Source organism: Hemitrygon akajei, chromosome 5, assembly GCF_048418815.1.
Source record: "Hemitrygon akajei chromosome 5, sHemAka1.3, whole genome shotgun sequence".
Taxonomy (NCBI): Eukaryota; Metazoa; Chordata; class Chondrichthyes; order Myliobatiformes; family Dasyatidae; genus Hemitrygon; species Hemitrygon akajei.
In genome coordinates, this window is record NC_133128.1 from 35,691,543 (window position 1) to 35,763,631 (window position 72,089).

Genomic DNA, 72,089 nt, shown 5'->3' on the forward strand with positions numbered 1-72,089 from the left:
GCCACAGGCTACCATGGAGGGGCCAGGTTATTAGGGGTATTTAAGGCAGAGATTAATAGATTTTTCAAGTCAGGGCATGAAAGGTTACCGGGGGAAGGCAGGAGAATGGGGTTGAGAAGGAACTAGATCAGCCATGATAAAATGCTAGAGCAAACTCGATGGGCCAAGTGCCTTAATTCTGCTCTTATGTCTTATGGAATACCATTTTGATAAGTATTTATATTTCACTCTCTGTTCACTAATCGGTTCAAATGGAATCACAGCATGCAGTTCATTATATATAAAGTTGAAACATTGATTTCAGAGCAGATTAAAGAATAACAAATATTTCTGTGCTGGTTACTAGAAGGGAAGTGGAAAAAGAAAGTCAGTTCCTGCTGGTATCTTGTGACAGGGTGAGTCATCTTGAAAAAATTATTACCATAGAGACTCAACACCAGAAAATAAAAACAAATTTCAGCAATACCTAACTACCAGGGCATACTTTGACAATAATTAACTCACTCTTGGAAGAGCAGAACATGCTGTAAATAGCCAATAGGTCAGGTTTGCAACTCTGGGAGGAAAAAAAAAGAGTTAATGGTTCAGGTCAAACATCCTTCAATGGAGCAGGGCAGGAGAGAGAGAGAAAAAAAAACCATGAAGCTACAGGAATGGTTGGGTAGAGGGGATATCTCGAATATGGTAAAATTGGAGTGACCATGGGAATAAAGTACAAATATTGTTATTTGTTCCACGGGTAAATGCGAGCAATCAGACATAGCGAACACAGACATGTACCTAGAGAGAATAATGTGGGAGATGTGAAATGCAGAGCAGGAAGTCATGGCCAATGTCCTTCAATTTACAACATTCCCATGGTCACTATGATTTTACCCCGATCAGCAACACCATGGCCCATCCCCCACATTCCCTGTAGTTTAAGGAGCTTCTTTTCCCTCTTCCTGACCAGTTCTGACAGAGATTAAAGAGAAAAAGAGTAAAAAGAACATGCTGAGACAATATTACATATTACTTAGTCATCTGTGATATCAGTTTAACCCGTTTCTTTTGATCTGCTTTTGTTTTCCTCTGAATTTGGAGAACACACAAGTCACATCCTCCAGCTCTGCATATTGCAAGCCCTATGTTTATTAAGTCTACGTGCTATTTCTTTATTTAGAGACAGCACAGACCAGGCTCTTCCAGTCCAAAGAGCAGTGCCGCCCAGCAACCCACCTATATAACCCTAGCCTAACCATAGGGCAATTTACAATGTCTAATTAACCTACTAACCAGTACATCTTTGGAATATAGGAGGAAACGGCAGCGCTCAGATGAAACCTACGTGCTCACGGGAAGCACGTACAAACTTTCTTACTGAGAAGGTCAGAATTGAACTCTAAACTCCAACGCCCCAGGTTTTAATTCTGTCGCATTGCGCTAACTGCCACGCACTGTGCCCCATTGGCACATAAATTCTGTGCGCGGAGTATGCAAAGTCAAGTCTTGGCCTGAAAATGGTCCCAAAAGCACTTTTATAGCTTTTTGTTCTAACTCGCTATTGTGGTTCTAACTAGCAATGTGTATCGGGAATACTGTGTGCAGTTTTGGTTGTAGAGAAACATGATTGCATCACAGAAGGTTGTTGCCTGGGATGAAGTGTCTCTGTCATGAGGAAGAAATGGATTTAATTTCCATCGATTGGATGAAGCCGAGGGGCAGTACTAATACCTGCAATTTTTACTCCAGTGTTTTCATTTTCCTGGAAGGAATATTGCAATGATGATGTTAAAGCTCTTGAAACTGTACACTTACATTTTCACTAAACGTCATCATGGTCATGCAGCAACAACAGCCCACTGTGTCCACACCAACCTTAGAGTACTCAACTGTACTAATCCACTTACTAGCAGAATCAGGTTTAGACCATAGGTCAGAGGAGCAGAATTAGGCTATTTGGCCCATCAAGTCTGCTCCACCATTGAATCATGGCTGATCAGTTATTCTCCCCTCTTCAGCCCCACTTCCCTGGCCTTCTCCCTGTAACCTCTGATGCCGTGGCCAATCAAGAACATATTCTCCACCTTAAATACAGTCAACAACCTGGCCTCCACAGTTGCCTGTGGTAATAAGTTCCACAAATTCATCTCCCTCTGGCGAAAGAAATTTCTCCACTTCTCTGTTTTAAATAGATGTCCCTCTATCCTGAGGCCGTGCCCTCTTGTCCTAGACTCCCCCAACATGGGAAATATCCTTTCCATATCTACTCTGCCTGGATTCAAGAGGTTTCAATGAGATCATGCCTCAACCTTTTAAATTCCAGCGAGTATGGACCCGGGGCCGCTAAACTTTCCTCATATTGTAACCCTTCCATTCCTGGAATCATCCTTGTGAACCTCCTCTGACCCTCTCCAATGCCAGCACATTTTTTTTCTCCGTGAAGGAGCCCTAAACTGTTCACAGTACTCAAGGCGAGGCCTCTGCAGTGTTTTACTAAGTCTCACATCCCTGCTCTTTCAGTGCCTATAAAAGTATTCACCCCCCCCAGTAGTTTTCATGTTTTATTGTTTTACAACATTGAATCACAACAAATTAGCTTTTTTGACACTGATCAACAGAAAAGACTCTTTCATGTCAAAGAGAAAACAAATTTCTACAAACTGGTCTAAAAGTATTACAATTATTAACCAAAAAATTGATTTGCATAATTACTCACCCCTTTCAAGTCAGCATTTAGTAGATGCAACTGTGGCAGCAATTACAGCCTTGAGAATGTGTGGATAAGTCTCTATCAGCTTCGAACATCCGGACACCCCATTCTTCTTTACAAAGCTGCTCAAGCTCTGTCAGATTGCATGGGGATCGTGAGTGAACAGCCTTTTCAAGTTTAGCCACACATTCTCAATTGGATTGAGATCTGGCCTCTGACTTTGCCAATCCAGGACATTAACTTTGTTGTTTTTAAGCCATTCCTGGGTAGCTTTGGCTTTGTGCTTGGGGTTATTGTCTTACTGGAAAACAAATCTTCCCCCAAGTTGCAGATCACTAGCAGACTGCATCAGGTTTTCCTCCAGGATTTCCCTGTATTTTGCTGCACTCATTTTACCCTGTACCTTCACAAGCCTTCCAGGGCCTGCTGCAGTGAACGATCCTCACAGCTCGATGCAGTCACCACCATGCTTCATGGTAGGGATGGTGTGTTTTTGAAGATGTGCAGTGTTTGGCTTATGCCAAACATAGCATTTAGTCTGAAGGCCAAACAGCTCAATTTTGGTGTCATCAGACCACAAAACTTTCTTCCAGCTGACCAGAGTCTCCCAGATACCCACTGGCAAATTCTAGCTGAGATTTTCATGTGAGCTTTTTTTAACAGTGGCTTTCTCTTTGTCACTTTCCCATAAAGCTGTGACTAGTGAAGCACCCAGGCAACAGTTGTTGTACCTACAGTCTCTCCCATCTGAAAGAACTCTGGAGTAACTCCTCCAAAGTTGTCACAAGTCTCTTGGTGGCCTTCCTCATTAGTCCCCTTCTTGCACAGTTATTCAGTTTTTGAGGATAGCCTTCTCTAGAGAGATTTATAGCTGTGCCATATTATTTCCATTTCTTGATGATTGTCTTAACTGTACTCCAAGGGATATTCAGTGTCTTCAAAATTTTCTTGTATCCATCTCCTGACTTGTGCTTTTCAATAACTTTTTCACAGAGTTGCTTGGAACATTCTTTTGTTTTCATGGTATGGATTGTGCCAGGATACTGATTCACCAGCAGTTGGACCTTCCCGATACAAATGTATTTTTCACTCCAATCAATTGAAACACCCTAACTGCACACAGGTGATCTCCATTTAATGAACTATGTAACTTCTGAAGCCAATTGGCTGCTCCAGTCATGATTTGGTGTGTCATATTAAAGGGGAGTGAATACCTATGCAATTATTTTGTGTTTTATATTTGTAATTAATTTTGATCATTTTGTAGAGATCTGTTTCACTTTGAAACAAAAGAGCATTTTTTTCTGTTGATCAGTGTAAAACAAAAAGCCAAATTAAGTCCACTGCTGCAAAACAGTAAACCGTGAAAACTTCCAGGGGGGGAGGGGGTGAATACTTCTTATGGGCATTGTATATTCTAGACTTCTTGAAATAGAAACATGGAAACATAGAAACAGAAAATATGTGCAGGGGTAGGCCATTCAGCCCTTTGAGCCTGCACCGCCATTCAGTATGATCATGGCTGATCATCCAACTCAGAACCCTGTACCTGTTTTCTCTCCATACTCCCGATCCCTTTAGCCACAATGGCCATATCTAACTTCCTCTTAAATATAGCCAATGAACTGGCCTCAACTGTTTCCTGTGGCAGAGAATTCCACAGATTCACCACTCTGTGTGAAAAGCTTTTCCTCATCTCGGTCCTAAAAGGCTTCCTCTTTATCCTTAAACTGTAACCCCTCATTCTGGACTCCCCCAACATCGGGAACAATCTTCCTGCATCTAGCCTGTCCAATCCCTTTAGAATGTTATACTTTTCAATAAGATCCCCGCTCAATCTTCTAAATTCCAGCAAGTATAAGCCTAGTCGATCCAGTCTTTCTTCATATGAAAGTCCTGCCATCCCAGGAATCAATCTGGTGAATCTTCTTTGTACTCCCTCTATGGCAAGAATGTCTTTCCTCAGATTAGGGGACCAAAACTGCACACAATACTCTAGGTGCAGTCTCACCAAGGTCTTGTACAACTGCAGTAGAAACTCCCTGCTCCTGTACTCAAATTCTTTTGCTATGAATGCCAGCATACCATTTGCCTTTTTCACTGCCTGCTGTACCTGCATGCCCACCTTCAATGACTGGTGTACAATGATACCCAGGTCTCGTTGCACCTCCCCTTTTCCTAATCGACCACCATTTAGATAATAATCTGTTTTCCTGTTCTTACAATCAAAGTGGATAACCTCACATTTATCCACATTAAATTGCATCTGACATGAATTTGCCCACTCACCTAACCTATCCAAGTCACTCTGCATCCTCTTAGCATCCTCCTCACAGCTAATACTGCCGCCCAGCTTCGTGTCATCCGCAAACTTGGAGATGCTGCATTTAATTCCCTCGTCTAAATCATTAATATATATTGTAAACAACTGGGGTCCCAGCACTGAACCTTGCAGTACCCCACTAGTCACTGCAAGCCATTCTGAAAAGGTCCTGTTTGCTCCCACTCTTTGCTTCCTGTCTGCCGACCAATTCTCTATCCACATCAATACCATACCCCCAATACCTTTAAGTTTGCACACTAATCTCCTGTGTGGGACCTTGTCAAAAGCCTTTTGAAAATCCAAATATACCACATCCACTGGCTCTCCCCTATCCACTCTACTAGTTACATCCTCAAAAATTTCTATAAGATTCGTCAGACATGATTTTCCTTTCAAAAATCCATGCTGACTTTGTCTGATGATTTCACTGCTTTCCAAACGTGCTGTTATCACATCTTTGATAACCGACTCTAGCATTTTCACCACCACCGATGTCAGGCTATAATTCCCCGGTTTTTCTCTCCCTCCTTTTTTAAAAAGTGGGGTTACATTAGCCACCCTCCAATCCTCAGGAACTAATCCAGAATCTAAGGAGTTTTGAAGAATAATCACAAATGCATCCACTATTTCTTGGGCTACTTCCTTAAGCACTCTGGGATGCAGACCATCTGTCCCTGGGGATTTATCTGCCCTTAATCCCTTCAATTTACCGAACACCATTTCCCTACTAACATGTATTTCCCTCAGTTCCTCCATCTCACTAGACCCTCAGTCCCCTACTATTTCCGGAAGATTATTTATGTCCTCCTTAGTGAAGACAGAACCAAAGTAGTTATTCAATTGGTCTGCCATCTCCTTGTTCCCCATGATCAATTCATTTGTTTCTGACTATAAGGGACCTACATTTGTCTTAACCAATCTTTTTCTTTTCACATATCTATAAAAGCTTTTACATTCAGTTTTTATGTTCCCTGCCAGCTTTCTCTCATAATCTTTTTTCCCTTTCCTAATTAAGCCCTTTGTCCTCCTCTGCTGGACTCTGAATTTCTCCCAGTCCTCAGGTGTGAATGCTAATGGTGCATTTGCCTTCCTCACCACTGACTCAACCAGCAAGTTAACCTTTCAGGTGTTCTGCACAAGGATTCCCAGGTCCCTTTACATCTCAGATTTTTGGTTTTTCTCCCTGCTTGGGAAATAGTCCACACATTTATTTTTTCTACCAAAGTGCTTGACCATACATTTTCTAACATTGCATTTCATTTGCCACTTTCTTGCCCATTCTCCTGATCTAAATCCTACTGCAACCTTCCTATTTCCTCAACACTACCTACCCCTCCACCAATCTTCATATCATTTGCAAAATTGGCAACAAAACCATCATCTAAATCATTGATATACATCATAAAAAGAAGTTGTCCCAATGCTGACTCCCACAAGAGCACCACTAGTCACTGGCTGGCAGCCAACCAACCAGAAAAGATCCTTTTATTCCCACTCACTGCCTCCTACCAATCAACCAGTGCTCTAACCATGTTAGTAACTTTCCTGTAATACCATGGTTCCTCTTAACTTGGTATGCCATGTGTGTAACCTTGTCAAAAGCCTTCTGAAAATCCAAATATACAACATCCACTGCATTCTCTTTGCCTATCCTACTTGTAATCTTCTTAAGAATTCCAGCAAGTTTGTCAGGCAAGAGTTTCCCTGAAGGAAACCATGCTGACTTTCTCCCATCTTGTCCTGTGTCACCAAGTACTCCATAACCTCATCCTTAACAATTCACTCCAACATCTTCCCAAACTCTGAGGTCAGGCTAACTGGTCTATAATTTCCTTTCTGCTGCCTTCCTCCTTTCTCGAAGAGTGGAGTGACATTTGCAATTTTCCAGTCCTCCAGAACTATGCCAGTGTCCAATGATTTGTGAAAGATCATTACCAGTGCCTCCACAATCTCTACCACTATCTCTTTCAGAACACCAAGGTATAGTTCACCTGGACCAGGTGACTTATGAACCCTGAGGTCTTTCAGCTTTTTGAACACCTTCTCCCTTGTAATAGTAACCACACTCAGTTCTTTTCCCTCTCACCCTTCAACACCTGGCACACTGCTGGTGTCTGCCACAGTGAAAACTGATGCAAAATCGTTCATCTGTCATCTCCTTGTCACCTGTTCTTACTTCTCCAGCCTCATTTTCTAGCGGTCCTATATCGACTCTCGTTTCTCTTTTAATTTTATATACTTGACAAACATTTTCTATCCACCTTGATGTTGTTTGCTAGCTTGCTTTCATATATTCTTTTAGTTGCTTTCTGTCAGTTTTTTAAAGCTTCCCAATCCACTATCTTCCTGCTAATTTTTGCTTTGTTGTGAGCTCTCTCTTCTGCTTTTCCATTAGCTTTGACTTCTCTTGTCAGCCATGGTTGTACTATTTTGCCACTTGAGTATTTCTTTATTTTGGAATACATCTATCCTGCACCTTCCTCATTTTTTTCCAGAAACTCAAGCCATTGCTGCTCTGCTGTCATCCCTGCCAGCAACTCCTTCCAATTTGCTTTGGCCAACTCCTCTCTCATACCACTGTAATTTCCTTTACTCCACTGAAATACTGCTATGTCAGATTTTACTTTTTCCCTATTGAATTTCATACTGGACTCAGTTATATTGTGATCACTGACTCTTAACAGTTCCTTTATCTTAAGTTCCCTAATTGCCTCTGGTTCATTACACAACACCCAATCCAGTATAACTGACCCCCTAGTACGCTCAGTGACAAGCTCTGAAAAGCCATCTCATCAGTATTCAACAAATTCACTCTCTGGAGATCCATTACCAACCAGATTTCCCCTATATACCTGCATGTTAAAATCTCAAATGACTATCATAACATTGCCCTTTTGACATACCGTTTCTATTTCCCATTGTAATCTATGGTCCACATCCCAGCCACTATTGGGAGGTCTGTATATAACTGCCATCAGGGTCCTTTTACTCGTGCAGTTTCTTAACTCAACCCACAAGGATTCAACATCTTCCAACCCTATGTCACATCTTTCTAATGATTTGATGCCATTCTTTACCAGTAGAGCCATGCCAACCCCTCAGCCTATTCCTATCCCTCCAATACAACATGTAACTTTGGATAATCTGCTCCCAACTACAACAATCCTTCAGCCATGATTTGGGAATGGCCACATCATAATGCCCAACAATCTGTAATAGTGCAACAAGATCATCCACCTTATTTCTTATACTCTGTGCATTGAGATATAACACACCGAGTATTGTATTTACCACCCTTTTTGATTCTGCATCTCTAATGTACTTCTTGTTGCAATTTTGCCTATCATTGCCCATCCTGGCAGTCTGACTACATGCTATCTTTGCTTTTTTACCATCCATCCTATCCTCAGTCCCTTCACTTCGGTTCCCATCCCCCTGTCAAATTAGCTTAAACCCTCCTTAACAGCTCTAGCATACCTGTTTGCAGGAGTATTGGTCCTTCTCGGGTTCAGATGCAACCTGTTCCTTTTTTCCAGGTCTTACCTCCCACAGATCCAAGAACTTGAAGTGCTACCCACTACACCAGCTTCTCAGCCTCACATTTATCTGCCAGATCGTCCTGTTTCTACCCTCACTGGCATGTGGCACAGGCAGCAATCCAGAGATTACTACCCGAGAGGTCCTGCTTCTCAGCTTTCTGCTTACCCTTCCAAATTCTCTCTTCAGGACCACTTTGCTTTTCCTTCCTATATCATTGGTACCAATATGTACCAAGATATCTGGCTGCTCTCCCTCCCTCTCCGAGATGTCCCTGATCCTGGCCCCCAGGAGGAAACAATGCCATCACACACACTTAATCTCCCGTCTGTTCCTCTGGCTATTGAATCCCCTATCAGTACCGCTCCCCTCTTCTCCCTCCTTCCCTTCTGCACCATGGACCCATGTTCAGTGCTAGTAACCTGGTCTCCATGGCATTCCCCTGGGAGGTCATCCCCCATAACCTCTTCACTGTGTGCTGCTCCCACCATTGGTTGGACCTCTGGAATGACACCAGTATGTTTAATGTCATAGCACATGCTGGGAAATTTGTTGTTTTTGCAGCAGCAATACATTGCATGAATTACAATAAGAAATATAGAATAAAAATAAATGAACTAAGTCGTACAAAAAGAGAGGAAGAGAAGATAAGTGAGATAGTGTTCATTGAGTCATTGTCCATTCAGAAAACTGATGGTAGAGGGGAAGCAGCTATTCCTGAAACACTGAGTAGAAACATAGAAAACCTACAGTGCAATACAGGCCCATCGGCCCACAAAGCTGTGCCAAGCATGTCCCTACCTTGGAATTACCTGTGCTTTACCCATAACCCTCTATTTTTCTAAGCTCCATACAGCCATCCAGGAGTCCCTTAAAACACCCTATCATTTCCGTCTCCAACACGACCGCCAGTAGCCCATTCCACGCACTCACCACTCTCTGCATAAAAAACTTACCCCTGACGTCTCCTCTGTACCTGCCTCTAAGCACCTTAAAACTATGCCCTCTCGTGCTAGCCATTTTCAGCCCTGGGGAAAAGCCTCTGACTATCCACATGATCAATGCCTCTCAACATCTTGTACACCTTTATCAAGTCACCTCTCATCCTCCATTGCTCCAAGGAGAAAAGGCTGAGTTCACTCAACCTATTCTCATAAGGCATGCTCCCCAATCCAGGCACATCCTTGTAAATATCCACTGCATCCTTTCTATGGTTTCCACGTCCGTCCTGTAGTGAAGCGACCAGAATTGAGCGCAGCACTCCCAGTGGGGTCTGACCAAGCTCCTATATAGCTGCAACATTACCTCTTGGGTCTTAAACTCAATCCCACGATTGATAAAGGCCAATGTACCATATGCCCTCTTAACCACAGAGTCAACCTGCACAGCAGCTTTGAGTGTCCTATGGATTCAGACCCCAAGATCCCTCTGATCCTCCACACTGCCCAGAGTCTTACCATGAATACTATATTCTACCATCACATTTGACCTACTAAAATGAACCACCTCACACTTATCTGGGTTGAGCTCCATCTGCCAATTCTCAGCTCAGTTTTGCATTCTATCAATGTCCTGTTGTAACCTCTGACAGCCCTCCACACTATCCACAACACTTCCAAACTTGGTGTCATCAGCAAGCTTACTAACCCATCCCTCCACTTCCTCATCCAGGTCATTTATAAAAATCACAAAGAGTAGGGGTCCCAGAACAGATTGCTGAGGCACACCACTGGTCACCGACCTCCATGTAGAATATGACCCATCTACAACCACTCTTTGCCTTCTGTGGGCAAGCCAGTTCTGGATCCACAAAGCAATATTCCCTTGGATCCCATGCCTCCTTACTTTCTCAATAAGACTTGCATGGGGTACCTAATCAAGTGCCTTGCTAAAATCCATATATACTACATCTACGGCTCTACCTCCATCACTGTGTTTAGTCACATGCTCAAAGAATTCAATCAGGCTCGTAAGGCATGACCTGCCTTTGACACAGCCATGCTGAATAATCCTAATCATATTATGTCTCTGCAAATGTTCATAAATCCTGTCTTTCAGGATCTTCTCCATCAACTTACCAACCACTGAAGTAAGACTCACTGGCCTATAATTTCATGGACTATTCCTGCTCCCTTTCTTGAATAAGGGAACAACATCTGCAACCCTCCAATCCTCTGGAACATCTCCTATCCTCATTGATGATGCAAAGATCATTGCCAGAGGCTCAGTAATCTCCTCCCTTGCTTCCCACAGTAGCCTGGGGTACATCCCATCCGATCCTGATGACTTATCCAACTTGATGGTTTCCAAAGGCTTCAGCATATCCTCTTCCTTAATATTTACATGCTCCAGCTGTTCATTCCACTGCATGTCATCCCTACAATCACCAAGATCCTTTTCTGTCATGAATATTGAAGCAAAGTATTCATTAAGTACCTCTGATATCTCCTCCAGTTCCATACACACTTTTCCACTGTCACACTTGATTGGTATTATTCTTTCATGTCTTATCCTCTTGCTCTTCACATACTTTTAGAATGCCTTGGGGTTTTCCTTAAACCTGTCTGCCAAGGCCTTTTCATGGCCCCTTCTGGCTCTCCTATTTTCTTTCATAAGCTCCTTCCTATTAGCCTTAAAATCTTCTAGATTCTTATCATTACCTAGTTTTTTGAACCTTTCATAAGGTCTTCTTTTCTTCTTGACTAGATTTACAACAGCCTTTATACACCGCACATCTTGTACACTACCATCCTTTCCATGTCTCATTGGAACGTACCTGCTCAGAACCCCATGCAAATATCCCCTGAACATTTACCACATTTCTTCTGTACGTTTCCCTGATTGGTCTCTAATTGTTTAAGCCTTGATCATTTAAGTATAGATCTAGACATTCCTAAAAGTTGTGAGTCATCATCTTCTCAGATGGCATCTTCCAGATTCCAACCATTGGATGATAAACTATTCTTCTTTGTATCCTTTCAACCCTCTTATACCTCACCTCAGACTTATGCCTTCTGGTTTTAGATATATCTACAACCTGTAGAGAAGTGGTTATAACTGTCTAACTAAATGCCCCTCATAATCTTGCACATTGATATCAGGACTGCCCTTCAGCCTGCTTCACTCCAAGAAAAATAAATCCATCCTATCCCAATTTTTATTATACTGAGACATTCCATCCCAGGAAACAACCTTCTCCAGTGCAACCATGTTCCTCCACAACCTAAACTGCACACAGCATTTCACATGCAGTCACACCAATGCTTTAGAAAGGTGGACCATAACTTCCCTGCTCCAATATTCCATGGCCCAGCTAATGAAGGCCAGTATCTTGCTTGCCACTTTTACCACCCCGTCTGCCTGTGCTGCCATCTTCAGGAATATTTAGACTTGTACATCAAGGTCCCTCTGTTCATAACCACTCACAATGCCTCACTATTCATTGTGTATATCCTACTGTTATCTGACCTTCCCAAATGCATCTCATTCTGGAGCATTCTATCTCAGCTCCCCATACAGAGAGCACTATCCCAAGCTGACATTCGACAAGTTTCCACATGTCCTATGGTATTGAAATTAACTTCTAAAACTTCTGTAAATGCTAACATTTTGAGCTATAAATATATAACGGGTTGTGTTTAGTTCTACTTGAAGATATAGATCACACTAATAGACTAGTGTGCAAAGTATTTCTGGAATAAAGTTGTTGACTATAAGTAGCTTCTCAAAACCTATGTTTGCATATTTTGGGTGACCTCGGAGTTTTCTGTACTTCGTCATCTCCTCTGGGCACAGATACCAGACAGCTGGTCTGTGAGGCAGTTAAACGTTACTTTAAAGTGATCGCTTTCATTAGCACACTCATAATGTTCCCAGATTTAACCTCACAAGCACCATAAACGACAGCAAAAAAAAATTCAAAATTTTTTAACTTCAAAAATTCAAAAAATGTTCCATTCACTGAACACTAACTACAATATTGCATATAGTGTCACAAAAGAATTATCACTTGCATCAGTTCTGTGGTGAAATTGAGTAATTCATGGAGCATCAGCTCAAAAAGCTTGGCATAACACTTTATCCCTCTCTTTCTCTCTCAGTACTATGATTTATTTGTCATATTTTGGTAGGTGAGGGGTTTTACATTGCACGTCACCTCCAGGTGTTTGTCCTCAGATGTTGGTATGAATGCTGATGGGTGTTATGTATTTCCTTCGTCCTTCCACAAAGGTCGCTGTATACCAAGCGGTCTGTGTCACTACCCTCCTTTATAGCTGTGGAGCTTGGGTAACCTACAGTCGTCACATCCAGTCCTTGGAGCGCTTCCACATAAGCTGCCTTCAGCGCATCCTGGGAATTGCTTGGTGTGAGCGGGTGCCTCACACTGAAATACTTGTAAAGACCAACATGCTGAAGTATTGAGGACATGATCACCCAGCGTCAGCTGCAGTGGCAGAGGCACGTGATAAGGATGCCCCCATATCGACTACCCCACAGAGTGTTATAAAGCCAGCTACACCATGGTTGACGCTCAGCTGGAGGGCTGAAGAAGCCCTATAAGAATCAGATGAAGAATGTTTTAAGGAAGTGCAAGATCAGACCCGGGGACCTGGAGGATGTTGCTGTTGACCATAACACTTGGCAACAGCTGTGTAGGGATGGGATTCGTATTCTGGAGATGGAAAGAACAACCAGAAGAAATGCAGCCATGTTTGCCATCATTACCACCACTACCACATATACATGTTCCACCTGCAACAGAGCTTGTGGGTCCAGGATAGAACTGTATAGTCATCAAAGATCTCACCGTTAAAGGAGTGGACATCATCATCGGATTCCGATGGACAATCAAAGAGAAGAAGAAGAGATTTACTTTTTCAATAATATCTGAGTAATATTCTAAACATACTTTTTGATTAAGCATTCTTTACTGTTTACATAATTTATTATGGATTATATGTAAAAGTATGTGAATGGCATACGTTATCCCTGTGTTTTTCTTTTGATTAGTTTCTGGAGTTACAATACAGTGGCAATGAGGAAGAATTAAAATGAACCCAAGAAGACTACTTATGTGTTGAAGTACAGCATGTGCTTCAGGAGAGGAGAGAGAGAAATTTGAGTTTATTAAAAAAAGTGCAGCATGTTTTTCTTTATTTCAATGGGAGAGTGAGGTGTTCAAGTTAAAATAAAGGCAGAAAAAGGATGAAATTCACAGGTTCAGAAATAATGAGTATTAGGTGATAATAATGATAATTTTTTTCAAAACCAAGCAGAAATTGCTGGCTACATCAGTAGGACAGACACATTCGATTGCACAACAGATAATAGAATCATGTATACCGAAAGAATTGAGCAGTATTTTAAGCAAATGAAATAGCCAATGAAATGTGAGTGTCAGTTTTGCTGAGTGTAATATGTGGGAAAGCATAAAGCTTACTTTGATGTTTGACTGCTCCAAGCAAACCAACCAAAATCAGCTTTGCCAAAATCATAAAAATAATAGAACCAAAACCTTTGTTGATTGCAAAACATTTTAAGGTTCAAAAGTGAAATAAAAAGGAAGGTGAGTCTATTTCAGCATACGTGGCTGAAATGAAGAAATTGACTGAGCATTGTCAGTTCAGTACTGGGCTTAATGATGCACTGAGATATAGTTTAATTTGAGGAATATTACAAGAAAGCATTCAAAAATGGCTTCTGACCGAAGCACAACTCACATTTAAAAATGTAGTTGAAAATGCTGTACCAATGGAGAAAGCAGCCAGAGACAGAATTGAGTTGGAGTCAGGAATGAAAGTGCGCATGAACAAAATTGCAATGTCTAAACAGAAACCAGCCTGGATGAATAAATCACATTACTGTTGTGGTAAGTGTGCACATACAAGTTGAAAGGCAAAACTTACAGAAAATGCAACTAAGTAGGACACATGCAAAGAGCAAAAGATAAAAAGTCAAGTCGCAGTTCCAAAAAGAACACTGTTGATTAAAATTCTGATAATGATGAGAGTGACACAGGACTGAATAAACTTGAGATTTACAAAGTGAATACTAACATCAGACAAGCAATATGGTTTACACCAAAAATGAATGGTTAAATAATTTTTAATGGAATTGGACACAGCCTTGGCTGTTTCAATCACTCCACAAAATGTGTTTGAATGGCATTTGAAAGAAGCTTCTTCAACTGTCTGATGTGAAAGAGGTGCTGGTACATCTTTTTCACCACACAGCCACGATGTACAGAGCAAGTGAGATCCTCAGTGATGTTCCTGCCGAGGAACTTAAAAGCTGTTCAGCCTCTCAACCCCAGATCTATTGATGTCAATAGGGGTTAGCCTGTCTCCATTTCCACAACCAGCTCCTTCATTTTTGCAACATTGATGGAGATGTTGTTTTCTTGACACCATGGTGTCAGGGTGATGACTTCTTCCCTGTAGGCTGCCTCGTTATTAATTGAGATTAGACCAGTCAGTGTAGTGTTGTCAGCAAATTTAATTAGCAGATTAGAGCTGTGGGTGGCGACATAGTTATGGGTATACAGAGAGTAAAGGAGGGGGCTTAGGACACAGCCCTGAGGGGCTCCTGTTTTGAGGGTCAGAGGGGCTGAGGTGAGGGAGGCCACTTTCACCACCTGCTGGCGATCTGAGAGGAACTCCAGGATCCAGCTACACAAGGCAGGGTGAAGGCTGAGGTCTCTGAGTTTCTTGTCGAGCCTGGAAGGAACTATGGCATTGAATGCTGAACTGTAGTGCAAGGACAGCATTCTTACATAAGAATCCTTCTTCTCCAGATGTGGAGAGCTGTGGCTATCGTGTCATCTGTCTATCAGTTCCTAATCTATAGATCACTGAAAGTGGCAAATGATTCAAGATTCAAGTACATTTATTATCAAAGAATGGAAAAATTATACAACCTTGAGATTTGCTTGTTCACAGATAGCCACAAGGCAAGAAACCGGAGAGAACCCAACTAAAACAAAAATAAAAGACCAAAACCTGATGGCCAAGAGAAAGAAAAAAAACACAAAACATTTGAGGTGAACAACAACATTCCAAACCAAAACTGAGTTCTCAGATCTGAACCCTGGATCAGCCCAGAGTAGGCCCAAAGCCTTGATTATCAGTTCATCATATTAGTGGGCATGGAGCACAGCAGCCAGGGCAGCCTTCATAGCCTCATCACCATGGAGAGAGAAGTGGCCATCGCAGAGAATGGCTTTCCCCTTGGATTCCAGCACCCTGATATTTTTTGACTCTTATTGTGTGACTCATTTTTTTTCGTGTATCTAATGTATGCTTTGTGCCTTATGTGACTTCACCATGTTTTGCACCTTGACCTCGTAGTAATGCTGTTTCATTTGGCTGTATTCATGAGTATTCATGTATAGTTGATAAGATAATTAAACTTTCAATTGAATTGAATTCAATATATTGGAAGGGAACATTTGCATTAAATTATCAAACAACTATTTATTACTACACAGAATGAGATTCAATATAATTTCCTCTCTGGCTGGTTTCCCAATATATTGATCTAGAGATGCATTTTGTATATTTTCCAGGAGTTCATTGCTCATATTATCACAGTAAATTTGATATGCTCATTCCATATGAAGGTTAAAGTCTTCCTTCATTACTGTATTGCCCTTGTTTCATGAACCTCAAAGTCTCTAACGCAGTATATTCCATGTCAAATATTATAACTACTGTTTGATGGCTTAGAAATAATTGCTGTCAACATTATTTGCTATTTCTTTTGATGGATTCCAGTGTTTTAATCCAAGGTTCTTTTAGCTTATTGCTTCATGATCATTTTATTAACACTTGATAGAATGGAAGAAACCGGAACAGAAGCTAGAAGTAGAAGATTCACAGACAAGGGACTAAGAAGATTAAGATTAAGAATATGGCAGCTAGCACAAAACAGCTATTTTATTCCCATAAAGATCAGAAAAATCCCATTTTAATCTAGAGATAAAGATTAACTCATCAATTAGTCAATACTGCTGTAAAAATTGATCAATGAGAAAACACTTACTGACTTAATGCAGAGCAAAGCTTCTAGAATTCGGTTTTGTATAACCGCTAGAGGCATATTAAACTGTTATGTATACTATAGCCACCAGGTTATAAACGGCTACTTGTATATAAGTAATTATATAAAAGACAAGCAGATAATTAATTGTTGAGCTTCCAAGAAAATGACAATTAAACAGCTGGATCCAACAATTGTCCCTTTGATTCTATATCACACATTTAGAATCATTACATCTGAAAATCTAGAGGGAGAAAACATGTGGTATCTACATTACCTATGAAATAACCTAAAAATTACTTAGGTTATGAAATATCAAAGAGTATATATTCATCAAAGTACTCATAAGATCATGTCATGTTTAGACAGATTAGTAGATACATTTATGAGAGTTTGAACTATTCTGTTAATGTTCTCCTTTTAACAAGTAAAAAAGATGTAAATAATGATAAGGCATATTGATATGAATATTATGACTTGCAATATTGAGTAAACCCAGCTTCTGAGACTCAAATGAATGCCATCCATTGGATTAATGTATTTTAGCTGCTTCTTTACAAAAATGATCAGCCAAATCCGTTATGTTTTCAGACTTGTCAGGCATGTAGGTACAACACTCCTTGCTTAAAACTGCACAATATCTCACATAACTGCTAAGAGAAGATCTAATGCCAGATGATTTTGAAGAAGCATCTTACACATGGCGGTTATTTCTGTTCTTACCTTTCCTAAAGCTTTAGCAGTGCCCTTGCCTACTCTTTCTAAGACTAAAGCAACATTTTTAATCTCTCGGTATACGCGCGACACCATAAAGTGGGAATAAAATTGATGCAAAATGATCTCTTTATGAAATTTACTTCTAGACAAGGGGAATAAATGTAAGGTACGTGTATGTTTCATGGCAGGGAAAACACACCCTAAATAACAAGATCCTAACCAATTACATGGAAGGGAGGTGTAGGCACCATCTCTGCACAGAAAATACCTATTGCTCCATGAACTTAGACCATTTCTTATTGTTTGACAGGGGCTTTGTTGTATTGTAATATTTCTGATCATCAATAAAAAATCCAATCATCTCAACTAGCACATTATGAGTAGGGGAAAATTGGCAAAAATCTAAAAGCAAATAATGTTAGAATAAACATCATAATGTTCAGTAGTTATCAATTTCTTTGAAGTCTTCTGACTGGTTAGTGATTTGCTCGCTGTAGCCCAGCAGTGTAGGCACTGTGGCTAAGAGGTTACTAGCACATTAACCACAACACTTGTTGTCTTCATCGGGTACCACTTTAGCTAGCTTGCAGTGGCTGGAATATATCCACTTACTTTTACCTTCTACCTTCACCACCAAGCTGGTCATTAATGGTACTTGATAAGGACCTTTCCACCCAGCTCCCAAAGGTCCCTTATGTGGTTTCTTAATCAAGACCCACTTGCCAGGAATTAAGGTGTATCCTCCTTATATTGGGTCTCCCCAAATGGCAGAAACCTATTAAGAAGCAGAATGGACAGTTTGGGTTAATTTCACACAATAGTTAAGTAAACCCTCTGTCATAATATGTATATCAGTGCTTCCGGTCATGTTATAGGACATCCTGTCACCATCTTAGATGGACTTAGTTTAGTTTTCTTCTCTGGGCGTGTTCTGATGCTACATAAGACCATAGGAAGATCATGTAGACCATGGTGCACCTTTCTTGTGATACTTAGTCAGTCGTTGTTTGATGGTTCCATTCATTCATTCGACTTGGCCTGATGGCTTTGGATGATGTGAACGATGAAAATACCATTCAGTGGACAAACACTCCCAGTGAAATGCATTCCTTGGTCAGAGTCAATGTGACATGGCAATCCCCATTGAGCAATACAGTCCTTGACAGAGGTTTTGCTGTGTGTGTGGCAGTGGCTTCCCTTGCTGGAATAGCTTCCACCCATCTTGAAAACTTGTCCACTATTACCAGTACATCTGAGTATCCTTGACACTTTGGTAAAGAAATGTAAGAAATGTAGTCTACTAGTAAGTCTAAAAATGGACCAGGTGGGTCAGGAGCATTAAAGATGGACCAGCTGCAGGCAGGAGAGCTATGACTGACTGCAGAGGTTCATGCATTGCTTAGGGATCAGGACACTGCCTTCAGACCGGGGAACAGGATAATTCTGAGATCAGCAAGTGCCGCATTCTCCCATGTCATCAGGAGTGCAAAATGTGAGTACACACAGAAAATCCACAGACACCTTTGTGACACCAGGGACACGTGGCACACGTGGCAAGGTATGTAAACCACAATCGATTACAAGACTACCCTGTGCCTCAATGACAGTGAGGCCTCCCTTCCTGATAGGCTGAATGCCTTCTATGCACAATTTGACCAACTGAATGATATGGCTTCAAGGAAAGCTCCATCTTCCCTGAGGAATAGGCATCCTGTCTGGCCACAATCCAGGTGGGGAGGATCCTAGTCAGGGTAAACCCATGCAAAGCTGTGGGACCGGACAACATACCTGGTCAGGTGCTGAGGCTGTGTGGCCCAGCTAACAAGAGGTTTTAAGGGATATCTTTAATATCTCTCTGAAACAATCCATTGTCCCTGCAGGCTTCAAGGTAAACACCAGCATTCTGGCGCCCAAGAGAGCAACAGTAACTAGGCTAAATGATTATCACTCAGTGGCACAGACTTCAACAATCGTGAAGTGGCTTCAGCATCTGGTAACAGATCATATAAAATCCCACCTTCCAGCGTACTCCTCAAACCAGTGCACTGGTGGTGCCATAGCCTCGGCCCTCTGCTCCATCCTGTCCCATCTAGAAAACAATGTCTCTTACACCAGGATGTTGTTCATCACAATCAGCTCAGCATTTAACATGATCATCCCACAGAGGCCGATGGGTAAACTGTCAACACTCCTCCTTATAATTAGATATTGGACTTCTTGACTGAAAGACTCCAGACAGTCCGATCTGGCAAGCAACATCTCAAGCTCCATCATGCTGAGCCTCCAGGGCTGTGGGCTCGGCCCACTGCTGTTCACGCTGCTGACTCATGAATGCACTGCCAGATCCAGCTCAAAGCACATCATCAAGTTTGCTGTACAGTGGCTGGCCTCATCAGCAACAATGATGAGTCAGCATACGGAGAGGAGGTGGGGAGATTTAATAACAACAATCTGAGTCTTAGTGTGGACAAGACAAAGAGATGATTGTGGACTTCAGGAAGGCACAGGTCAACCACTCTCCAATGCTGGATTAAATTCCAGCTCACAAGGGGGTATTGTAGCGTGAGGCCAACACAGTTTGCAAAGTACTCATTTCAACCCTGGACGAGTTACAGGATGTTTGCGTTGAGCATCCAAGACTGCCCACAGTTTGACCCCAACAGAAGAAAAAGGACAGTAACAAGTTGAATTTGAAACTCATCCATGTATTCTAGAGGAACGTAGCACTGAAGTCAACATGAATTACCATTTTCTGATCACTTAGTATTTTAGAGTTTATCCAAAGTAGTTTGATTGCACCTAAAATTTGATTTATAGTTGACTGGTTGTTATTGGGTAGTGTGGGTATGTTAAATTTGAGTTACACAGTGTTTGAGAAACACTTATAAGCACATTATGCATGGACACATTCTGTGTGGTTGTGTAGTTTAAGATGTCTTTCAAAAGTGTGTCAGATTTAGATCACACACACACACACACACACACACACACACACACACACACACACACACACACACACACACACACACACACACACACACACACACACACACACACACACACACACACACACACACACACACACACACACCCTTTGAAATATTTTTACAGTTGTGAATATCAGGACAAATATCCAAACAGGTTTATACAGCTGATCAACTCAAAATTTTCAGTTGAAATATCTTTGTTGTGGCAATATTGATTTTTTGATCTGCTTGGGAGGATAGGAGGATATCAAACAGTTCCCTCAGTGGACAAACAGGATGTAAGGTAATATATGATCATTATGTAATAGTAATATGATTGAATTTATACTGCAAAGTGAAAGGGAGAAGACACACGTATCCGTATCGCAATGGAATAAAGGGAATTAGTAAGACATTAGGGAGGAGCTTGCCTAGGTGGATTGGAGAAGGATACTGGCAGGGGATGACAGCAGAGCAGAGATGGCTGAAGTTTCTGGGAATTGATCATAAGGCATAGGATACAAATATTGTAGGTATGTCCTACAGAAGAAGTTGTTCTCAAATGGCAGGAGTAGGCAACTGTGGCTGACAAGAGAAGTTAGGGACTGCATAAAAGCCAAGGAAAGGGCATATAAGGTCGCAAAGGTGAGTGGCAAGTTGGATGATTGGGAAGTTTTTAAAATCCAACAAATGCAACTGAAAAAGCTATAAGAAGCGCAAAGATGAAATATGAGGGCAGACTAGTCAATAATATGAAGCAAAGCTTTTTCAGTTGCAATTGGACTCACTGGAAAGTGATGCTGCTGAGGTAGAAATGGGGACAAAGAAATTACAGAAACTTAATAAGCACTTTTCATCAGTATTCACCGTGGAAGACACTAGCAGTGTGCCAGAGGTCTGTAAGTATCAGGGAGAAGGAGTGAGTGTCATTGCTATTACTAAGGAAAAAGTGCCAGACAAACTGAAAGTTCTTAAGGTGCATAGGTCAGCTGGACCAGATGGCCTACATCCCAGAGTCTGAGAGAGGTTACTGAAGAGTTAACAGATGCATTGGTCATCATCGTTCAAGAATCACTTGATTCTGGCATGGTCCGGGAGGGCTGAAAAATGTCACTCCACTCTGAAAGAAGGGAGGAAGGCAAAAGAAAGGAAATTATAGGCCAGTTAGCCTAACCTTTGGGGTTGGGACATTGTGGAGTCTATTATTAAGAATGAGATTTCAGGGTACTTGGAGACTAATGATAAAGTAAGTCAAATTCAGCATAGTTTCTATCAAGGAAGTCTTGCCTGACAAATCAGTTAGAGTTTTTCAAACAAGGGTGGGGAAAGACCAGGCAGTGGATGCAACTTACTTGGATTTTCAGAAGGCATTTATTAAGGTGCCACACATGAGGATTCTGAACAAGATAAAATCCTAAGATGTTAAAGGAAAGATACTGATATGGATAGAGGAATGGCTGACAGGCAGGAGGCAGCGAGTGGGAATAAAGGGGTCCTTTTTTCTGGTTGGTTGCCAGTGACTAGTGGTGCTCCTCAGGGGATCAGTATTGGTACCACTACTTTTCAGATTGTCAGTAATCAAATAATGGAATTGATGGCTTTGTGGCCAAGTTTGCAGATGATACCAAGATAGGTGGATGGGTAGGTGGGGCTCATTTGCTGAAACTTCCTTTAAGCTCATCTGCCCTACCTACAATACTCCTTGTAGTGAAACTCAGAACATTATTCCCACCATGCTTAGCTTTTCAATTCCTCACTTTGCATGTAGGATTAATGACATCCTTCCCCACAATCACTCCACTACCTGCTCTGGCACTCTGGTTCCCAACCTGTGCAACTCTAGCTTCAACCCCTGGAGCAACACTATCAAACCTTCCAGCAAGGGTATTAGTCACCCTCCAGTTCATTGTACAAGCTGTCTCATGTCTACAGGATTTAGCTTCCCTTGAAGAGAGCCCAGTGATCCAAAAACCAAAGCCCTCACATATTCCTTGGATTTACTGAATGGCATTAATTTTACATATAAGCGATATGCCAGAATCCAAAGAAAAAGAATCCAACAAGCCAATATGACAGACACTAAGAAAGGATCCATCAACTGACAGTGCTCTCAATGTGAACAACAGTCATTTAGTCATTAACAGACATAGAACCATAGAACATTACAGCACAGAAACAGGCCTTCTGGCCCTTCTTGGCTGCGCCAAACCACTTTTCTGCCTAGTCCCACTGACCTGCACCTGGATCATATCCCTCCATACACCTCTCATCCATGTACCTATCCAAGTTTTTCTTAAATGTTAAAAGTGAGCCTGCATTCACCACTTCAACTGGCAGCTCTTTCCACACTCCCACTACTCTCTGTGTGAAGAAGCTCCCCCTAATGTTCCCTTTAAACTTTTCCCTTTTCACCCTTAACCCATGTCCTCTGTTTTTTTTTCTCCCCTAGCCTCAGTGGAAAAAGCCTGCTTGCATTCACTCTATCTATACCCATCATAATTTTATACACCTCTATCAAATCTCTTCTCATTCTTCTACGCTCCAGGGAATAAAGTCCTAACCTATTCAACCTTTCTCTGTAACTCAGTTTCTCAAATCCCGGCAACATCCTTGTAAACTTTTTCTGCACTCTTTCAACCTTATTAATATCCTTCCTGTAATTAGGTGACCAAAACTGCACACAATACTCCAAATTCAGCCTCACCAATGTTTTACACAACATCACCATAACGTTCCAACTCATATACTCAATACTTTAATTTATAAAGGCCAATGTGCCAAAGTTCTCTTTACGACCCTATCTATCTGTGACACCACTTTTAGGGAATTATGTATCTGTATTCCCAGATCCCTTTGTTCTACTGCACTCCTCAGTGTTCTATCATTTACCTTGTATGTTCTACCTTGGCTTGTCCTCCCAAAATGCAATACCTCACTTGTCTGCTTTAAACTCCATCTGCCATTTGTAAGCCCATTTTTCCAGCTGGTGCAAATCCCTCTGCAAGCTTTGAAAACTGTCCACTACACCTCCAATCTTTGTATCATCAGCAAATTTGCTGATCCAATTTACCACATTATCATCCAGATCATTGATGCAGATGACAAATAACAATGGACCCAGCACTGATCCCTGTGGCACACCACTAGTCACAGGCCTCCACTCAGAGAAGCAATCCTCCACTACCACTCTCTGGCTTCTCCCATTGAGCCAATGTCTAAACCAATTTACTACCTCACCATGTATACCCAGCAACTGATTCTTCCTAACTAACCTCCCATGTGGGACCTTGTCAAAGGCCTTACTGAAGTCCATTAGACAACATCCACTGCCTTCCCTTCATCCACTTTCCTTGTAACCTCCTCAAAAAACTCTGTAGATTGGTTAAACATGACCAACCATGCACAAAGCCATGTTGACTCTCCCTAGTAAGTCCCTGTCTATCCAAATACTTGTAGATCCTATCACTTAGTACTCCTTCCAATAATCTACCTACTACTGACATCAAACTTACCAGCCTATAATTTCCCAGATTACTTTTAGAGCCTTTTTTAAACAATTGAACAACATGAGTTATCCTTCAATCCTCTGGCACCTCACCCATGCATACCGACATTTTAAGTATATCTGCCAGGGCCCCTGCAATTTCAACACTAGTCTCCTTCAAGGTCCGAGGGAATACCCTGTCAGGTCCTGGGGATTTATCTACTCTGATTTGCCTCAAGACAGCAAGCACCTCCTCCTCTTTAATCTGTATAGGTTCCATGACCTCACTACTTGTTTGCCTTATTTCCATAGACTCCTTGCCAGTTCCATTAGTAAATACAGAGGCAAAAAAAACTATTTAAGATCTCCCCCATTTCTTTATGTTTCGTACATAGCCAACCACTCTGATCTTCAAGAGGACCAATTTTATCCCTTCCTATCCTCTTGCTCTTAATATACCTGTAGAAGCTCTTAGGATTATCCTTTACCTTGACTGCCAAAGCAATCACATGTCTTCTTTTAGCCCTCCTGATTTCTTTCTTAAGTATTTTCTTGCACTTTTTATACTTCTCAAGCACCTTATTTGCTCCTTGTTGCCTATCCCTGTCATACATCTCCCTCTTCTTCTTTATCAGATTTCCAATATCTCTCGAAAACCAAGGTTCCTTATTCTTATTCACTTTGCCTTTAATCCTGACAGGAACATTCACATGCTGCGCTCTCAAAATTTCTCCTTTGAAGGCCTCCCACTTACCAATTACATTCTTGCCAGAGAACAATCTGTCCCAATCCATGCTTTTTAGATCCTTTCTCATTTCTTCAAATTTGGCCTTTTTCCAGTTTTGTACCTCAACCCGAGGACAAGATCTATCTTTATCCCTGATAAACTTGAAACTAATAGCATTATGATCACTAGACTCAAAGTGTTCCCCTACACACACTTCTGTCACTTGTCCTAACTCATTTCCTAACAGGAGATCTAATATTGCATTCTCTCTAGTTGGTACCTCTATATATTGATTTAGAAAACTTTACTCTACACATTTTACAAACCCCAACCCATCTAGACATTTCAATATAGTCCCAATCAATATGTGGAAAATTAAAATCCCCTACTATCACAACTTTATGTTTCCTGCAGCTGTCTGCTATCTCTCTGCAGATTTGCCCCTCCAATTCTCGCTGACTATTGGGTGGTCTATAATACAACCCCATTAATGTGGTCATACCTTTCCCATTTCTCAGCTCAACCAATATGGCCTCGGTAGACAAGCCCTCTAATCTGTCCTGCCTGAGCACTGCTGTAATATTTTCCCTGACTAGCAATGCCACCCCTCTCACCCTTCATCCCTCTGCCTCTATCACGTCTGAAACATTGTAACCCTGGAAAATTAAGCTGCCAGTCCTGCCCCTCCTGTAGCCAAGTTCACTAATGGCTATAATGTCATAATTCCACGTGTCAATCCACACCCTCAGCTCATCTGCCTTCCCCACAATACTCCTTGCATTGAAATAGACACACCTCAGAAGATTATTACCACCACACACAAACCTTCTATTTGTGACTTTGCATGAACTTTTAACATCATTTATTTTCACCCCTGCTCCACTACCCACTCAGGCACTCTGGTTCCCATCCCCCTGAAAATCTAGTTCAAACCCTCCCCAATAGCACTAGCAAACCTCCCATCAAGGATATTGGTCCCCCTGTAGTTCAGGTGTAACTTGTCTCTCTTGTACATGTCCCACCTGCCCCAGCAGAGGTCCCAATGATCCAAAAATCTGAAACCCTGCCCCCTACACCAGTTTTTCAACCACATGTTCATCCTCCAGAACATCCTACACTTACCCTCACTGGCATGTGGCACAGGTAGAAATCCTGAGATTACCACCCACACGGTCCTGCTTTTTAACTTCCTACCAAGCTCTCTATACTTATTCTTCAGGACATCCTCACACTTTCTTCCTACGTCATTGGTTCCGATGTGTACCATGACATCTGGCTGCTCACCCTCCCACTTCAGAATGCTGTGCGTGTGATCAGAGACATCCCTGACCCTAGTACCCGGGAGGCAACAAGCCATCCGGGAGTCTCTGTCATGACCACAGAAACTCCTGTCTGTACCTCTAACTATTGAGTCCCCTATCATTACTGCTCTCCTCTTCTTCCACCCTCCCTTCTGCACTGCAGAACCAGACTCAGTGCCAGAGATCCGGCTTCCACAGCTTGTCCCAGGTAAGTTATCACCCCCCAACAGTATCCAAATCACTATACTTGTTATTGAGGGGAATGGTCACAGGGGAACCCTGCTTTGCCTGCCCTTTCCCCTTCCCTCGCCTGATGGAAACCCAATTATCTGTGCCCTGCTTCTTTAGCGTAACTACCTCCCTGAAACTACTATCAATAAACTCCTCATTCTCCCGAATGATCTGGAGGTCATCCAGCTCCTGCTCCAGTTCCTTAACACGGTTTGTTAGGAGCTGCAGCTTGATGCACTTCTTGCAGATGTCATTGTCAGGGAGACCTCCGGTCTCCCTGACTTCCCACATCCTGCAAGAGGAGCATTCCAACATCCTGCCTGGCATCCTCCTGTTAATAATGCCAGATCTGAGAAAGAATCCAGCTGCCATCAGCAAATATTAGACATCAAAGATAGCGTGCAACAGAGATTATAGAAAGAACAGGCAGGAGATGAGGCTTAATCAAAGCCAGTGGCATGAGCTACAGGGCAATAGAAGTGTGCTGCAGTTAAAACAGAAAGCAACAAATGAGAGTGTTGTATTTGAATAAGAAATAAAATGGACGATCTTGAAATTCAGCTACAGATTGGCAAATATGATGTTGTGGCCATCTCTGAAACTTGGCTAAAGGATGGCTGCCATTGGGAGCTAAACACCTAAGGATATACAGTATATTGGAAAGATAGGTTAGTAGGCAAAGGGGGTGATGTGGCTCTGTGTAAAAGAAAAAAATATTAAATGATTGGAAAGCGATGACATAGGATCAGAACGTGTAGAGTCTCTATGGGTTACGTTAAGAAATGGCAAGGATAAAAGGACCCTAATGGCAGTTTCTTAAATTTTCCTAATGGCAGGCCTGCAAACAGCAGTCGGGATGTGGATTACAAATTACAGCAAGAGATAGAAAAGACATGTCAGAAAGGCAATGTCATCGTAATCGTTGGGGATTTTAACATGGAAGTGGATTGGGAAACCAGGTCAGTTCTGGACCTCAAGAGAGAGAATTTGTAGAATGTCTAAGGAATGGCTTTTTAGAATAGCTGTTGTTGAGCCCATTAGGGGATCTGCTGTGCTGGATTGGGTGTTGTGCAATGATCTGGAGGTGATAAAATAGCTTAAGATTAAGGAACCCTTAGGGAACAGTGATCACAATACGATCGAGTTCACATTGAAATTTGAGAGGGGAAAAATAAAATCCAATGTGTCGGTGTTTCAGTGGAATAAAGGAAATTACAACAGCATGAGAAGGGAACTGGCCAAAGTTGACTGGAAAGGGACATTTGCAGGAAAGACAGCAGAGCAGCAATGGCTGGAGTTGCTATGAAAAATGAAGGAAGTACAAGACATATATATTCCAAACAAGAAGAAATTTTCAAAGGGAAGAAGGACACTACCGTGGCTGACAAGAGAAGTCAGAGCCAAAGTAAAAGCAAAAGAGAGGCCATACAAGGAAGCCAGAGTTAGTGGGAAGATAGAGGTTAGGGAAGCTTTTAAAAACTTGCAGAAGGAAACTAAGAAGATCATTTGGAAGGAAAAGAAGAATTATGAGAGGAAGTTGGTGATTCATATCAAAGAAGATACTAAAAGCTTTTTTTAGGTATATAAAGGGTAAAAGAGAGTTGAGTGTAGATGTAGGACCAATACAAAATGATGCTGGAGATATTGTAATGAGAGATGCAGAGATGGCAGAGGAACTAGATGCGTATTTTGCATCAGTCTTCACAGTGGAAGATGTCTGCAGTATACCGGACATTCAAGAATGTCAGGGAACTGAAGTTTCTGCAGTGAAAATTACAACTGAGAAGTTGCTCAGGAAGCTTAATGGTCTGAGGGTGGATAAATCTCCTGGACCTGATGGAATGCACCCTCGGGTTCTGAAGGAAGTAGCTGGAGAGATTGTGGAGGCATTAATGATGATCTTTCAAGAATCGATAGATTCTGGCATTGTACTGGATGACTGGAAAACTGCAAATGTTATTCCACTATTTAAGAAGAATGAGAGGCAGCAGAAAGGAAACTATAGACCTGATTACCTGACATCAGTGGTTGGGAAGTTGTTGGAGTTGATTATTAGGGAGGAGATTACAGAATACATGGAGGCACATGACAAGATAGGCCAAAGCCAGCATGGTTTCCTGAAAGGAAAATCCTGCCTGACAAACCTGCTGCAATTCTTTGAGGAAATTATAAGCAGGGTAGACAAAGGAGATGTAGTAGATGTGGTGTACTTGGATTTTCAGAATCCCTTTCATAAGGTGCTGCACAAGAGACTGCTTAGCAAGATAAGAGCCCATGGAATTACAGGGGAGTTACTAGCATGGGTGGAGCATTGGCTGGTTGGAAGGAAACAGAGAGTGGAAATAAAGGGGTCCCATTCTGGCTGGCTGCCGTTTACCAGTGGAGTTCCACAGGGGTTGGTGTTGGGACCGTTGCTTTTTATGATGTATGTCAACGATTTGAACTACAGTATTAATGGATTTGTGGCTAAATTTGCCGATGATGCAAAGATAGGTTGAGGAGCATGTAGTGTTGAGGAAACAGGGAGTCTTCAGAGAGACTTAGATAGTTTAGGGGAATGGGCAAAGAAGTGGCAAATGAAATACAATGTTGGAAAGCGTATAGTCATGCACTTTGGTGTAAGAAATAAATGGGCAGACTATTATTTAGACAGCGAGAGAATTCAAAATGCAGAGATTCAAAGGGACTTGGGAGTCCTTGTGCAGGATACCCTAAAGATTTACCTCCAGGTTGAGTCAGCTGTGAAGAAGGAGAATGCGATGTTGGCATTCATTTCTAGAGGTACAGAATATAAGAGCAGGGATGTGATGTTGAGGCTCTATAAGGCACTCGTGAGACCACATTTGGAGTATTGTGTGCAGTTTTGGTCTTCTTACTTTAGAAAGGGTATACTGACATTGGAGAGGGTTCAGAGAACATTCATGAAAATAATTCTAGGAATGAAAGGGTTACTGTATGAGGAACATCTGGCAGCTCTTGGGCTGTATTCCCTGGAGTTCAGGAGAATGAGGGGGGATCTCATAGAAACATTCAGAATGTTAAAAGACCTAAACAGATTAGATATGGCAAAGTTATTTCCCATGGTAGGGGAGTCCAGGACAAGAGGGCACAACTCCAGTATTGAAGGACATCCTTTTAGAACTGAGATGCAAAGAAATTACTTTAGTCAGAGGGTGGTAAATCTGTGGAATTTGTTGCCATGAGTGGCTGTGGAGACCAAGTCACTGGGTGTATTTAAGGCAGAGATAGTTAGGTTCTTGATTAACCCAGGCATCAAAGGGTATGGGGTGAAAGCAGTAGAGTGGGGATCACTGGAAGAATTGGATCAGCCCACGATTGAATCGTGGAGCAGACTCAATGGGTCGAATGGCTGCTCCTATATCCTATAAAGGGAGAGAGAGAACCTGCAGGTTGCCGAATCCTGGATGAATTGCGATAGTCTTTGGGGTAACTGCAAGGTCTGTGTCTTTGCTATCACTTAGCTCACATGTGCTTGGTAGCGGGTGCGCTTTTTGGTTTTGCTGGTGGGGGGAGGGGGTTGTTGCTCGCTGCTGCTTATGCGTGGGAGGGGAGAGCTGGGGGGGAATTTAGGGTTTTCATGTTTAACTGTTGTTCATTTTTTGGGGCAACTCTCTGTTTTCATGGATATTCTGTGAAGAAAAAGAATTCCAGGATGTATATTGTATACATTTCTCTGACATTAAATTGAACCTTTGAACCTTTGATATCTTATGGTCTTTTTAACAAACCTGTAATATTTACCTTGCACTGACACTCTACATGCTGCAAGTTCAGAAAGAGTTGAATTTTCATTTTGAACTTCAGACATTCATGCAATGTTTTACAAAATTAAATACAACAAAGGAAAACAAATCAGGATAGGACCTACACAGTTTGTGGTAGGGCACCGAGGAGTGCAGTACACAGAGTCATCTGGATATACTGATCTATAATTCCTTAATATCACAGGAAAATTTAGTCATAAATAAAACTTCATAAATCAATGTATTGAGTACAGAAGTTAGGATGTTATGCTGAAGTTGTATAGGATGTTGGTGAGGACAAACTTTGCAGTTCTGGTTGCCTACCTACAGGAAAGATATCAATATGAAATAGTGCAGAGAAAATTTGCAAGGAGGTTTCCGGGACTTGAGGACCTGAGTTATAAGGAAAGCTTGAACAATGCTAGGACTTTATTTCCTAGAGTGTAGGAGAATGAAAGGAGGTTTGATAGGTATACAAGATTATGAGTGGTATGGACAGGGTAAATATAAACGGACTTTTTCCACTGAGGATGGGTTAGACTAGAAATAGAGGTCATAGTTTAAGGATAAGTTCCATCACTCTGATGAGGGTGGTGAACATGGAATGAGCTATCAGCAGAAGGGTTAGATGTGGGTTTGATTGCAACATTTAAAAGAAGTTTGTGTAAGTACATGATGGGAAGGGAATATAGGGCTATGGCCCAGTACTGATCAATAGCACTGGGGAGAAAAACATTGCAACACAAACTAGATGGGCTAAAGACCCTGTTTCAGTGTTGTAATGCTCTATAACTCTAGGCGTATCACAGTAGCTCCTAATTTATAAATTCCAGTGATTTTGCCACAGCTCCTCAGTCTGAACCCAGATCATTTCTCAGTCCAATGTATTACAAATGCAGGATGAAATTTTAGCTCACAAGGGGGCAGCATAGCGTGAGGTCAACTAACAATCATTTAGCAACACTGTTTTCAAAGTGGTAATTTCAACCTTGGGCAAGTTGCAGGATGTTAACATTGAGCATTCAAAGCTGCCCACAGTTGGTCCCCAACAAAACAGGAAGGACAGTAACAAGTTGAATTTGAAACTCACCCATGTATTCAATGGGAACGTAGCACTGAAGTCAACATGAATTACTATTTTCTGATCACTTAGTATTTTAGAGTTTACCCAAAGTAGTTTGATTGCACCTAAAACTTGATCTCCGGCAGGTGGTAAGAGTGGGCTCCCTCACCTCAGCCCCTCTGACCCTCAACACAGTAACCATCAGGGCTGTGTCCTAAGCCCCCTCCTTTACACCCTGTATACCCATTACTGTGTCACCACCCACAGCTCCAATCTGCTAATTACATTTGCTGACAACACTACACTGACTGGTCTAATATCAAATAATAATGAGGCAGCCTACAGAGAAGAAGTCATCACCCTGACACAGTAGTGTCGAGAAAACAACCTCTCCCTCAATGTTGCAAAAACAAAGGAGCTGGTTGTGGATTACAGGGGGAATGGAGACAGGCTAATTCCTATTGACATCAAAGGATCTGGGGTTGAGAGGGTAAACAGCTTTAAGTTCCTCGGCATACACATCACCGAGGATCTCACATGGTCTGTACATACCGGCTGTGTGGTGAAAAAGGCACAACAGCCCCTCTTTCACCTCAGACGGATGAAGAAGTTCGGCATGGGCCCCCAAATCCTAAGAACTTTTTATAGGGGTATGGTTGAGAGCATCCTGAGCTCCATCACCGCCCGGTATGGGAACTGTACCTCCCTCAATCGCAGGACTCTGCAGAGAGTGGTGCAGACAGCATAGCACATCTGTAGACGTGAACTTCCCACTATTCAGGACATTTACAAAGTCAGGTGTGTAAATAGGGCCCGAAGGATCATTGGAGACCCCAGTCACCCCAACCACAAACTGTTCCAGCTGCTACAAATGGGAAACGATACCACAGCATAAAATCCAGGACCAACAGGCTTTGAGACAGCTTCTTCCACCAGGCCATCAGACTGATTAATTCACATTGATACAATTGTATTTCGATGTTATATTGACTGCCCTGTTGTACATACTGTCTATTACAAATTACAATAAATTGCAGATTTCACATTTAGATGGAGATGAACGTAAAGATTTTTACTCCTCATGTATGTGAAGGATGTAAGTAATAACGTAAATTCAGTTCAATTTATAGTTGGCTTATTATTGGGTAGTCTGGGTGTGTTAATGTTGAGTTACACAGTGTTTAAGAAACACTTACAGCACATTATGCATAGAAGCATTCTGGGTATTTGTATAGCTTAAACTGTCCTTCAGAAATGTGTCAGATTTAAATCACACACACACACACACACACACACAGAGCTCTGTCTTTGATATATTTTTATAGGAGAAATATTCTTTAACAGGTTACACAGCTGATAAACAGTTTCACAAGTTGAAGTATCTTTGTTGTGCCAACATTGATTCTGTGATCTGCTTGGTAGGATATCAAACAGTCCCCTCTGGTGGACAAACAGGATATAAGATAATACAACTGAAGCTCTTACTATTCTTTTATACTTTCCTTTTACGTCTGACCTCCCAAGTGAAACACTCGGAATCATATAGGCATTTGTCATGAAAAGAAGCCCTTCTGCCTCTGGTCTATACTAACCCAGACTGGCCTGGATTTAGCCTTATCCCTCTAAACCATTCTTATCCATGTACTTGCCCAGGTCCCTATTAAATGTTGTTATTGTGCCTGCCCCGACCACTTCTTCTAGCAGCTCATTCCATAAGCTGACTGCATTCTGGGTGAAAAAAGAAGTTTCACATCAGGTTCCTATTAAATCTTTCCCCTCTCACTTTAAGTTCTGGATTCCACAATTTCTTCAGGGTGTTAGGTACTAATTTGAAGGATAGGACCTCCAGGGTTCTGATCTCAGGATTGCTACCCATGCTGCGTATGGCCTGAAGTAGAAAGATAATACAGTTTAACATGTTGCTAAAGAGATAGTGCAGTCGTGAGGATCATTGGACTCTCTTCCTGGGAAGGTGGGACCTGTAGAGATGTTGCAGGCTGCACAGCAAACTGAAGGGTAACTAATATCCTTGCTGAAAGGTTTGCTAGTGTTGCTCCAGCGGGGCTGAAACTAGAGTTACAGGGGATCAGAACCAGAGTGCTGGAGCAGATAGTGAAGTGATTGTGAGAAAAGATGTTATTAAACCTATATGCAAAGGCAGGAATTAAAAAGTTAAGTATGGTGGGAATAATGTTCTGAGTTTCATTACAAGGAGTACTGTAGGTGAGGCAGATGAGCTTAGAGAAAGGATCAACACACAAAATTGTGATATTGTAGACATTGGTGAGAATTGGTTGAAGGAGGGACAAGACTGTTTCAGGGTTCCATTGTTTACGATGTTACGATCTTGAAGTTCTATAAGATGTTGATAAAGCCTAATTTGGAGTATTGTGTGCAGTTCTGGTCACCAACATTAGGAAAGGTATCTATAAAATTGAAAGAGTACAGAGAAAATCTGCAAGAAGATTGCCAGGGCTTGAGGACCTGAGTTAGAAACTTAGAAACATAGAAAACCTACAGCACAATACAGGCCCTTTGGCCGATAAAGTTGTGCTGAACATGTCCCTACCTTAGAAATTACTAGACTTCCCCATAACCCTCTATTTTTCTAAGCTCCATGTACCTAACCAGAAGTCCCTTAAAAGACCCTATCGTATCCGCCTCCACCACTGTTACCAGCAGCCTATGCCACGCACTCACCACACTCTGAGTAAAAATTTACCGCTGACATCAACTCTGTATCTACTCCCAGCACCTTAAACCTGTGTCCTCTTGTGACAACCATTTCAGCCCTGGGAAAAAGCCTCTTACTATCCACACAATCATTATGCCTCTCATTATCTTATACAGCTCTATCAGGTCAGATCTCATCCTCTGTCGCTCCAAGAGAAAAAGACTGAGTTCACTCAATCTATTCTCATAAGGCATGCTCCCCAATCCAGGCAACATCCCTGTAAATCTCCTCTGCACCCTTTCTATGGCTTTCACATCCTTCCTGTAGTGAGACGACCAGAACTGAGCACCGTACTCCAAGTGGTTTCCGACCAGAGTCCTATATAGCTGCAACATTACCTCTCAGCTCCTAAATTCAATTCCACAATTAATGAAGGCCAATACACCATATGCTTTCTTAACCACAGAGTCAACCTGTGCAGCTGCTTTGAGCAGCCTATGGATTTGGACCCGAAGATCCATCTGATGCTCAACACTGTGAAGAGTCTTACTATTAATACTATATTCTGCCATCATATTTGACCTACCAAAATGAACCACTTCACACTTATCTGGGTTGAACAACATCTGCCACTTCTCAGCCCAGTTTTGCATCCTATCTGTGTCCCGCTGTAATCTCTGACAGCCATCCACCCTATCCACAACACCTCCAACCTTTGTGTCATCAGCAAACTTACTAATACATCCCTCCACTTCTTCATCCAGGTCACTTATAAAAATCATGAAGTGTAAGAGCACCAGGACAGATCCCTGAGGCACACCACTGGTCACCGACCTCAATGCAGAATATGACCCGTCTACAACCACTCTTTGCCTTCTGTGGGCAAGCCAGTTCTGGATCCACAAAGCAATGTCCCCTTACTTTCTCAGAAGGCCTTGCATGGGGTACCTTATCAAATGTCTTGCTGAAATTCATATACACTACATCTACTGCTCTTCCTCCATCAATGTGTTAACTCACATCATCAAAAAATTCAATCAGGCTTGTAAGGCACGACCTGCCCTTGACAAAGCCATGCTGACTATTCCTAATCATACTATGCCTCTCCAAATGTTCATAAATCCTGCCTCTCAGGATCTTCTCCACCAACCACTGAAGTAAGACTCACTGGTCTACAATTTCCTCGACTCGCTCTACTCCCTTTCTTGAACAAAGCAACAACATCCACAACCCTCCAATTTCTGGAACCTCTCCCATCTGTATTGCTGATTCAAAGATCATCGCCAGAGACTCAGCAATTTCCTCCCTCACCTCCTACTGTAGCCTGGGGTACATCTCATCGGGTCCCAGCGACTCATGCAACTAGATGCTTTCCAAAAGCTCCAGAAACATCCTCTTTCTTAGTATCAACATGCTCAAGCTTTTCAGTCTGCTGCAAGTCTGCACTACAATCACCAAGATCCTTTTCCATAGTGAATACTGAAGTAAAGTATTCATTAAGTACCCCTGCTATTTCCTCCGGTTCCATACACACTTTCCCACTGTCACACTTGATAGGTCCTATTCTTTCACACCTTGTCCTCTTGCTCTTCACATACTTGTAGAATGCCTTGGGGTTTTCCTTCATCCTGCCCACCAAGGCCTTCTCATGGCCCCTTTTGTCTCTTCTAATTTCCTTTTTAAGCTCCTTCCTGTTAGCCTTATAATCTTCTAGATCCCTAACATTACCTAACTCTCTGAACATTTCATAAGCTTTTCTTTTCTTGTTGACTAGATTTATTACAGACTTTATACAACGTGGTTCCTGTACTCTATCATAACTTCCCTGTATCATTGGAACGTACTGATGCAGTATTGCACACAAATATCCCCTGATAATTTGCCACATTTCTTCCGCAACTTTCCCTGAGAACATCTGCTCCCAATTTAAGATTCCAATTTTCTACCTGATAGCCTCATAATTCCCCTTACTCCAATTAAACACTTTTCTAACTTATCTGTTCCTATCTCTCTCCAATGCTTTTGTAAAGGGGATAGAATTATGATTACTATCTTCAAAATGCTCTCCCACTGAGAGATCTGACACCTGACAAGGTTTATTTCCCAATACCAAATCAAGTACAGTCTCTCCTCCTAGGCTTAATATGCAGGCTTATCTACGTATTGTGTCAAGAAACCTTCCTGAACACACCTAACAAACTCTACCCCATCTAAACCCCTTGCTCTAGGGAGATGCCAATCGATATTTGGGAAGTTAAAATCTCCCATCACGACAACTCTGTTATTATTACACCTTTCCAGGATCTGTTTCCCTATCTGCTCCTCGATTTCCCTGTTACTATTGGGTGGCCTATAAAAAACATCCAGTAAAGTTATTGACCCCTTCCTGTTTCTAACCTCCACCCACAGAGACTCCGTAGACAATCCCTCCATGGCATCCCCCTTTTCTGCAGCTGTGACACTATCTCTGATCAACAGTGCCACACACCCACCTCTTTTGCCTCCCTCCCTATCCTTTCTGAAACATCTAAAACCTGGCACTTGAAGTTGTTATGAGTGATGAACAGACCTGATGGACAATGGGGTACAGAGTTACCCATCCCCTCCTGAGAACCACAAACTATTACTGTTGCTATGCTGACCATGAGAAAGAGAGACAAAAAACAGGCAAGAACATCTGCGACAGATAAGAGAGAGGGGGAAATTGCTGATTAACTGTATCCTGACTCCTTTTTTAATTATTTACTGTTTTGCTGCAAGGACAATAGTTTGCTCATAAACATTCCTCAGTGGACTGAAGGAGTGGCCTGATTTGATGGACACAGTCATTCAGGATTGATGGATAGCTGAGTCCCCGTTAGTAGGGATAAAAAGACAGGTCTGGAGAGACACCCTCCAGACACGCCAGTGGACACTGATTGAGTGTTGGAACCCACAAGAAAGGCAGGGGCTTCGAAGACCGAACCAGGAGGTCAGTCAGTAAGGCTATCAGTGTAAAAGCAGAGCCGGTGGGGACTTGTGTGTGTGTCCACTCATGCCAGAGTGACGAGTCCACCACAGAAAAATGGTCTAGCAGAAGGACGGAGGGGTCATAACTGAATGACCACAAAGGTACAATGGATTAAGGAAGCAAAGGAAGGTTTGGCTGCTGTAGCTGTTACCTCTCACTCGCTCTCTCTCTCTGTCTCTCTAACGATTACAATACAACAACCATAACTACATCAGCACTCATGAACTGAACTGAACATTATATTCTATGACAATTTATTTACCCCTAGACATCGATAGAGCTTGTTTATTATTGATTATTATTATTCCTACACTTTTAGGTTTATTACTGCTAACTTGTTTTATACGTATATTTGCATTATTGATATGGTTTTTGGGTAAAAGAATGAGGCAAGATTTGATAGTGGTGTACAAATTTATGAGGGATATGGAAAGCATAATTATAAGCAGGGTATTTCCACCCTGGTTGTGTGAGACTAGAACAAGAATTAGCACACACGGAATGCTGGAGGAACTCTGCAGGTCAGGCAGCATCCATGGAAAAGAGTCTCGAAGAAGGGTCTCAGCTTGAAACATCGACTGGCTATCCTTGACTGAAACCACCCTGGGTCCAAGGTTGAAGTCCAACAAGCCCAGTAAATATGAGTTCCACAAGCATAGAGAGTCGCACAGAGACAAGCAAACTCTTTGATCCTTTGTTCTAACACATTAACTCAGCCCAGCTTCTTTCATTCAAACAACATGTGTTCATTAACACAATGTTCAGCATAGCCTTATAAATCCATAGTCACTTTAAAGGACACTGCTCATTCATTATTCACAATTTTTCTGGACACAATATTCCTTGGACTTAGAGAAAGACATTAATTTTACATATAATCAATAAGCCCGAATCTAAAAAAAGAGTCCATCAAGCCAATTTGACAGGCGTTGAGAAAGAATGCATCAATTTAGCTCCCTACAGACATTTTGTCATTACCAAGCATCCTCATGTTAATGATGTCAGAGTCTAGGAAAGAATCCAGTGGCTATCAGCAACATTAGACATTAACAAACCTGCAGTGTTTACCTTGCACTGACACTCTACATGCTGCAGGTTCAGAAAGAGTTATATTTTATTTTGAACTGTTCAGACATTCATTCAATGTGTTACAAAATTAAATACAACACAGGAGGACATACAAGGATAGTGTCTGCACGGTTAGCGGTAGGGCACTGAGGAGTGCAGTGCACAGTGTGATCTGGATACACTGATCTATAATTCTTTGATCATGGTGTCACAGGTAAATTGGGACATATAGATATATATAAACTTCTGGTAAATTTGTCTTTGTAAATCAATGCATTGAGTTACAGGGGCTGTGATGTTATCTTGAAGTTGTATAAAATGTAGGTAAGGCCTAATTTGGAGTACTTTGTGAAGTTCTGGTCACCTGCCAACAGGAAATATATAAATAAAATTGAAAAAGTGCAGAGAAAATTTGCAAGGAGGTTTCGAGGATTTAAGGACCTGAGTTAAAGGTTGAACAGTTTAGGACTTTATTCCCTAGAGCGTAGGAGAATGAGGGGAGACTTGATAGAGGAATACAAAATTATGAGGGGTATAGACAGGGTAAATATAAACAGGCTTTTTCCTCTGAGGTTGGGAGGGAGTAGAGATGAGTAGGATGATTTTGTTCACGCTGATGAGGGTGGTGAGAATGTGGATTGAGCTGTTACCAGAAAACCTAAATGTGGGTTTGATTGCAACACTTAAGAGAAGTTTGGATAAGTACATGGATGGGCAGGGTATGTATGGTTATGGCCCAGGTGCTGCTCGACAGGACTAGGAAGAATAATAGTTCAGCACTTTCTGTTCAGCCAATGAGCATGTTCCAGTGCTATAGTGCTCTATGTGTACCTCGATAGGTTCTAGTCAATAACTTCCAGTGAAGGATCATATTCTAGCTAACTAAAGTAGTTTGATTGCACCTACAGTTTGATTTATAGTTGGCTTGTTTTTATTGGATAGTGTGGGTGTGTTAAAGCTGAATTGCACAGAAATGTTTGAGAATCACTAATATAGCACATTATGCATGGAGACATTCTATGTGCTTGTGTAGTGTAAAATGTCCTTCAAAAATATGTCAGATTTAGATTCATACATTCAGTCCTAGCCAGAACTAGATCTTTTAACACCTTCTCCAATTTCTCACTAATAATGGTTATGGCAAGTTATTTTGCTGCACTGACATACACTTAACAAAATCAGTTAGATTTTTCTTTTTGTAAACAGCCTCTCTATTCTTCCAAGAAAACATTTACTTCACCAATAGATTTTAAAGCTGTGGAATAATGATAAATGCTCCTTGATATTTCTTGGTGACCTGGTCATATAACTAATTTTGTATGGCTGATATAGAAAGGGTTGTGTATGAGCTAACTGAAAGGCCGCTTATGGATTTGGTGTCCAAAATAGCAGGAGGTTTATTACAAATCTGGTGCACACCAGGAAACCAGTTAAAGATGATGTACCTGAGCATGAATTTGGTACAGTTTTTACATTCTCAGTTAACAAGATTACCTGTAAAACTATATTTTAATAACATAATGGTTACTACAGGGAGACTTATTTAATAACAGACTAGGTCCTAATTACAGAATAAAATTGTCCAGAAGTCTAGTAGCAAATATAATTTTCTATTACAACAATGGATATATGCTATAACATATCAACATATGTAACAGCTGGAGGAATTCAACAGGTCAAGTAGCATCTAAGGAGAGAAATGAGCAGTCAACGTTTTAGGCCAAGACACTTCATCAGGACTGAACAGAAAGAGTAAAGAAGCCACAGTAAGGAGGGGAGGGACACCAGAGGGAAGTGATAGGCAGGTGGGGAGAATAAACACACAGAAACTGCTGGAGGAACTCAGCAGGCTAGGTAGCATCTATGGAAAAGAATATAGTCGACATTTTGGGCCAAGACCCTTCAGCAGGTCTGGACAGACCCTTCTCCATTCCTGCTGAAGAGGCTCGGCCTGAAAGGTTGACTGTACTCTTTTTCCATAAATGCTGCCTGGCCTGCTGAGTTCCTGCAGCACATTGCAAGTGCTACTTGGATTTCCAGCATCTGCAGATCTTCTCTTGTAGGTGAGGAGAAGAGATGGGATAAGACAGGAACCTCCAGTGTTGTTGCTCTGGATTTCAAGCATCTGCAGAATCTCTTGTGTTTATGCTATAACATAATTAGGGAAGTTCCTGAAACTTGAGGGAAGTGTTGCTTCACTTGGACAGACTGTTTGACTAGCTTCCAACGTAAGAGCATGGACATTGAATCTTCTGATCTTCTAGTAATTTTCCTCCTCCACATTCTATCAGTTTCTATTCCCCTCTCTGGCTCTCCTTCTTTTCTCCTCACCTGCCTATTACATCTATCGGGTGCCCCTCCTCTTTCGCATTCTCCCATAGTCCACTCACTTCTGCATTCCATGTCTCTTTCCAGTTTTCTATTACAATGATGGATGCATCCCATAACACAATTAGAGAAGTTCCTAAAACTTGGTATCATTGCTGCTGCATTCAATGCCTCTAGGCTTCATCTGCGGTTCCCTGTTACCATATTTAGATAGATAGATAGATAGATAGATGGATAAATACTTTATACTGTGCTATGATTTATATATAGTGCATTTTGTGCTATCTTATTTTGATTTATAGTAAGTATCCTTATGAACTCTGTATTTGTGTATATGAAATTCAATAAAAATATTGGAATAAGAAAAGGTACTTTGAGTTGAGAATTAAGGAGCAAAAGTTTAGGGGGAACTTCTTTACTCAGAGAGTGGAGGCTGTGTGGTACGAGCTTCCAGTAGAAGTGGTAGAGGCAGGTTCGATTTTTGTCATTAAAAAAAAATTGGTTAGGTATATGGACAGGAAAGGAATGGAGGGTTATGGGCTGAGTGCAGGTAGGTGGGACTAGGTGAGAGTAAGCATTTGGCACAGACTAGGAGGGCCAAGATGGCCAGTTTCCATGCTGTAATTGTTATATGGTTATTGATCTCAAAGGAAATTATAGTGTCAAAGTAGCATTACAAGTGCGCAGATATAAATATTAGAAAAGTAAGAAAGAATAAAAGGTAAGTTACTTCTAACAGTCTAACAGGATGGAGCCATCACTTCCCCAGCTATAGGTTGACTCATAGAGCCTAATGGCTGAGGTAAGAATGACCTCATATAGCACCCTTTGGAACAGCGCAGTTGTCTTAGTCTATTATGAAAAGTGCTCCTCTGTTCAGCCAAGGTAACATGCAAAGGATGAGAAACATCGCCCATATTTGCCAGGATTTTCCATAGAGTCCTTTGTTCTACCACAGCCTCCATTCTTTCCAGTTCGACTCCTATAGCTGCCCTTTCTAATCAGTTTATTGAGCCTGTTGGCATTACCCGTGTTGATGCCATTGCCCCAGCACACCACTGCATAGAAGATTGTACTGCCAACAGCAAACTGGTAGAACATGTGAAGGAGAGGTCTGTACACTCCAAAGGACCTCAGTCTCTGTATTAGTGCTGCACTCAACTCTGTCATCCAGGTGCACCCTGAAGTACTTGTAGGTCCTCACCACATCCATGAGCTCACCATCAATAGTAACAGAGAGCAGTGCAGGCTTAGTCTTCCTAAAGTCCACACCCATCTCCTTTGTCTTACTGATGCTGAGCTGCAGTTGATTCAGCTTGCACCATTCAATGAAGTACTCCACCAGAATTCATCCTCCTCTTCACCCTTTATACGCCCAACTACTGCTGAGTCATCCGAGAACTTCTGCAGATGAAATGACTCACTGTTGTATCTAAAGTCCAAAAGATTGCTAGCAGTCACAGAATGCTGTAAAATTAATCAGGTCTACCTTGGGTACTTGCCTCTTTAGTATCCAACATGTCTTCAAGGACCGGTGCCTCAGAAAGGAGGCATCGTCCATCATTAAAGACATACCCTCTTCTCGTTGTTACCATCATGGAGGAGGTACAGAAGCCTGAATGCACACACTCAGTGATTCAGAAACAGCTTCTTCCCCTCTGTCATACAATTCCTAAATTGAATCAATGAACACACCTCACGTTTATTATTTCTGTTTTTGCACTTTTAAATTTAACTATTTAATATACATATGTAACACCTATGTAAAAATTCCACTGCTATGTTGTAGGGTCTGTCTGCTTTCAGCTTATCAGGGTTTGATCTAAGATCGGGGGTTTTGTTGCTCAACTTAGGAATGTGGTGTCAGCCAGTCAGGATGGTGGAATTGGGAGAAGGCTCTAGAGAACACCTGGCAGAGAGGTTTCTGTCACAGACACTGGTGTGGCTTGAGGTCTTTTTCTCTTTCAATCTTTTTATTAATATTAATAATATGAACAAAATACAATTGATATATTAATAAAGGGATTACAAACATACAAATTCCCATTACACATGAAAGAATACATAAGCAATGATTACAGTATAAATGAGTTTTCCCAAAACATGAACCATACAGTATATGTATGAACAAGGTAAATCTAGGTATTTCATAATATATGATATAAAAAAACAGAAAAAAGAAAAAAAAAGTTTGCAAAATTAACTAAACTACTAATCTAATAGCTAATAAAGAAGAAAAAAGAAGCAAAAAAAGAAAAAATGAAGATAAACTAGAGAAAGAAAAAAAAGGTCTGTTTATAATATCTCACAAGAATACATAATCATCAGTGTCATCAACTCCGATCCTCTCAACATAAATAAGATTAAAGCTGGAAAATCAAATAAGCTTGGAACAGGGTCATATTACATCATATGAAAATATTGAATAAATGGTCTCCATATCTTTACAAATGTAATAGAAGTATCAAATACACCACTTCTAATTTTTTCTAAATTTAAACATAACATAGTTTGAGAAAATCAATGAAATACAGTGGGAGGATTAATTTCCTTCCAATTCAACAAAATAGATCTTCTAGCCATCAAAGTGAGAAATGCAATCATTCGACAGGCGGAAGAAGATAAATGAAGTGAGTCCATCCTTGGTCAACCAAAAATTGCGGTAATATGATGGGGTTGTAAATTGATGTTCAATACCACAGAGATAATATCAAAAATATCTTTCCAATATTTTTTCAAAAGCGGACATGACCAAAACATATGAGTTAAAGATGCGATTTCAAATTGACATCTATCAGACATCGGGTTTATATAAGAATCAAAATGAGCTAATTTATCCTTGGACATATGGGCACTATGTACAACCTTAAATTGTATTAATGAATGTTTGGCACATATAGATGATGTATTAACTAATTGAAGAATTCTATCCCAATTCTCAATAGGAATAATAAGATTAAGCTCTCTTTCCCAATCATTTTTTGACTTATAAAGGGGCTCTGAACGTATCTTCATAATTATATTATAAAGTTTTGATATAAGCCCTTTTTGAAAAGGGTTTAATTCAAACAAACTCTCCAAAATATCTGAAGACACACAATTTGGAAATGTAGGAAGTACCATACTTAAAAAAATGCCTAATCTGTAAATATCTAAAAAAAATGAAATCTAGGCAAATTATATTTATTAGATAATTGCTCAAAAGACATAAAACAATTGTCCGAAAATAAATCAGAAAATCTTAGTAATCCCTTAGTTTTCCAAGCCGAAAAAGCTTGATCTATAATTGAAGTGTGGAAAAAGCAATTAGATACAATAGGAATATTTAAAACGAATTGAGTCAACCCGAAAAATTTCCGAAACTGAAACCATATACGTAAAGTATGTTTAACTATTGGGTTGTCAATTCGTTTCAGCAATTTAGAAAGAGCAAAAGGGAGAGAAGTCCCTAAAATAGAATCCAGAGCATAACCTGGTACCGATTTAATTTCCAAACTCACCCAATGAGGGCCAAAAGATCCATCCCAGTCTTTCAACCAGCATAACAAATATTTAATATTAACTGCCCAATAATAAAATCTGAAATTAGGTAATGCCAACCCACCTTCCTTCTTTGTCTTCTGTAAGTATATTTTACCTAACCTGGGATTTTTATTCTGCCATATATATGAGGAAATTTTTGAATCAACATTAGTAAAAAAAGATTTTGGAATAAAAATTGGTACCGCTTGAAAAATATAAAAAAACTTAGGTAAAATAAACATCTTAATAGCATTAATCCTACCTATCAGAGATAAAGATAATGGTGACCACTTAGTAAACAAGCCTTTAATCTGATCAATTAAGGGTAAAAAATTAAACCTAAATAATTCTTTATGGTTTTTTGTGATTTTGTAAATAAAAGAGTCATTAACTAATTTAAAAGGTAAATTCCCATAACTTGGGACCTGTCTATTCAAAGGAAACAATTCACTCTTATTAAGATTTAACTTATACCCAGAAAACTCACTAAATTGAGCCAACAATGATAGAACTGCTGGAATAGATTTCTCAGGGTTAGAAATGAATAATAATAAATCATCTGCATACAAAGATAACTTATGAATATCTGTCCCACGATTAATACCCAAAATATCCTGTGATTCTCTGATGGCAATTGCCAGAGGTTCTAAAGCAATGTTAAATAGTAATGGGCTAAGAGGACAGCCTTGTCTAGTGCCCCGAAATAAATGAAAAAAGGGAGATCTTTGATTATTAGTAAACACGAAGGCTACTGGAGTGTGATAAATTAGTTTAATCCAAGATATGAATGTTGGACTAAAATTAAACTTCTCCAACACATAAAATAAGTAAGGCCATTCAACTCTATCAAATGCTTTCTCTGCATCTAATGAAATAACACATTCTGAAGTGCTATGTGAAGGAGTATAAACAATATTCAGTAATCTCCTAACATTGAAAAAAGAATAGCGATTTTTAATAAAACCGGTTTGATCTTCTGAAATAATTTGGGGTAATACCTTTTCCAGCCTGGAAGCCAGTAACTTGGAAAAGATCTTGGAGTCTACATTCAATAAAGATATTGGTCTATAGGATGCACAGTCAGTAGGGTCTTTATCTTTCTTCAGTATTAAAGAAATGGAAGCTCTATAAAAAGATTGTGGCAAATTCCCCAATCTAATTGCTTCTTCAAAAACCCTGCATAACCAAGGAGAAAGAGTAGCAGAAAAGCATTTTAAAAATTCTACAGTATACCCATCTGGACCTGGTGCTTTCCCAGAATTCATTGAGGAAATAACCCCTTTAATTTCTGCATCCGTAATAGGAGTATCTAATATTGAAAGATCATTGGATGATAATTTTGGAAAATTCAATTTCCCAAGAAAATCACACATGGTATTATGATCCTGAGGGAATTCAGATTGATACAGGGAGGTATAAAAGTCTTGAAATGACTTATTTATCTCATCATGGTTAACCGTCAAATCCGCATTCTGCTGACGAATCTTAGTGATTTGACGTTTAACCAAAACATTCTTCAACAGACTAGCTAACAGTTTACCCAATTTATCACTATGTATATAAAAATCAGATCTGATTTTCATTAATTGATTTTCAATCGGAGATTTAAGTAATAAACTATGTTCCGTTTGAAGTTCAACCCTTTGTTTGTAAAGCTCCTTACTAGGAGTGATCGAATATTTCTTGTCAATCTCTTTAATTTTATCAACCAATAAAACTGTTTCCTTCTTAATGCATTTTCTCAGACCAACAGAGAGATAATCTGTCCATGTATATACGCTTTAAAAGTGTCCCAAAGTGTTCCACAAAAAATATCATCCGTGGAATTAGTTGAAAAGAAGAAATCGATCTGTTCCTTCATAAATTTAATAAAGTCCGGATCTTGCAATAAGGTAGAGTCAAATCGCCATTGTCTAACATTAGAAGCCGTATCCGTAAATTTAATAGAAAGTTTTAATGGAGCGTGGTCAGAGATAGTTATAATATCATAATTACAACCAATTACCGATGGAATAAAACAAGAGTCAATAAAAAAAATAATCAATTCTCGAATAAGAATGATAATCATGTGAGAAAAAAGAAAACTCTTTGTCGTTTGGATGCCGAAATCTCCAAATATCAAAAACTCCATTATCAGTCAAAAAGGAGTTAATACAAGTGCCGACTTATTGGGTAAAGTCTGAATAGATATAGATTTGTCCATCAAAGGATTTAAACAGCAATTAAAGTCACCACCCATTATTAACTTCTATTCATTTAGATTAGGTAAAGAAGTAAATAAGGACTTAAAAAAAATCAGGACAATCCATATTTGGAGCATAAACATTAACCATAGCAACCTTTTTATTACAAAGTAAACCCGTAATTAACAAAAATCTACCATTCGGATCCGAAAGGATATCATGTTGAACAACTGCAATAGAGGAGTCAATAAAAATTGAAACTCCCTTTACTTTGGCATTCGAATTCGAATGATACTGTTGAACCGCCAAGACCTAAAAAAGCGATATTTGTTCTCCTTCCTCACATGAGTTTCTTGTACAAAAATGATATGAGCATTAAGTCTTTGGAATACTTTGAAAATCTTCTTTCGTTTAATCGGATGGTTTAAACCATTAGTATTCCAAGACACATAATTAATGGTCTGAGCCATGCTTCTAAAATCAACCCTTTGGTATAAAAAGGGTTAACCAAATTATGAACTCATGCACCCGGAAGAGGAACAAAAATAAAGAGCTGACCCAGAAGTGACAACATCATAGACATATTTGACGTTCAAAAACAGCCCAAATGAAAAAACTAAAAGAAAAATAAAATTAGAAAACAGACCATCCCCCACCCCCACAAGAAAAAGAAAAAAGCCAAAATATGGCTAGAAAAAGGAAAAAAAATGAGACTAATTCTACCCCCATATCAGCGGAAGACCACTCCGTATATAAAGGATATATATAAAAAAACACCCCAACTTTAAAACCTATAATCACTATACTAAAAACCACACTTCTTAATATACTTAGTTGTAAAAAAAAGAATATAATCACTAAAAGCTTATAAATTGGGTTATAACCCAAACAAATCAAGAAATATTTAAACTATGATAAGCGATGCATTATAGGAAGAAGACGAGAGAAGAAAAAATAACGCCATCTTAAACAAAACCAAGAATATTTTTCCAAAAAACCACCATCTTAATAAAAAAGAATTCACGTTCGAAGGAACAAAAATAATAGTCAAAAATATAGTATAATGGTTAAAGTGTATAAAACAGAGCAATTAATATAACGAAAACACACTTTAACTTAAATATAAAGTATAGGGTAAACCTACACCAATAACCAGAGACTAAATCTGGTTTGAGGAATCGAAAACCATCTTACACGATCAGAATCACTCATTTATTAGGGATTAGTGTCTGTAGCAGTAGGGAAGTTCTTCTCCAGATAACTTCTCGCTTCAGATGTAGAAAGGAAAACCTGGCGTGGAACATTCGGCGGAGAGATTCTAAGCTTCGCAGGGTATAAGAGCGCAGGTTTTAGATTTTTCTCATAACATTCAGACATCAGAGGTTTAAAACGAAGCCTTTTCTTCATAACTTCAGGACTAAAATCTTCAACCAAACGGAAATAGTAATCTTGAAATTTAACCATTCCAACACGCCGAGCCACACGAATAAGTTGTTCTTTGTCGTGTACATAATGAAACCGGACAATTACAACTGAAGGTTTAGCTGGAGCACTCGATGAACGATGCCAAATTCTATGTGCTTGATCAAGTAATGGGGGGGTATCTGGGAAAACCGATGGGAACACATCTTTTAAAAGTTGAGTAAAATATTTCGAAGGGTCGTCTTTTTCTATGCCATCTGGGAGACCAAGTATATGTAGGTTCTGTCTTCTGGACCGATTCTCAAAGTCGACACTCTTGTCTTTAAGTGTTTCCACCAATTTAGTGGTCAAAATTAAATCCTGTTGCAATTTTTCAATTGTCAAATCTTGTTTCCGAGCTTCTTCTTGCAGAGATGCGATAAGAACTTGCTGCTGGTTAATTACTGAATCTGTCTTAACCATATAATCTTGAAAAGCCTTTATATCTTGTTTAAAAATTTGTTGTAGTTCATCAAATTTTTTTATCCAAAACCTTCATAAACAGTTTATAAGTTAATTCAGTGTGTTGCAGACGAGCTTGTTTCTTTCCATTACTGTTCGGGCTGCGCCCAGGTTCTCGTCCTTTAGATCTAAGAGCCATTTCTGTTTGCATATCTTCAAAAATTCACAATAAACTCTTAACGATAAGTCCAAGAAAATAGCAAGAATCTTTTTGTGTAGGTAAACATAAGTTGGATAAGGGTGATCAAAGGTTAAAAAAAGTAAAGGTTATGGAGCGAATCTAAAACAGTACTCACTCCATGAGCGTCTCCCGCTGATCCAGTTGCTTGAGGTCTTTTTGACGGTAGCTGGGACAAGACAGGTGGGAAGGTGACTGAGGATGCCGTCCCTGTGGCACAAGTTGCTTTGTGCAGATGAATGGCCTCAAGGAGGAAGGTCCAGTACTCCTGTGGGGGAGCCCATTTATTCAAGATGGATTGTGAACAACATTCAGAAGGTGGTGTGTGTTTTCACGCAGCCCGTGGGTCCAGCGTCTGAGCAACAGACAACTTCAAGATGAGCTCTGACTCATGTGCACATTTGACTGTTTCATTATACTGGGCCCTTTTGTTTTGTTCTTTTCTTTAATAGCTATTTGGTTAAGCTAACGCTCTGAAATATACTTTCTTATAACTGTATGCAGTGTACAGTCTGTTATTTTTAGCCTATGGGTGATTGCATGGGAGCAGCAAGTTACACAGTAATCACACAAATTGGGGTTTGGGTAAGCACGACATCCCAGCCTGGTGGGACCCAGATCATATCAACCCTGGACAAGGTAGATTTCCTCGCAGCTGAGTCCGGTGGTTGTTAGTGAGGTGCAAAGGAGCCAGATCTCTAGAAATGCTCAGTAAAGAGGGGTTTCTCACACACACACACACTTAAGGCAGTTCACAGTTCTTTTTCTATATTATCATGTATTGGACTGTACTGCTGTCACTGTCATCACGGTTCGATATGGCTCAAGTGCAGAGTGAGAGACACTGAAGCAAATCGATAGTAAACAGACTTTAATACAAACAGTGTTAAAAGGAAAATTAAACAATAAGCATTAGGCCAAAACAGGGCCATTAACTAAAACTCTCAAAGGAAAAGGAAGCCCACACTGAGGCTGAAAAGAATATCTAAACATTAAATGAATACCTTTAGTGTTCAGAGTCAGTTGATTTGAAAGTCCAATATCTTAGGGAAGGCCGAATACAAACCAGAAGTGAAGCATTGCTTTCCTCTGTCCAAGTCTCGACAAGCACTATGATGACAAGAATGGAGTTACATACTATCACAATTAAATAATAATTACCTGCCACGTGCAAATTCACAGGTGTAATTGCCATATCTACTGTGCTGCTGAATCTGTGGTTGTGACATGCTGTTAACAAATTTCACAGCATATACCAGTGATAATAAATCTGATTTGAATTGCTATTCTGATTCTATTATAGCATGAAAGCATCCAAATCAGGATCAACATACAGCAAAGAAAATGTGTGGTTGTGGGTAGCTGTTAACAAAGACAGGCTTCCGTGTCCTACCCAGCCCCTATCTGATCCACATACCTTGTCATTCTGAAACCAAACATTGCTTGTTATTCTGATTGACGATAATTTCCTGTTTTGTTTTTAAATTTCTGTAGTCTTCTGTCATGGCTGAATAAGTGGGCAGTGAGGTGAAGTGGAGGGATCTGTACCAACAAGAATCTAATTTGTCTTAAATGGAAGCAAACAACCTCTACAGTGTTGGATTTCGGTGTAGAAGCCTGAAAGCATCAGCAATTCAGAAACAGCTTCTTCCCCTTTGCCATCTGATTCCTAAATGGACATTGAACCTTGAACACTACCTCACTTTTTTAATATATATTATTTCTGTTTTTTCCATGATCTTTAATCTATTCAATATACGTATACTGTAAGTGATTTACTTGTTTATTTATTATTATTTTCTTCTTCTTCTTTATTATGTATTGTACTGCACTGCTGCCACTAAGCTAACAAATTAAACAACTCATGCTGGTGATAATAAACCTGATTCTGATTCTGAGAATTGATATTTTTCTTGCAGCTTAACTTCCCCATGATTGCTTGTGTTTCTTTCTAATTGCCTATAGTTGGTTGGCGTCTGTCTGTCTCAAAGGACAATGAGTGATGGTGATCATCATCTCAAGCCTGGGTGGAAGGTATGGAGATCCTGAGATCCCCACTCATCAAGATCCCTCCCTCGGTCTCACCAGTGTAGTCCAAAGGAAAGCTGATGAAGCAATACGCTTGGCACCAGCTTTCAGACTACATCTGCAGCATGCTACCACCCACATTGGACTCCCTACAATTCAACACAACCGATCAACAGATGAGACAATAGCCACAGCTCTACACAACATACTTACACATCTGGAGAGGAGGGATGCTTTTGGAGAATGCTGTTGTTGGACTACAGTCCAGCATTCAACACCATAATTTCCTCTAGACTCCACAAGAAGCTCAGAGACCTTAGTCTTCACCCTGCCTTGTGTAGCTGGATCCTGGACTTCCTGACACATTGCTGGAAGATGGTAAGTGTGAGCTCCTTCAAATCTGCCCCTCTGAATCTCAAAGCAGGTGCCCCTCAGAACTGTGTCCTAAGCCCCCCTCCTTTACTGTCTGTATACCCAAACCTGTGTCGCTACCCTGACACAGTGGTGTCAAAAAAAACAGCCTCTCCCTCAATGACACAAAAACAAAGGAGCTGGTTGTGGACTACAGGAGGAACGGAGACAGGCTAATTCCTATTGACATGAATGGATCTGGGATTGAAAGGGTGAACAGCTTTAAATTCCTTGGCATAAACATCACAGAGGTTCTTATGTGGTTTGTACATACTGGCTGCGTGGTGAAAGAAGCAGAACAGCACTTCTTTCAACTCAGGCATTTGAAGAAGTTTGGTATGGGCTGCCGAATTCTAAGAACTTTCTGCAGGGGCATAATTGAAAGCATCCTGAATGGCTCCATCACTGCCTGATCTGGTAAGTGTACCTCGCTTAATCGCAGGCCACTGCAGAGAGTGGTGCGGACAGCCCAGTACATCTGTAGTTGTGAACTTCCCATGATTCAGGACATTTACAAAGACAGGTGTTAAAAAGGACCCGAAGGATCACTGGGGACCCAAGTCACACCAACAATAAACTGTTCCAGCTGCTACCATCCGGAAACAGTACCGCAGCATAAAATCCAGGACCAACAGGCTCCAGGACAGCTTCTTCCACCAGGCTATCAGACTGATTAATTCATAGCTGATACAACTGTATTTCTCTGTTATATTGACCGTCCTGTTGTAAAACTATTTTTTATAAATTCAACATTGCTTATGTAGATGGAGATGTAACGTAAATACTTTTTACCCCTCTTGTATATGAAGGATGTAAGTAATAAAGTCAACTCAACACAATAATTCCAGCATACAAACCTGTGGGCAAATTGATCAAACTAGTTCTAAAGGAGGTGCAAATCTGGCCTGAGGGTCGATTATATCAACTGGAGAATACAAGGAATCTGTTTACAAGGAGGCTAGTAACAAGGAGGCTGTTACTTTTGGCAACCTTGTTAACATCGAGGAACATGTGGATTCTGTGAGCAGCTACATAGAGAAGTGTACTGAGGATGTTACTATCACAAAATGCAAACGGGTGAGGGCAAAATGGGAGCATTTTCAGATAATTTACAACCACTTCTGCAAAACCAGAGTCTCCTGTGGCACGTGGCAGGGAATTCACAGGATTACGGACTACAAGTCTACTCTGCGAGCCAGTGACCAGGAAGTTTCACTCGCTGAAAGGCTGAGTGTCTTCCACGCCCGGTTTGATGTACAGAACAAAGTGCTGGCGAGGAAGGCACCCCTTCCCCAGGTCAGCAGAGATTCTGTCCGGCTGAAGCTGAGGTGAGGAAGACCCTGGCCAGAGTCAACCCTCGCAAAGCCGCGGGGCCGATAATATACCAGGTTGGGTTCTGAAAGAATGCGCACCGCAGTTGACAGATATATTTAAAATCTCTCTAAAACAGTCCATTATCCCTACGGTTTTCAAAGCAGTAAGCATCATTTCAGTGCCAAAGAAGGGGACAGTAACCTGCCTAAATGTCCCTCGTTCCGTGGCATTAACAACAACCATTATGAAATGCTTTGACCGGCTGGTCACGGAGCACATTAAAGCTTTACTCCTGGCTACACTGGACCCTTAGCAAGAAAAATGTGTGGTTGTGGGTAGCTGTTTACAAAGACCAGCCTTCCCGTTCCTACTCAGCCCCTATCTGATACAGATACCTTGCCATGCTGAAACAAAACATTGCTTGTTATTCTGATTGACAATAATTTCCTGTCATTTTCCATTTCTGTAGTCTTCTGTCATGGTTGAATAAGTAGGCAGTGAGGTGAGGAGGAGGGATCTGTACCAGCAAAAGTCTAATTTCTATTGCACTGCGCTGCTTATTTAACAAATTTAACGTCTAATGCTGGTGATAATAAACCTGAGAATCTGATACGATCACAAGCCTGGGTGGAAGGTATGGAGATCCTGAGATACCCAATCAACAAGATCCCTCTCTCTCTGTCTCACCCGTGTAGTCCAAAGGAAAGCTTATGAAGCAATACGTTTGGCACCAGCTTGGCCGCAGGAGCTGCCGGAAGGATGTTTAGCCACTTTAGGGGTTCCACTCCAGATTTACTGTCTTGGTTTACTTCCATAGCTTTCGTCGCTCCCGAGGCTACCACAATGCAATTGCATATATACGTGAATTGTTAAGTGAATATTCCACTAATTATGCTACAATTGCTTATGTATTTTTCAAGAAATTCATGCATTCAGTGGATGGTGTCACACTTTTGACATTTTTATTTTTATGAAGTACGGGCTGTTTTATGTACAGAGGGAGTTCACTACAATTATGTTGGTAGCTGTATATATATCACCCCCCCCCCCCCCCCGCTAATGCGGACGAGGCACTGCAGGAGGTCTATACTGCCGTCAGTGACTTTCAAAGAAAACTGGTGATTGTGACCATGCGAACCTAAAGACAGTTCTGCCTGAATTCCACCTGCATGTTGATTTATCTACAAGACGTGAAAATACACCAGACCTGGATAACAATAACATACTAGGTGATGGGAAATAGTCCCCCAACCCCACATTGGAATTTCAGGTCACTGATCTGTAACGTTATCATTCAAGATGGCGCTGCGTACGGCGACCGTATTGCACGCTGCGTTCCTACTTTACAGTGTACCGCTAATTTCTGCGATTTTCTTCGGATTTCTTGTCCAAGTAGCTGATAGTCAATCATGAACTGATACTACTAAACATCAGGGAGACGGCATGTACTCACCATGTGATGCCTTTTCTACACAGGGATCCCCACTTGCGCGATCAATGGGAGGCTCAGTTATTACACCACCACCACCACCTTGGAATCAGCGTCGGAGGCGAGGGAGAAGGGCCGGCGTCCTGGTGAGGTTGAGATGTCGTGCTAATTTGCTGCCACTCCCCAGCCTACTCCTGGCTAACGTTCACTCCCTGGACAATTATTTGTGCAAACTGAGAGCCAGAATCTCCCATCAGTGGGAAATAAATGAATGTAAAATTTTGTGCTTCGTGGAGACCTGACCGATGGATGAGATATCTGATCAAGCCACGAGTCACCTGGGTTCATCCTGTTCCGGGCAACCAGGTCAACAAATATTTCTGGGAAGAGTAAAGGAGGTGGGGTATGTTTCATGGTCAATAATGCTTGGTGTGACCCTCAGAACAAGCATGCCATCAAATCCTTTGTTCTCCGGATCTGCAGTACCTTGTGTTACTGTGTAGGCAGACATTTCTGGCTGCCTAGGGAGTTCACAGCTGTGTACATTCCACCACATGCTGATACAGATAGACAGACAGACAGAGATACTTTATTGATCCCGAGGGAAACTGGATTTCGTTACAGTCGCACCAACCAAGAATAGTGTAGAAATATAGCAATATAGAACCATAAGTAATTAAATAATAATAATTGGTAAATTATTCCAAGTGGAATTAAGTCCAGGACCAGCCTATTGGCTCACGGTGTCAGACGCTCTGAGGGGGGAGTTGTAAGGTTTGATGGCCATAGGCAGGAATGACTTCCTCTGACGCTCAGTGTTGCATCTCGGTGGAATGAGTCTCTGGCTGAATGTACTCCTGTGCCTAACCAGTACATTATGAAGTGGATGGGAGACATTGTCCAAGATGGCATGCAACTTGGACAGCATCCTCTTTTCTGACATGGCTCTCACGGAACTGTATAAGACCAGCGGCACCCTGAAGACTGCACACACGGAGGCTGGAATGTCTTCCATTATGAGAATGTTTCTGAATGCACGGAAGGGGTCAGGAGTTTCATCCAGAAGTGCATCGAGGATGTTGTCCCCCAGAAATCGGTCAGGGTTTATCCAAACCAGAAACACTGGATCAACATTTACGTGTGAGCAGCACTTATCGAACGACACAGAGCTTACATTGTCAAAAACCAACAGGAACTCAAGAAATACAGCTACCATCTGCGCAAAGTCATCAAGGCACTGAAACAACAATACAGGGAGAAGATCCTGACACAACTCTCCACCAACAGCGCACACAACTTATGACAAGGTCCGCACAACATCACAGTCTTCAAAGATAAACACACTGGAGACTCAAAAACCACTGCCTCTTTCCCAGATGAGCTAAATCTCTTTTGTGCTCAATCAGACATTGCCAACGCTGAGCCCCAGTGCAGAGCCACTGAAGACACCTGCTGCTTAGTCATCTCTGAGGTTGAGATACGCAGGTGTATCCAACGAGTAGACGCTATGGGATCAGACGGCATCCCAGGGCAGGTACTCAGGATGATCGCGGCACAAATGGTAGATGTGTTTACAGACATTTTTAATCTCTCCGTCTCCCAGTGTAGAGTGCGCTTATGCCGCAAAACTTCCACCATTGCTCCTCTTCCTAAAAAAGAGCAAGGTATTGTCTCTGAGTGTCTGGCGTACTGTGGTTCTCACCTCAATAATAAGCAAATGCTTTCAGATTACATCTGCAGCATGCAACCACCCACACTGGACTCCCAACAACTCAACAAAACTGATCAACAGATAACACAATAGATTTCAGCTTCTTCGGTTGTCCTTCGGAATCCGATGACGACGTCCACTCCTTTAACGGTGAGATCTTTGATGACTATCCAGTCCTATCCTCGACCCACAAGTTCTATTACAGGTGGGACATGTATATGTGGTAGTGGTGGTAGTGATGGCAACCATGGCTGCATTTCTCCTGGCTCTCTTCTGCTGTCTTCTGGTTGTTCTTTCCATCTCCAGAATACGAAATCCGCCCCTACACAGCTTTCGCCAAGTGTTACGGTCGGCAGCAACATCCTCCAGGTCCTCGGGTCTGATCTTGCACTTCCTTAAAGCATTCTTCATCTGACCATAAAACAGGTTCTTCGGCACTGCAGCTGAGCGTCGACCGTGATGTAGCTGGCCGTATAACACTCTAAGGGGTAGCTGACATGGGGGCATCCTTATCACGTGCCACAGCCACTGCAGCTGACACTGGGTGATCATAGCCTCAATACTTCTGCAGTTGGTCTTTACAAGTATTTCAGTGTGAGGTACCCGCTCATGCCGGGTAATTCCCAGGATGCGCTGAAGGCACCTTATGTGGAAGCGCACCAGGGACTTGACGTGACGGATGTAGGTTACCAACGCTTCACAGCTATAAAAGAAGGCGGTGACATAGACCGCTTGGTATACGACGTTCTTTCTGGAGGGACGATTGCTTCTGTTCTGAAAGACACTATGCCGAACTCTCACAAAGGCAGCTGATCCCTGTTTAATGCGGCTTTGAATATCGTTGCCCTCAGAGAGAATGTTCCACAGATATCTGAAAGATGGCACTACTGACAGCTTTTCATCACCAAGTGAAGGCAGGTAGGGTGGGTGGGACACTAGTACTCCATTGGCAAACCACTTCTGTCTTGGTGGTATTGACAGTCAGCCCCATCCTGCTGTACGCTCTCAACGCCACAGCAAGGACAGTCTGAAGATCCTCTGCAGTATTGGCCACAAGTGGGCCATACTGCAGCTCCAGGACCCGTTCTCTATGGCGTTTGGTGCTTGTGTGGAGCATTCTGATATTAAAGAGGTTACCATCTAATCTGACGTCCAGTGACATACCGCTGCTGTACTCAATCTTATTGTGGTAACACACAAGCGGAAGATGTTAAAGAGAACTGACGCTAGCACAAACCCCTGCCTCACCCCTGTGCGTACAATGAAGAGCTCGGACTCTCGTCCTCCGACGGTCATCCGAGCAGTCATCCCACTGTGGAACTGGCGGAGAATAGTAACAAATTTATTGGGACACGTGAACCTGAGGAGGACATCCCATAAGAGCTCTCTTTGTACAGTGTCGATTGCTTTCGTGAAGTCGACAAAGGCCATTAACAGGTCTTGATGATGCTCCCGGCACTTTTCCTGAAGCAGCCGGGCAGTGAAGATCATGTCAATCGTGCTCCTGTTTTCCCTAATCCACACTGCCATTCAGGCAGCATTGACACGGTGATGTTGATGATCAGCCTCTGAAGCATCACATTAGCCAGGACCTTTCCAGCAACAGAATGGAGTGATATGCCACTTCTATTTCCGCAGATGGGTTTGTCACCCATGTTCTTAAAGTGACAACGATGTTTGCATTTCTCCATTGCTGTAAGATGTTCTCATCAGTCCAGGCCTTTGGTGATGTACTGGTAGAGGTTACAAGTACAATAGCCACTGCTCTACACACCATACTTACACGTCTGGAGAAGACGAATGCTTATGTGAGAATGCTGTTCTTGGACTACAGTTCAGCATTCACGACCATAATTCCCTCTAGACTCCACATGAAGCTCAGAGACCTCAGCCTTCACCCTGCCTTGGGCAGCTGGATCCGGGACTACCTGTCAGATTGCCAGCAGGTGGTAAGAGTGGGCTCCCTCAACTCTGCCCCTCTGACTCTCAAATCAGTTACCCCTCAGAGCTCTGTCCTAAGCTCTGTCTTTTACTTCCTGTATACCCATGACTGTGTCGCCACGCATAGCATCAATCTGCTAATTAAATTTGCAGATGATACTACATATATTGGTCTTATCTCAATTAATAACGAGGCAGCCTACAGAGAAGTCATCACCCTGACACAGCGGTGTCAAGAAAACAACCTCTCCCTCAAAGTCGCAAACACAAAGGAGCTGATTGTAGACTTCAGGAGAAATGGAGACAAGCTAATTCCTATTGACATCAATGGATCTGGGGTTGAGAGGGTGAGCAGCTTTAAGTTCCCTGGTATACACATCACCGAGGATCTCGTGATTTACGCATACTGGCTGTGTGGTGAAAAAAGTACAACAGCACTTCTTTCAACGCAGGCATTTGAAGAAGTTTGGTATGGGTCCCCATATTCTAAGAACTTCCTGCAGGGGCATAGTTGACAGTATCCTGACATGGCTGTATCACTGCCTGGTATGAGAACTGTACCTGCGTTACTCGCATGACTCTGCAGAGAGTGGTGCGGAGAGCTCAGTGCATCTGCAGTTGTGAACGTAACATAATACAGGACATTTGGAAAGACAGGTGTGTAAAAAGTATCATTGGGGACGCAAGTCACCCCAACTACAAACTGTTCCAGCTGCTATCACCCCGGAAACAGTAGGGCATCATAAACTCCAGGACCAACAGGTTCCGGGACAGCTTCTTCCACCAGGCCATCAGAATGATTAATTTCTGCTGATACAACTGTATTTCTCTGTTATATTGACTGTCCTGTTGTAAAATTATTTATTATAAACTGCACATTGCATATTTAGATGGAGATATAACGTCAAGATTTTTACTCCTCTTGTCTATGAAGTATGTTTGTAATAAAGTCAACTCAATTCAATAATTCCAGCATACAAATCAGTTGTCAAATTGATCAAACTAATTCTAAAGGAGGTGAAAACCTGGCCTGAGGGTGCAGTCTCTGCACTGCAGGACTGCTTCGATAATATCAACTGGAGAATATTCAGGGAGGCTGTTACCTTTGGCAACCCTGTTAACATCGAGGCATATGTGATTCTGTGACCAGCTACATACAGAGATGTACTGAGGATGTTGCCATCACAAAATACACACGGATGAGCACAAATCAAAAACCATGGCTTTCAGCAGGGGTCTGTGCATGGCTGAGGGATCGTGATGTTGCTTTTAGACTGGGATATACGACATCTCTCAGTGAAACAAGGTGTATGCTTTCCTGCTCCATCAGGAAGGCAAAATGGGAGAATTCTCAGAGAAATTACAACCACCTCTGAAATACCAGAGTCTCGGGTGGCACGTGGAAGGGAATTCACAGGATTACGGACTACAAGTCTACTCTGTGCGCCAATGACCAGGAAGTTTCACTCGCTGAAAGGCTGAGTGTCTTCCACGCCCAGTTTGATGTACAGAACAAAATGCTGGCGAGGAAGGCACCCCTTCCCCAGGGGAGCAGAGATTCTGTCCGGCTGAAGCTGAGGTGAGGAAGACCCTGGCCAGAGTCAACCCTCGCAAAGCTGCGGGGCCGATAATATATCAGGTTGGATTCTGAAAGACTGCGCACCTCAGCCGGCAGATATATTTAACATCTCTCTGAAACAGTTCATTGTCCCCTCGGTTTTCAAAGCAGCAAGCATCATTCCAGTGCCAAAGAAGGGGACAGTAACCTGCCTAAATGACCGTCGTTCAGCTGCATTAACATCAACCATTATGAAATGCATTGACCGGCTTGTCACGGAGCACATTAAATCTCTTCTCCTGGCTACAGTGGACCCTTTCCAGTTTGATTAATGATCAGATAGATCGCCTGAATATACAGGAGCCTCTGCCCTCCATTTGTCCTGTCCCACAGGGATAAAGGTGTCTCATATGCCAGACTGCTGTTTATAGACTAGAGTTCAGTGTTCAACACCATCATACCCCAGAACCCGGTGGCGAAACTGTCTCCGCTGGGTCTCAACACCTCCCTCTGCAATTCGATACTGAACTTCTTAACAGTAAGACCACAGTCCATCCTTGTGGGTAGCAATGTCTCTTGTTCCCTTACGCTGAGAACTGGCGGCATTTCCCCAAGGCTGTGTGCTCAGCCCACTGCTGTTCACACTGCTGACACGTGACTGTGTCACAGGATTCAGCTCAAACCGTGTCAACAAGTTTGTGGATGCCGCAACAGTGGTTGGCCTTATCAAGAACGTTGACGGGGTGGAGTAGAGAGAGGAAGTAGAGCAGCTGGTTGATTGATGCGAGAATAATGACCAAATCCTGAATATGGAGAAAACAAAATAAATCATTGTGGACTTCAGGAAGGTGCAGATAATCCATCCACCTCTGTGAGTACATGGCTTCTTCGTGGAGAGAGTTAAGTGCACCAGGTTCCTGAGAGTTCACATCATGGATTAAGTTACCAAATCCTTTAATATCACCTTCATACCATCGCAAGACACTGGAATCTACACCACAATGCGTTCATTGCAGTATCAGGAGACTTCAACCATATCTCTCTTTCAACAGCCCTACCCACATTCCATCAGATTGTCGAGTGTTATGCAAGAGGAAATAAAACATCTGCTCTCTTGTATGCAAATCCTAAAGATGCATAGAGCACCACAACCCTCCAATAACTGAAACATCAGATCACATTCCGGTTCTCTTCATACCCTTGTATAAGCCCGAAGTACACCAACTGCTACCTACTATCAAGGTAGTAAAGAAATGGTCTGCAGTGGCAATCAAGGCCTTGAAGGGCTGCTTTGAGGTTGCTGTCTTGGTTTACACTCCTAGCCTTCGACTCCTCCGAGGCTGTACACAAGGCAATTGCATATATACGTACATATCTCAGTGAATATTCTACTAAAAATGGTAAAATTGCTTCTGTATTTTTCTAGAAATTCATAGTTTCAGTGGAAGGTGTCACACTTTTGACATTTCTTTTATTTTTATGAAGTACGGTCTGCTTTATGTACAGAGGGAGTTCACTGCAATTATGTTGATAGCTGTATATATCACCGTCCCCACCCCAACCCCAACACCGCCGGTAATGCTGACAAGCCACTGCATCAGGTCTACAGTGCCATCAGAAACTTTCAAATAAAACTGGTGATTTTAACCATGCGGACCGAAAGACAATTCTGCCTAAATTCCACCAGCATATTGATTTAGCAACCAGAGGTGAAAACACACTACCTGGTTTACAGTACCATACTAGGTGATAGGCAATAGTCCCCGAACCCCACATTGGAATCTCAGGTCACTGATCTGTAACGTTATCATTCAAGATGGCGCTGCGTACGGCGGTCGTATTGCGAGCCCCGTTCCTACTTTACAGTGTACGCTAATTTCTGCGATTTCCTTCGCATTTCTTGTTCATTTAGCTGATAGTCACATCAGAGATCATAAAGTGACTCTTCTAAACATCAGGAAGACGGCATTTACCCACCATTTGATGCGTTTTCTGCACTCGGATCCCTGCTTGCTCGATCAATGGGAGGCAAAATTATTACACCGCCACCACCTTAGAATCGGGGTCGGAGGCGATGGAGAAGGGCCGAGCGTCCTGGTGAGGTTGAGGTGGCGTGTTATTTGGCTGCCGCTCCCCAGACTACTCCTGGCTAACCTTCCCTCCCTGGACAATAATTTGTACAAACTGAGAGCCAGAATTTCCCATCAGTGGGAAATAAAAGAATGTAAAATGTTGTGTTCGCAGAGACCTGACTGATGGATGAGATATCTGATCAAGCCACGAGTCCTCTGGGTTCATCATGTTCCGGGCAGCCAGGTCAAAAGACCTTTCTGTGAAGAGTAACGGCGGTGGGGTATGTTTCATGGTCAATAATGCTTGGTGTGACCCTCAAGACAAGTATGCCCTCGAATCCGTTGTTCCCTGGATCTGCAGTACCTTCTGCTACTGTGTAGATGAACCTTTCTGGCTGCCTAGGGAGTTCTCGGCTGTTATTATCACAGCTGTGTACATTCCACCACATGCTGATACTGACATGGCTCTCAGGGAACTGTAGGAGACCATCAGAACCCTGGAGAACCATCAGAACACACGGAGGCTGCCTTCATCGTCACGTGAGACTTTAATTGAGCGTCACTGACTGAAGTCTCTCCGATGTTTTGCAAACATATCCAGGTGAGAACACGGGGAGACAGCATACTTGAGCACTGCTACTCTTCCTTCCACAATGCTTACAAAGCACTCCTCCACACACCATTTGGAAAGTCGGATCACTCCTCCATCCGGCTGCTGCAGAAGTAGAGGCAGAAGTTGAAACAAGAGGCGGCCACAGTTAAAACCGTTCACTGTTGGTCCAACCAATCAGCCTCTATGCTACAGGACTGCTTTGATGACATCGACTGGAATGTCTTCCATGATGGGAATGTCTCTGAGTTCACGGAGGGTTCACGAGTTTCATCCAGAAGTGCATCGAGGATGTTGTCCCCCAGAAATCGGTCAGGGTCTATCCAAACCAAAAACAATGGTTTCACATTTACGTGCGAGCAGCACTTACCGCACGACACGGAGCCTACATTGTCAGTAACCAACAGGAACTCAAGAAATGCAGCTACGATGTGCGCAAAGTCATCAAAACACTGAAACAACAATACAGGGACAAGACCCAGCACAACTCTCCACCGACAGCACACGCAGCTTATGGCAGGGTCTGAACACCGTCGCAGTCTTCAAACCTAAACGAAGAGGCGTTTCAAAAACCATTGCCTCTTTGCGAGATTAGCTAAATCTCTTTTATGCTCAATTCGATCTTGCCAAAAGCTGAGCCCCGAGGAGAGCCGCTGAAGACACCTGCAGCTTAGCCATCTCTAAGGCTGAAGCACGCAGGTGTTTCCAACGAGTAGACAGTCACAAGGTTATGGTATCAGACGGCATCCCAGGGCAGGTACTCAGGATGTTCGCGGCATAAATGGCAGATGTGTTTATAGACATTTTCAATCCCTCCATCTCTCACTGTAGAATGCGCTCCTGCTTCAAAACTTCCACCATTGCTCCTATACCTAAAAAGAGCAAGGTATTGTCTCTGTGCGTCTGGCTTACTGTTACATTCACCTCAATAATGAGCAAATGCTTTCAGATTACATCTGCAGCATGCTACGCCACGCTGGACTTCCTACAATTCAACACAACCGATCAACAGACAACACAATAGCTTTTTCTTCTTCTTCTTCTTCTTCTTCTTCTTCTTCTTCTTCTTCTTCTTCTTCTTCTTCTTCTTCTTCTTCTTCTTCTTCTTCTGCTTCTTCTTTGTTCTCCATCGGAACCCCATGACGACGTTCACTCATTTAACGGCGAGACCTTTGATAAGGAAGATGGCACTACTGACAGCTTTTCATCAATAACAGTGAAGGCAGGTAGGGTGGGTGGGACACTAGTACTCCATTGGCAAACCACTTCTGTCTTGGTGGTATTGACAGTCAGCCCCATCCTGCTGTACGCTATCACCGCCACAGCAAGCACAGTCTGAAGATCCTCTGCAGTATGGGCCACAAGTGGGCCATACTGCAGCTCCAGGACCCGTTCTCTATGGCGTTTGGTGCTTGTGTGGAACATCCTGATATTAAAGCGGTTGCCATCTAATCTGACGTCCAGTGACATACCACTGCTGTACTCAATCTCATTGTGGTAACACACAAGCGGAAGACGTTAAAGAAACTAGCACTGGCACACACCCCCGCCTCACCCATGTGCGTACAATAAAGTGCTCGGACTCTTGTCCTCCTATGGTCATCCGAGCAGTCATCCCATTGTGGAACTGGCGGATGATGGTAACACATTTATTGGGACAGCCAAACCTGAGGAGTACATCCCATAAGAGCTCTCTTTGCACAATGTCGAATGCTTTGGAGATGTCGACACAGGCCGAAAATAGGTCTTGATATGGCTCTGGGCACTTTTCCTGAAGTAGCCGGTCTGTGAAGACCATGTCGATAGTGCTCCTGTTCTTCCCAAATCCACACTGCTATTCAGGCAGTATACAGTCCTATCCTGGACCCACAAGTTCTATTGCAGGTGGGACATGTATATGTGGTAGTGGTGGTAGAGATGGCAACTATGGCGGCATTTCTCCTGGCTCTCTTATGCTGTCTTCTGGTTGTTCTTTCCATTTCCAGAATACGAACCCCATCCCTACACAGCTGTCGCCAAGTGTTACGGTCGGCAGCAACATCCTCCAGGTCCTCGGGTCTGATCTTGCACTTCCTTAAAGCATTCTTCATCTGATCCTTATAGCGATTCGTAGGCCCACCAGCTGAGCGTCAACAGTGATGTAGTTGGCCGTATAACACTCTGCGGGGTAGCCGACATGGGGGCATCCATATCTCCTGCCCCACCCACTACAACTGACGCTGGATGATCATGGCCTCAATACTTCTGCAGTTGGTCTTTACAAGTATTTCAGTGTGAGGCACCCGCTCACGCCAGGTAATTCCCAGGATGCGCTGAAGGCAGCTTATGTGGAAGCGCTGCAAGGACTGGATGTGACGACTGTAGGTTACCCAAGCTTCACGGCTATAAAGGAAGGTGGTGACACAGACCGCTTAGTATACAACGACCTTTGTGGAGGGACGAAGGTTCCTGTTTTGAAAGACTCTACGCCGAAGTCTCCCAAAGGCAGTTCATGACTGTTTAATGCGTCTCTAGATGTCGTTGTCAATGCCTCTATGCTCAGAGAGAATGCTCCCAGATATTTGAAAGATGGCACTACTGACAGTTTTTCATCACCAAGTGAAGGCAGGTAGGGTGGGTGGGACACTAGTACTCCATTGGCAAAACACTTCTGTCTTGGTGGTATTGACAGTCAGCCCCATCCTGCTGTACGCTCTCACCGCCACGTCAAGCACAGTCCGAAGATCCTACGGAGTATGGGCCACAAAGACCAGTCATCGGCATACTGCAGCTCCAGGACCCGTTCATTACGAGGTTTGGTGGTTGTGTGGAGCCTCCTGATGTTAAAGAGGCTGCCACTTAATCTGACGTCCACTGCCACACCGCTGCTGTACTCAATCTCGTTGTGGAGAAGCTTGGTAACCCAAAAGAGGATGATGTTAAAGAGCTATTGCGCTAGCACACAACCCTGCCTCACCCCTGTGCATACAATGAAGGGCTCGGACCCTTGTCCTCCTATGTTCACCCAAGCAGTCATCCCATCGTGGAACTGGCGAAGGATGGTAACAAATTTATTGGGACAGCTAAACATGAGGAGGACATCCTGTAAGAGCTCTATTTGCACAGTGTCGAATTTTTTGGAAGGTCGACAAAGGTCATAAACAGGTCTTGATATTGCCTTCGGCAATTTTCCTGAAGCTGCCAGGCAGCGTAGCTCTTGTCGATCGTGCTCCTGTTTTTCCTAATCCACACTGCGATTCAGGCAGCATTGACTCGGTGATGTTCATGATGAGCCTCTGAAGCATTAACTTAGCCAGGACCTTTCCAGCAACAGAAAGGAGTGATATGCCCCTACTATTCCGCAGGAGGGTTCGTCACCCTTGTTCTTATAAATGACAACTATGTTCGCATTTCTCCATTGCTGTGGGATGTTCTCATCAGTCCAGACCTTGGTGATGTACTGGTAGAGGTTAAATGTACAATAGCTTCAGCTCTACACACTATACTTACACATCTGGAGAAGAAGAATGCTTATGTGAGAATGCTGTTCTTGGACTACAGTTCAGCATTCAACACCATAATTCCCACTAGACTCCGCAAAAAGACACAGTCCTCAAATTTCACCCTGCCTTGGGGAGCTGGATCCTGAACGTCCTCTCAGATTGCCAGCAGGTTGTATGAGTGGGCTCACTCAACTCTGCCCCTCTGAGTCTCCAAAAAGTTGCCCCTCAGGGCTCTGTCCTAAGCCCCAGCCTTTACTTTCTGTATACCCATGACTGTGTCGCCACACAGCTCCAATCTGCTAATCAAGTTTGCAGATGATGCTACATTGATTGGTCTTATCTCAATTAATAACGAGGCAGCTTACAGAGAAGTCATCACCCTGACACAGTGGTGTCAAGAAAGCAACCTCTCCCTCAAAATCGCAAAAACAAAGGAGCTGATTGTAGACTTCAGGAGGAATGGAGACAGGCTAATTCCTATTGACATCAATGGATCTGGGGTTGGGAGGGTGAGAAGCTTTCAGTTCCTTGGTGTACACATCACCGAGGATCTCGTGATTTGCACATACTGTCTGTCTGGTGACAAAAGTACAACAGCACTTCTTTCAACTCAGGCATTTGAAGAAGTTTGGTATGGGTCCCCAAATTCTAAGAACGTTCTGCTGGGGCAGAGTTGAGAGCATCCTGATATGGCTGCATCACTGCCTGGTATGAGAACTGTACCTCCCTTAATCGCAGGACTCTGCAGAGAGTGGTTTGGAGAGCCCAGCGCATCTGTAGTTGTGAACGTAACATAATTCAGGACATTTGCAAAGGCAGGTGTGAAACAGGAAGTTTCACTCGTGGAAAGTCTGACTGTCTTCCACGCCCGGTTTGATGTACAGAGCAAAGTGCTGGCGAGGAAGGCACCCCTTCCCCAGGGGAGCAGATATTCTGTCCGTCTGAAGCTGAGGTGAGGAAGACCCGGGCCAGAGTCAACCCTCGCAAAGCTGCGGGGCCGATAATATACCAGGTTGGATTCTGAAAGACTGCGCACAGCATTTGACAGATATATTTAACATCTCTCTGAAACAGTCCCTTGTCCCTTTGGTTTCCAAAGCAGCAAGCACCATTCCAGTGCCAAGGAAGGGGACAGTAACCTGCCTAAATGATCATTGTTCAGTGGCATTAACATCAACTATTAATAAGTGCTTTGACCGGCTAGTGATGGAGCACATTAAAGCATTTACCAGTTCGCTTAACGATCAAATAGATCAAATAGATCAAACAGAGATTATGCAGTAGTCTCTGCCTTCCATTTGTCCTGTCCCACTGGGAAAAAGATGTCTCATATGCCAGACTGCTGTTTATAGACTAGAATTCAGTGTTTAACGCAATCATACCCCAGAACCCGGTGGCGAAACAGTCTCCGCTGGTTCTCAACACCTCCCTCTGCAATTCGATACTGAACTTCTCAACAGTAAGGCCACAGTCCATCCTTGTGGGCAGCAATGTCTCTTGCTCCTTTACGCTGAGCACTGGCGGCATTTACCCAAGGCTGTGTGCTCAGCCCACTGCTGACGCGTGACTGTGTCACAGGATTCAGCTCAAACCATGTCATCAAGTTTGTGGATGCCGCAACAGTGCTTGCCCTTATCAACAACGTTGACAGGGTGGAGTCGAGAGAGGAAGCAGAGCGGCTGGTGGATTGGTGCGAGAAGAATGACTAAATCCTGAATTTGGAGCAAACAATATAAATCATTGTGGACTTCAGGAAGTTGCAGATAATCCATCCAGCTCTGTGGATAATCCATCCATGGCTCCTCCGTGGAGAGAGTTAAGTGCACCAAGTTCCTGAGAGTTCACCTCATGTATTACCTCACCAAGTTCCTTAATATCACCTTCATACCATCGCAAGACTCTGGAAACTACACCCCAATGCGTTCATTGCAGTATCGGGAGACTTCAGCCATGTCTCTCTCTCTCTCAGACAGACAGACAGACATACTTTATTGATCCCGAGGGAAATTGGGTTTTGTTACAGCCGCACCAACCAAGAATAGTGAAGAGATATAGCAATATAAAACCATAAATAATTAAATAATAAGTTAATCATGCCAAGTGGAAATAAGTCCAGGACCAGCCTACTGGCACAGGGTGTCTGACACTCCAAGGGAGGAGTTGTAAAGTTTGATGGCCACAGGCAGGAATGACTTCCTATGACGCTCCGTTTTGCATCTCGGCGGAATGAGTCTCTGGCTGAATGTACTCCTGTGCCTAACCAGTACAGTATGGAGTGGATGGGAGTCATTGCCCAACATGACATGCAACTTGGACAGCATCCTCTTTTCAGACACCACCGTCAGAGAGTCCAGTTCCACCCCCACAACATCACTGGCCTTACAAATGTTTGTTAATTCCGTTGGTGTCTGCTACCCTCAGCCTGCAGCCCCAGCACACAACAGCAAACATGATAGCACTGGCCACCACAGCCTCGTAGAACATCCTCAGCATCGTCCAGCAGATGTTAAAGGACCTCGGTCTGCTCAGAAAATAGAGAAAACCCTACCCACATTCCATCAGATTGTCGAGTGTTATACAAGAGGAAGTAAGATGCTGAAGATGCATAGAGCAATACAGCAATCCCACCCCCACAACTGAAACATCAGATCACATTCCGGTTCTTTTCATGCCCTTGTATAAGCCCGAAGTACACCAACTGCTACCTACTATCAAGCTTCTAAATAAATGGTCTCCAGAGGCAATCAAGGCCTTGAAGGGCTGCTTTGAGGTTGCTGACTGGAATGTGCTTTGTGAACCTTATCCGGAGGACACTAATGGACATAAAAGGACTTACTGATTGCATCCCTGGCTACATGAACTTCTGTGTGGAGACTGAAATATCATCAAGGTCTGTTTGCTGCTTCCCCAACAACAAACCATGGGTCAGCAGTGATCTGAAGGCTCTTCTCAATCACAAAAAAAGAGCTTTTACATCAAGAGACAGGGAGGAATTGAAACATGTGCAGGGAGTGTTGAAGGAGAAGATTAAAGTGGCTGCAAATCAATACAGGAGAGAGCTGGAGACAGTGTAGCAAGGAAAATGTGTGGTTGTGGGTAGCTGTTAACAAAGACCATGCTTCCCTTTCCTGCCCAGCCCCTATCTGATCCACATACCTTGTCAATTTGAAACAAAAAATCCCTTGTTATTCTGATTGACAATAATTTCCTGTTTTTTTCTTAATTCTGCAGCCTTCTGTCATGGCTGGATAAGTGGGCAGTGAGGTGAAGAGGAGGAATCTGTACCAGCAAGAGTCTAATTTGTCCTAAATGGAAGCAAACAACCTCTGCAGTGTTTGACTTGGGTACAGAAGCCTGAAGACACACACTCAGTGATTCAGGAACAGCTTCTTCCCCTCTGCCATCTGATTCCTAAATGGACATTGAACCATTGAACACGACGTAAGTTTCTAAATATATATTATTTATGTTGTTTTGTATGATCTTTAATATATTAAATATACGTGTACTGTAATTGATTTAATTTATTTACTCATTGTTTTTTTCTTGTTTATTATGTATTGCATTGCACTGCTGCTGCTAAATTAACAAATCTCACGACTCATGCTGGTATCATAAACCTGATTCTGATAATTGATTTTTTTTGTAGCTTAACTTCCCCAAGATAGCTTCTGTTTCTTTCTAATTGCCTATGGTTGGTTGGCATCCGTCTTTCTCAAAGGACAATGAGTGATGACGATCATCATCACAAGCCTGGGTGGAAGGTATGGAGATCCTGAGATCCCCAATCGTCAAGATCCCTCTCTCTCTGTCTCACCCGTGTATTCCAAAGGAAACCTTATGAAGCAATACGTTTGGCACCAGCTTGGCCGCAGGAGCTGCCGGAAGGATGTTTAGCCACTTTAGGGGTTCCACTCCAGATTTACTGTCTTGAAATACTCCCATCGCCTTCGAATCTCCCGAGACTGTCCACAAGACAATGGCATATATACGTGATTTTGTCAGTGAAGATCCCACTAATTATGATACAATTGCATCTGTATTTTTCAAGAAATTCATACGTTCAGTGGAAGGTGTCAAACTTTTGACTTTTATTTTTGTGAAGTACGGACTGTTATATGTACAGAGGGATTTCTTTGCATTTATGTTGGTAGCTGTATATATCACCCTCCCCAACTCGCCACCTCCGCTAATGCTGACGAGGCACTGCATGAAGTCTACAGTGCCATCAGTGACTTTCAAATAAAACTGGTGATTGTGACCATGCGAACCTACTGACAGTTCTGCCTAAATTCCACCAGCATGTTGATTTAGCTACTAGAGGTGAAAATACACCAGACCTGGTTTACACTAACATACTAGGTGATAGGAAATAGTCCCCCAACCCCACATTGGAATCTCAGATCACTGATTTGTAACGTTATCATTCAAGATGGCGCTGCGTACGGTGCTCGTATTGCGAGCTCCGTTCCAACTTTACAGTTTACCGCTAATTTCTGTGATTTCCTTCGCATTTCTGGTTCAAGAAGCTGATAGTCACATCGGATATCATAAACTGACTCTTCTGAACATCAGGAAGACGGCATTTACCCAGCATGTGTGATGCCTTTTCTACACAGAGATCCCCACTTACGCGATCAATGGGAGGCTCAGTTATTACACCGCCACCACCTTGGAATCGGCATCGGAGGCGAGGGAGAAGGACTGGCGTCCTGGTGAGGTTGAGATGACGTGCTAATTTGCTGCCACTCCCCAACCTTTCAGGGAAGAGTAAAGGAGGTGAGGTATGTTTCATGGTCCATACTGCTTGGTGTGGCCCCCAGACGTGCATGCCCTCAAATCCTTTGTTCCCTGGATCTGGAGTACCTTGTGCTACTGCCTAGATAGACCTTTCTGGCTGCCTAGGGAGTTCTCGGCTGTTATTATCACAGCTGTGTACATTCCACCACATGCTGATACTGACATGGTTCTCACGAACCTGTAGGAGACCATCAGAACCCTGGAGAACCATCAGAACACACGGAGGCTGCCTTCATCGTCACGTGAGACTTTAATTGAGCGTCACTGACTGAAGTCTCTCCGATGTTTTGCAAACATATCCAGGTGAGAACACGGGGAGATAGCATACTTGAGCACTGCTACTCTTCCTTCCACAATGCTGACAAAGCACTCCTCCACACACCATTTGGAAAGTCGGATCACTCCTCCATCCGGCTGCTGCAGAAGTAGAGGCAGAAGTTGAAACAAGAGGCGGCCAAAGTTAAAACCGTTCACTGTTGGTCCAACCAATCAGCCTCCATGCTACAGGACTGCTTTGATGACATCGACTGGAATGTCTTCCATGATGAGGATATCTCTGAGTTCACGGAAGGGGTCACGAGTTTCATCCAGAAGTGCATCGAGAAAGTTGTTCCCCAGAAATCAATCAGTGTCTATCCAAACCAGAAACCCTGGATGAACAGTTACGTGTGAGCAGCACTTATCGAACGACACAGAGCTTACATTGTCAGAAACCAACAGGAACTCAAGAAATGCAGCTACGATGTGCGCAATGTCATCAAGGCACTGAAACAACAATACAGGGACAAGATCCAGACACAACTCTCCAGCAACAAAACACGCAGCTTATGGCAGGGTCTGCACACCATCACAGACTTCAAACCTAAACACATTGGAGTTTCAAAAACCACTGCCTCTTTCCCAGATGAGCTAAATCTCTTTTGTGCTCAATTCGATATTGCCAACACTGAGCTCCCGATTAGAGCCGCTGAAGATACCTGCAGCTTAGTCATCTCTAAGGCTGACGTATGCAGGTGTTTCCAACAAGTGGACAGTCGCAAGTCACATTCCGGTTCTCTTCATGCCCTTATATAAGCCCAAAGTACTGCAACTGCTAGCTGCTATCAAGGTAGTAAAGAAATGGTCTCCAGAGGCAATAGAGACCTTGAAGAGCTGCTTTGAGTTTACTGACCGGAATGTGTTTTGTGAACCTTATGGGGAGGACATTAACAGACTTACCGATTGCATCACTGGCTACATAAACTCATGTGTGGACACTGAAATGCCATTAAGGACTGGTTGCTGCTTTCCCAACAACAAACCCTGGGTCAGCAGTGATCTGAAGGCTCTTCTCAATCACAAAAAAAAAAGCCTTTAGATCAAGAGACAGGGAGGAATTGAAACATGTGCAAGGAGAGTTGAAGGAGAAGATTAAGGTGACTAAACATCAATACAGTAGAGAGCTGGAGAACACGATTGGACAGAGTAGCACATGGGAAGCATGGAGAGGCATGAAGAACATCACTGTCATCAATCAACCTAGCTGTGGAGCCTCAGAATGCAGCGTGAATGGGCTAGTGAATTAAACCAATTCTTTAGTCGTTGCCCTCCTGTTCACACCTCCTCAGCACACCAGTCCTGGTGCTGAGGCACCCAATTATCCCTTAGTACCAACACCTCCCCTCCTCCGTCAGTACCAACACTTCCCCTCCTCCCTCCTCCCACTTCCAGTTCAACACATGGATGCACAACACAGGGTACCACTGTCTACATCCCCTCCTACCCCTGCACCTACCACCCACACCTCCACATACCAATTGCTATTGTCCCATTCTTCACCTCCCCAGCCTCCACCTTCCATCACCCCCCTCCCCCCAGTCATCATGGACTCACTTTCACTACTAGCAGGTGAGAAGGGCTCTGGGGAAACTCAGACATGGCAAGGCATTGGGAGCAGATGATGTGAAACCCAAGGCTCTGAAGGAGTGTGCTGAGCAGCTGTCTGGAGTTCTCCAACTCATTCTCAATCTGAGTCCCAGCCTGGAAAGGGTCCCAGCTGTGTGGAAAACATCATGTGTGATCCCAGTACCCAAGCAGGGCTGACCGAAAGTTTCGAATGACCACCATCCAGTGGGCCTGACCTCACACATCATGAAGACCCTAGAGAGGCTGGTCCTGGCTGATCTCTGACCCCTGAGCAGATCAACCCTCGATCCCATTCACTTCGTCTACCAGGAGTACATTAGAGTCAACGATACTGTCATCTACCTGCTGAACAGAGCCTTCTCCCATTTGTAAAAGCAGGACAGCACTGTGAGGATCATATTTTTTGGATTGTATATAAAGGGAGGACAGGAAGATGAATACAGGGCTCTGGCGCTGGACATTGTCAAATGGTACAAGCTGAATCATCTGCAGCTCAGCATCAGTATGTCAAAGGAAGACTACGCCTGCCCTGCTCCCTGTTACTATCGATGGTGAGGACGATGATGTGGTGAGGACCTACAAGTACCTGAGGTGCACCTGTGAGCACCCCAGGTACTTGAGGTAATTTTTTTTTTTAAATCTGTTCTTCTTACTTCCCTTCTAATATTGTCTTCAATGGCATGCAAAATTTTGGGCACCGCTTGTCAAAATTTCTGTTACTGTGAATAGCTAAGTGAGTAAAAAATGACCTGATTTCCAAAAGGCATAAAGTTAAAGATGACACATTTCTTTAATGTTTTAAGCAAGATTACTTTTTTTAATTTCCATCTTTTACAGTTTCTGTTATGGTCCGGTCCGGAGCCCGCTTTCTGGGTCTTGATCCGGTCTGAGGACTCTGGACTCTGGGTCTTGTAGCTGTCCCTCCTTTCAACCTTAAGTTCAGATAGGATCACCTTGGCTTCAGGAGGTGCACCTGAGACCTATCGACTTGCAGGTGGATATAAGGGGCTCTGGGACTGAGTCTACTTGGGGGTTGTCCTGTCTGGTTTGCCTGGCTACCCTGTTTTGACCCTGGCTTAGGAGTAACCACTGTTAATCAG